Here is a 72,089-nt window from a genome sequence, read left to right as displayed (position 1 = left end):
CCCTCTAGCTACTCCTCTTGCATCCTTTCTTTGACCAACTCTTCCAATCTGTCAATACATAGTCCAAATAATGTTGGTGACAAAGGGCACCCCTATTAAACCCCCATAGTACTATGAAATGTAGTTGACAATCCATTTCTACCTTTGAGTTGGCAAGTTACCCTCTCATATAATCTGAAAAGTGCTATTTTTGAGTGATTTGGCACTCTTAAGTGGCCCATTCTTTCCCACAAACTATCCCTAGGCACTGTATCAAATGCCTTCTTGAAATCTATGAAGCAACAATAGAGAGGCTTTCCTTGTAACCGGCTCTCTTCCATTAGAACCCGTAATGTAACCAAGTGATCCATAGTGCTATGGTTTCTTCGAAAACCAGCTTGTCCAATGGCCCTCTTACCATTTAGTTCTGCCCATAAACTAAGTTTTGTCTCAATGATTGTGCTAAAGAGCTTGGCCATAGTGGATCCTACCATAATGGTTCTATAATTGGAAAATTGGTTACAATCTCCACCTTTATATATTGGTTTTACCCAATTTTCTTGCCACTCTGGGGGGAAACCATTAGCAAGTGCATCATTAAGCAAAGAAACTAGGCATTCTCATGTATAGTCACCTGCCCATTTTAGTAGCTCAGCCTTTATATGCAAGGTGTAAGCTCTGCTTTCCATTGGCCACTCTCTTCAAGCCCTCATTCACATCATCCAATGAGAAAATATGTGGGCTATTGTAGTGAGCTATGTCTGTAGACATAGGTGAGGCATGTGGAGAGAGAGAGAGAGAGAGAGAGAGAGAGAGAGAGAGAGAGAGAGAGAGAGAGAGTAAGGGAGGGAGGGAGGACACACACACACACACACACACACAGAGTAGCAGGTGCCCTAGGATGTTAGATCTACATTTTGGGTGCATCTATGGTCCAACCAATGGCCACAAAAGATCACTTACTTCTTTTGGATGGCCACCCATCGAGGTTGACCCATCAGCCCTTGGCTAGAGCAGATGTGGGTGGATGGACAATGCCATTTCTATATGGATGAAGCTTTGCAGTCGATCCCTGATTTATTATGGAGTTGTCCTAGTGTACAAAGGACTTGGATGGGATCCCTTTGGATTGTGACTTGAGTATAGAGGATTTAGAGAGACTTCACTTTGGGCATCATTGCCAATTGATGGTCTCCCTAGGCTACAAGATACATGGACATCGAATCCATAATATTGAGCTACACGAGGCAACCCCACCTAAAGCTCTGGCGTAGGGAGATTGTGTTCAAGTTGTTTTTGACTATTCGAAATTGTGATTGGATGTATTGGAGTCCAAATAGATGGAATATTGTGTTTGTAAAGAGAGGAGTTATTGAAGCAAGCTTGTCTTTTGCTATGACAAAAGATACTAGAACCCTTCACAACACATTGCTACCATGGAAGAATCTTCTGACTAGCAAAAGTCTGGGCCCTGTAAAATACACCTCTCCCAAGGCACTCCTCTACATACGAAACAACAAGTGATCCTACACCTACACCAATAGCTCTACAGGACTAGTTTCATTGCAAGGTGAATCTAATGACATAAAAATGGGTCTAGATGAATTTCTTGTGATCCTCAAATATTTTTTTCCACTTTCATTTACTAACCCCACCCTTCACTCACTAACTCCAACTCTCCCTCCTCTTTTTATTTATTCTTCATTTTTTTCTTTTTTTATGCTTAGCACTAGTACCCACTTAACCACCATTTGAGCCTCCCAATGTAATATCAATTTCAATTTAGAGGACTTTCTTAGAACCCAAAATACGAGACACCTCTTCAACCTCAGCCCAAATTACATGTAAATGTATGTCATGTACAAAGCACAACTTATGAGATTAATTATCTAGAACTATCATCTTGCTCTTTTGAAAATCCTAGGACATGCCCAGAATCACGTCTACATGATCCAAGTTCATAATTGGAAATCCAAGGCCTCATGGCAACCCTAAATCAAGACCTCTAGTGGCGGTCCCACTAAGATGATGGCTAACCTACTTGCAATGTTTATGGAAACACCCATTTCTTATCTTGGGGCACCTCTAGTTCTTGCATACAAAAGAAACAACACCTATAGGCTCACCACCCCTTTGAGGAGAAGGGGTCTTATCATAATTTTTGGCATATAGCGATAAATGTTCAATGAAGTCATTTGGTTCTTGAGAATCTATTTTGATAAGTGAATCAAGGGACAAATAAATATAACATGGAGAAAACCATTGTGTGGTTTTTTAAGAGCCTGGCATATATTCACCAATTCCTTAAATTCCAATAATAATGGTCCAAGATCCACTACCTCACCTCAACTTTTTTTAATTTGTAAATAAATTTTTTTTGCATCTAGCCCCACAACTTTGAAAATAGTCATAAAAATTTGTCAATCTTATTTATAGAGACAAAAGTTACTTGCTAAAACATAGCCCACATATTTGATTACTTATGTTGTAACATGATTTGGATTTGATTAATGTGTTGCAATGGAGGTGCAGCTCTTCACATTCCTTTTTCACAAAAGAAACGATTAGGGTGGAAACAGAGCTATAAAAGAGTAGCACTAGCTGCAGCTTGGGGAGCCTAGGAATATAGCTACATTAGTTGCCTTTGGAAGTCAAGAACTATAGCATACAAATCAACTGGATGAGTTAAAAGAGGATGAGGAATAGGGTGATGGCATACCAAGAGAGGATGTTGCATCTAACCCACATATGGATGTTGGAATAAAGTAATAGGAGGAAACGTATGGAGCATGATACAATTAATGCCTAAAATTTTGCATGTCCAATGTATGGAGGAACCTATTTTGATACCATTCATTAATGGTTTCATCTTTTCCATCAAAAGTAGCACCAACCTTAGGTTTAGTTGACGATGTGTCTAATATCCCCATGGACACAGTATTGAATACAACAGGTGGGAGGGTTGTCATAAAGAAGAATACAAGGAGTGGGTGGAGTAATAAAGAAGAGAGAGGCGGCCATGTGAGAGTAATATTGTTAGCAAAACAACCTTAAGCCCTCTTAAAAACAACCTTAGGATGTCACAAGAGTGACTGCTTTTTAGGTCCTTTGATATTGTAGTATACCTTGTCTTTATCATTGAAAACCATGTGCGTCTTTCTCATGTTTAAAAATTGCATGCTCCATCTCATATTCTTTCTTACCTCATAGTAGGGATCACATAAGGATGTTATGTTATCAACCATACCATCATCAGTGACTTTTAGAATCTTCATCTATGCAAATGACCATTGCTCCCCTTGTTCAAATCCCAATACTTCACCCTCTACTACAATCTTATTTGCAAATGATCTCATTTGTAAAATGTCCCCTATAGTAAAATCCAAGGTGGTGCACTTTGTATCCTTGATAATGTCTGTTGCATAAGTCTCATCTTTGTCCCATGCTATAAATGATTTGTTGGATGTATTATAGGGCATAACATCTGCAACTGTTGCCATATCTCCACATTTATACTTTAGCTCAACATGTGTGCTAAGAATCTTTGATATAGTAACTGCCACCTTATCTTCGCCAAGTCTTCAAAAGTGGCAAACTGAATTGGGTTCACTATCATGGATTGGAGCAAATGCAACTACTTCTCTTTTGCTACATAAAATCACATCCATCCCTAGAACAAAATCTATAGCCATCTCTTTTGTGAGAGTCCTTTGCAAGCAAGCTGCTGCAAGCAAGCTGTAGTAGCAACAATTACATAAATATTAGTCTCTTTTTAATAATCTACTCATTTATTATAATTTTTAATTAGTACGTAAGTTATTGGTGGGAGAAGTTATTCGATCAAGTACTCATCAGATGGATACGCCACTTTGCATGCAACTTAATAACACCTACATTGAGGTGCGTGCAAAGTATTCTGCCCATCGTCTATGCTTTGCATGGTATATCACGCATTAAACACCATTTGTGCCTCAGTGTCATACACAACCATAAAAAACACGGTCCTAGGTGTGTTATTCAAACAAGTACTTATCGGATGGAGGCTGCACTTTGAATGCAAGTCAGATATGCTCTGCATGGTCAATCACGCATTATGTACCGTTTTCCTCCTAATGATATGCACATCTATAAAAGAACACGCCCTTAGGTGTGTTATCTGACCAAGTACTTATCGGATGGGTGTGCCTCTTTGAAAACAAGTCAATACCATCGAGATTGAGGCGTAGGAAAAGTATTGTGCCCATTGGATATGCTTTCCATGGTCGATCGAGCATTAAATACCATTTTTACTGTAGTGTCATGCACATCCATAAAAAAACATGCTGCTAGTGATGTTATCCGATCAAGTACTTATGCGATGGGCATGCCACTTTGCATGTAAGTCAAATCCACCTAGTTTAAGTTGTTTGCAAAGTATTGTACTGTTATGGATAAATTTGTCTAAGGAAAAAGGCATAAATATGAGTGTGTGTTTGTATGTGTGGCAATAGTATAATAAAATATGGTGTGCATAGGGCCCAGGGTTGAGGTGGTAGGGCATGACCATGTGCCACCCTTCCACGTAAGAGGACCCATAAGGTGTGATGTACATAATCCATGCTAGTAATATTATAAAATGTAAGGTGGCATGGCTCCTCCATGTGCCACCCCTCCACCTAGGCTGCATTTAGTGAGATATGGCTCAAAGTCCATGGGAGAAGTAATATAAAATAGGTGGAGATGGATATTATATTGGGTTATTCCCTCCATATAGGGTAGGCTTATGTGGGGGAGGTATAGAAGGTCTAAGAGAGCATGGTTGGTAATGTTTCGACCAAGGAATCCATTTGTACCTAATTAACGTTTTGTGCCTCATTTCGAGCTTCAAGTTGTAATTCTTTTTTGTCTAAAGATAAACTATCAATAAAGAATTGCAAGTTTATTTGGTGCTAAACGTTTGGCTCAAGTGTTGAATTCTCCCCACCCTCTTCTTCTACCTATCCTGGACTACCAAGAAAATTGGGATGTCTGAATTTCAGTCTTGGTGTGATGATATCTTGGATCCTTCAATTTGATGGAGCTTACAAACCTTCAACCAAGGCTGCTGGCATGGGTGTGAAGCTCACTTCATCGGGTGGTGAGGAGTATTGTTACAGCAAGTCTGCACCTGCAAGTACTTGCAATCAAGCTAAGTACTCGGCGCTCATTTTTGGGCTACAAAAGGCACAAGAACATCATGTCAAGCAACTTGAAGTGCAAGGAGATTCTCAACTAGAGTGTGAACAAGTTAGTGGAAGGTGGAAGGTGTGGAGCAAGGGCTTGGTTCCATGACATCAACAAGCATTGGAACTTTGCAACCGATTTGAAGAGGTAAAAATTTAGCATATCCCTCGAGCTCGAAATCTAGTTGCTGATTTCTTGGCACGTGAAGCTTGTACTTCAATCACACATGACACGAGTGGAAGCACCATCCCAACAAAGCTGCAAGCCACGAAGGAGGGTGATCATTTGTAAGGAGTGCAAAGGTTGTGGTCATCATGAAACTAAGTGTTGGGCATACTTGATACGAGTTCACCAACTTTGGAAGATCATCAAAAAGGTCCTCAAGGACATTGCTCAAAAGAAGAATGCCAGACCGCACACCCCTTGAAGAAATAGCATGGCGACTACAAGAACTGGAAGAAGCTAAAGGTGATGTGCAAGCTCTTCAATTGTTGACATTTGTCATGGCATTCTTGTTTGCCTTGATGAACAACCTCATGCAGCGCCATGTCTCTAACCATCGCTTGTAAAGATGGATGTGATATCATGAGGGTTGGTCCTTTTAAGATTGTCTATGTGCTATTCTATGTTGAAGGTTCTTCCCATGTAGTATTTCACAATACACTAGTCACACCCTACCCTGCTTATGTGTGCTTTGTGGATGTATCTTCACCCGATTTTCAGTTCAAGCTTCCTCTTTCTATTGTTTGTCCATAGATAAGCCTCGTCTTGCCTCTCTCTTTTCCATCTTCCAAGCATGGCTGACATTCCCGTGTTTTGTGGACGGGTGGAAGAAAATCCAAATGAGTATCTTGTGGCCTTCAAGTGCCATTGTGTTTCTCTCAACTTTCTTACTGAAGATAGATGGCTATTGGTTCTTCCCACATTTCTAGAGGGTTTGGCTCAAGTGTGGTATGAGAAGTAGGCCGAAGACGTTCACCAAAGCTGGCCAAGGTTGACAGTAGCGATGATTGAGTATTTTGGCAAAGAAGAGGAGCCAAAGAATGTGTACCTGCAGGTGGCAAACTTGAAGCAGTCAGAAGGTGAGATGGTGCATCGATATATGGATCAATCGGCCGTGCTCCTAGACCGTTTAATTGCCACACAGGAGGACAATGTCGGATTTCGAGCTGGAATGACTCAACATGTGTTGGGCTACCTTGTAGCAGGAGCAAGTGATGAATTCTGCCTCAACCTTAAAAGCGTAAATGGGAGAATCCAGAAACTATGCTGCTAGCACATGAAATTGCCCAAAAGTTTGATAAAGTTCAGTTTGGCCCCGCTTCAAAGAAGACAATTGTCCCTCCGCAACCCCCTCAATTCCTGCAACAACAACCTAGGGGGTCTAACTCAGGGGCATACCCCCACCCCTCATCAGGGATGTATCCACCGCCTCCACCTCAAATGTATGGTCCTCCCTTAGATGCTTACCCTCAACAAGGTGTATATTCTCACACTCCGCCTCGAAGATTTCCCCAACCTCGCCCACGAGCCCCCCTCCTTTCTACTCCCTTGGCCCCTCCAGCTAAAGAGGCCCTCCTTGCAACAGAACCTGGAGTCAATGACCTAGCCAAGGCGCTGAATGATCTTCGGCTTGAGATGGTGGGCATCAAAAATCAAGCCAACCGCCCTCCAAGAGACCATGCTAATGTTGTATGCTACGAGTGCCACCAGAAGGGTCATTATCGCATGGAATGTCCCAATATTCCAAGGGTGAATCTTCTAAGTGAATCAGGCACTGAGGATTCTGACATTGAGATCCTTGACCTTGGGAAAAGAAGTTGTACCACCTCGAACCCCTCTCCAAAGTGTGGATTGGGCCACCCTAGGAAGAAGGTGTCCTTCTCAGAGCCCTCAGATGCTGAGATGGCAGACCCACCAACCGAGAAGACTAAAAGATCTCGCAGGAGTAAGTGGTCACCCTCGGATTTTCCCATCGCCTTAGGGCAAGAAGACTATTCGGTCGTTCAGGACCGTGCTCATCCTTCTTTGAGCATCACGCTCCCTCAACTAATAGCATTAAGCCCTAAGATGAGACGTGAGCTACAGCAAGGTCTCTCAACAAGGAAGAGCAAGAAAAAGGGAAAGGTACGAGAGGTATCTTCTATCTCTGAAGAAATTGATTGGCACCCACATACAGTAGATGTCATCATAGATAATTGCCGTGTCAAAAATGTGTGTGTTGATGGGGGAGCTGCATGTAATATCATGGTGCCCCGAATCATGAAGAAATTGAATTTGAAATGCACAAGGCATTCCTCCACTCGAATCAAGGTAGCAGATGGTTGACAACTCGTCACCCTGGGAGTCATTGAGGATTTGCCCATTACTATCAATGGGTTGACCACCACCGTCAATTTCTATGTAGTGGACATTGAAGATATAGGCAGGAGTTACCCAGCCATACTCAGGAGATTATGGTTGAGAAAGAGTGATGCAGTCAGCTATTGAAAGACATGACACATATCTTTTGGTGCTTCTAAGGAGAAGATCCCGGTGCAACCTGGTGCCACGAAACCAGAAGAAGTAGGAATTGTAAACCCTAAACGTTTTGTTTATTTCTTAAAAAGGACCCACTTTATAAAAAAATCAGGCTAGGTAATGGACATGAATGCATTGAGCTTGCAATTTTGATTATTTGACCTTTTTACAGAAGAGCGATCCAAGCTAACCATGAAAAGTTATGGCTAGGGAAGAGTTTAGGGTTTAACCCTAAACCTACACCCATTCCTATAAAAACCCACTCCATCCCCTAATTCTTCTTCTTTCACATTTAGCCTCCATACTCCTCCCCATTTCGAGCCCTACTCAAGATACTCCTCCCTCTCCATCGACCAGCACCCTACTCCCATCCTCACACAATGAGTTATTTTGAGCCCTTCTTGTAGTGATAACCTAGCCATCCACCCACCGTCCATTCGCAATCAACAATCATGCTACATCGAGAAGATTTAGAGAGCGTTAAGGTGACCATCTCTTCCTTCCTTTGGATTTTCATCAAATTCTAGTGGGACCACATCTTTAAGGCCGTACACAATTGAAAAGGTGTGTGCCCTCTACTGACCTTAACTGTGGTTCGGTATGCCCATAAGGCTGCATTCAGTTTCTCTGCCCAATCAGAACGATGTGGTTCTACTACCTTGGTGAGGATAATGCATAGTATTTTGTTGGTAGATTCATCCTTTCCATTCTTTTCGAGATAATAGGGTGTGCTTTTTCTATGGATTGCCATAAAGCCAGACAAGAGTTCTTGGATTACCTCATTGAAAAAATGTGTGCCTCTTTCTAACACAATTTCAATGGGGCATCCAAATTAGGTGATCACACTCTCATATAAGAATCTTGCTATGCTTCTCGCATCTTTCTTTCTGTCTACTTTAGCTTTAGCCCATTTGGTAAAGTAATAAGTGGTGGCCACAATGATGTAGTGTGCCTGTGTTCCCTTTGCTGTTGGATGGATGGGACCCACATAGTCAATCCCCCCTTTTTCAAATGGTTTTTGAGCAATAACTATTGTTAGGGGAATGAAGTCCTTATGTTGTAGTTTAGTAGTCCATTGGCATACATCACAACCTTTGACATATTCATTGGCATCTGCCCAAAGTGTTGGCCACCAGTAGCCTACGAGGAGGACTTTTGCACTGTCTCAAATTGGAATGCCCTTCGTGGTGTGGCAAGAGGGCAGTATATGCTATGAGGCCATCTCGGGGCCCATTTTAGTGGCAGAAGTTTTCTGGAAGCACTCAGGAAAGTGCCCTATTTTTGTTGTGTGACCACTATTCTAAAGGTTGGTGAAAAGTTGAGGAAAAGTTATCGCAGAAATTACATCATATGCCTGTGCGCAGAGATATTGGGAGTGATAGAATCATTCTTATTTCCTGTTGATGCATAATTGTCACTAGGAAGTGACTGTGTGGTCAAATACCACTCTCGTCAGTTTTGCAGATTTGCCCTTGTGAGGCAGAAGTTGTGTTTTTTTGTAGTGATAGAATATTTTGAGCATTCTGTAATGGCGTCTGATGCTCTTTCATAGATTGTCACTGAAAAGCTTGACAAGAACAACTTCCAAGCATGGAAGTTTAGAATGATGAATTTCCTTAAGCAAAAAGGCTATTAGGAGTTCATTACTGGAGCTGAACAAGAACCAATTATTCCTAATGTTCCCAATCAACAGGAGTTACAGGCATTTAAAGGTTGGCATAAGAGAGCCATAAAAGTTACATATGTACTGGCTGTCTATCAGTATTTCAAATTCTATGATTGTGCATATTCAGGATGCAAGCACGCCGAATGAGGCGTCGGATACTTTGACAAAAATGTATACCAAAAATATGCAAGCTAGAAAAATGCAGCTCAAGAAGGAGTTGCATAATGTGCATAGAGAAAATATGAGCATCAATGACTACCACATGAAGGTGAAGAAGATTGCAGATGCACTTGCTTCTATTGGGTTGCCAGTGGAAAATGATGATTTAGTTTTTGTGACCTTGAATGGTCAAGGAAAGGATTATGCACAATTCTAGACATCCATTGCCGTCCATGAGAATTTTCCTGATTTTGAGGAGTTGATTGCTCTTCTAATTTTTGAAGAGTAGAGAAATGGTGGTGCATCTTCTTCAGGAGGAACTTCAAAAGAAGTTGTCTTCTACTCAAATGCTAGAAGAGGTAGAGGCAGAGGTAGAGCAGGCCGATTTGGAGGCCATGACAGAAATCAGAATATGTAGCAAATTCAAGAGAACCAGTCCTATGGAGGAGGATGTGGTGACTTTAGAGGCATGGGGAACCAAAGAGGTCAGGGTGGATGGCAAAGAGGCCAAAATGCAAACAGCAATGTTGAATGCTACTACTGTCATTGGTAAAATGGGTCATATGGTTAAAGATTGCTATAAAAAGTAGAATCACATCATGATTGGAAAATTGTAGCAAGGCAATTATGCATCCTCTAGTAGATAGGGTGATGACAGAAATGAGCATCTATTTATGGTGCAGCACATGACCAATTCTATCACAAGTGCATAAGAAAGTAATGATGTGTGGTATGTTGACTCAGGTGCATCAAACCACATGACAGATCATGCAGAATGGTTGCAGGATGCAAGGAAAATGGAAAGATCAAGATTTGTGGAGATTGGTGATGATACTGCACATATTGTGCAAATTGGTAAAATTCCTTTGTCTATGCAGGATGGAAAAAGGAAATACCTATTTGATGTATTTCATGTTCTGAATATCATTAAGAACCTAGTTTCTGTTGGTCAAATGGTTGAGCAGGGCTTGCAAGTCAGATTTAATCCTCATGGATTCTTTGTTCAGGATATGAAAAATAAAGGTCGCTTGATAGCAAAAGGGAAGAAGAAGGGTAGGATGTTTATGTTGGATGCGGACATGCCTGAATTGAGTGCAGTAATGTTTGCATATGGGACCGGTGTAGTTGTAGATATTGATATTTGGCATAAACGCATTGGTCATGTTAATGTACAGTGACTTAAATTAATGCAAGCGCAAAATATTGTTGCAGGATTGCCTAAGTTCAAGGTTGCAGAAATGCATAAGGTATGTGAAGCCTGTCAGTTTGGAAAACAGACAAGGAAACCATTTCCTAGACATGTTCAAGAGAGTAAGAGGCCATTGGAATTAATCCATTCTAATGTGTGGACTACTCATGCTACCTCTATTGGAGGCTGTCATTATTTTGTCACTTTTATTGATGACTACAGTAGAAAAGTTTGGGTGTATTTTATGAAAAAGAAAAGTGAAGTGTTTGGGCATTTCAAAGCTTTTAAAGCTATGGTTGAAGAAGAAACAGGCCTGCAAATAAAATGCCTAAGGTCAAATGGAGGAGGAGAGTACCTCTCAAATGAGTTTGCAAGTTTCCTACAGGAGCATGGCATAAAGCAGCAATATTCATGCAATCATACCCCACAACAAAATGGACTTGCAGAAAGGAAAAACAGGCATATTGGAGAGGTATCTCGTGCCATGCTTAACGAAAAAGACCTACCAGATTATTATTGGGCTAAAGTAGTTGCCACAATAGTCTACATAATGAACATGACTCCCACTGTAGCAATACATGGCATGACGCTAGAGGAGAGGTATACTGGTAGGAAACCAGATATTTCTCATTTGAAAATTTTTGGTTGCATTGCCTATATTCATGTGCCAGATGAGTTGAGATCCAAGTTGGATCCAAAAGCTAAGAAGTGCATATTTATTGGTTATTCTCTGCAAGAGAAAGGGTATAGATGCTATAACCCTTCTACTTGTAAGCTTACAGTCAGCAGAGATGTTGTATTTGATGAGATGAGTAGCTAGTATAAACCAGTAAATGTGATTGATGATGTAGATGCACAAAATGGTAATGCTGCATAGAATTCACATCAGCAATCACAAAATATTAGTGGACCTATAGTGTCCTCTAGCAGTGGTTCACATATTTCACTATGGACAGGCAGATTGAGATCAAGAGGATCTCCTCAAGGCAATGCAGATAGTGGTATGCAAGTATCACGAAAAGGAAAAGAGAAAGTAGATCAACCCATCATTGATGTGAATGCAGGTCACTCTTATGTGGATGGTGAATCCAGTGGCTTAGAACAAAGCCTTGATGATGAGTTGGGTATTCCTTCTGTTACTTCACCCAAAGTAAGGAAGACCAGGGATGTTTTGAGAGCACCTGGTAGTGAGCCTATTTTGCATAGGTCTACCAGAGCTATGTATCTGTGGATAGGCTGAAATATGATGGATTTACAGCCATTCACTATGCCTATATGGTCAAAGTGATACATGAACCAGAACCCACTTCTTTTGAGCAAGTCATGGAAAAAGAAAAATGGGAGAAAGCCATGGATGAAGAAATGGATGCCTTGGAAGCAAATGCTACATGGGAATTTGTGCCTTTGACTAAAGACAAGAATGCAATTGTTTATAAGGTGAAGCACAATGCAAATGGTTCTGTGAATAGATACAAGGCAAGATTAGTTATCAAGGGGTATGCACAGACATATGGCATTGATTATGAAGAAACATTCAGTCCAGTTACAAGGATGGCAACTGTAAGAGCGGTCATTGCTATGGCTGCATCAAAGGGATGGTCTTTACATCAGATGACTGTAAAGAATGCTTTCTTGCTTCGACAAGAAGATGAAACCAAACTCAAAGCACTCCTAATGGAATACCGTGACTGCCTACCATGGTTATACAAGGAGATGAAAGGAATTTCACTAGACGTGGTGTGAAGAGAGTCAGAGAGAAGTAAGGAGTTTCACTTGTAGCTTTCTCACATATACAATGGGGGAATACACACAAAGGTGGAGGCTGAAAACAGTTTTCCTCTTCTTAGTTGTGAGCCAAAAGAACTCTCTCTAAGTACAAAAGGAATAGATGAACCCTATATGTGGGTCTCAAACCAAACTCAGCTAACCTAGGTGGCATACTAACTGAGCCACTAACTAGAGTACATAAAGATAGCTATGATCTAGCTATTATTCATGGGCAGTGTACCAACTGCATCTGCAGCTAACAAGTCGGTGACATAAATGCACAATGGTCACCTTGGCATATCACGAGTGGAGCTCGATATCTCAACACTTCCCCTTGAGCTCAATCCCAATTCTTGCACACCAAGTAGGTCTCTGAACTTGCGCAACTTCTCTACACCCAATGCCTTTGTGAATATGTCAGCTACCTGATCCTCTGTGCTGACATAAACCAGATCAATAAAACCTACTAGAACCTTCTCCCACACATAGTGATAATGCACCTCAATGTGCTTTGTTCTAGCATGATAGAATGGGTTATTTGCCAAGTGTATACTACTCATGTTGTCACAATAAATGACAACTGGCCCATCTATAGACTGATGCATATCATAAAGTAGCTTATGCAACCAAGCTACCTCACATGCAGCTATTGTTGCACCCCTATACTCAGCCTCTGTGCTTGACAAGGCAACTGTAGGCTATTTCTTGTTACTCCAAGTGACTGCAGCACTCCCAAAAGAAAACACATATCCATTGGTAGATCGTCTATCAGAAATACTACCAGCCCAATCAACATCAGTGTCTCCATGCAACTGTATCTGAACCCTAGTGTCATAAAATAGTCCATACTGCAATGTGGACTTCACATACCTCAGTATGCATCTAGCTGCATCAAAATACGGTTTCCTTGGAGCATACATAAACTGACTTACCAACCCAATAGCGTAGCTCAAATCTGGCCTAGTAATAGTCATATAAATCAAACTTCCTACTATGCATCTGTACATAGTAGGGTCTTCCAGAAGCTCACCTGCATTTGCGCTCAGCTTCAGATTCTGAGCCACTGGATTCACCATCCACATAAGAGTGACCTGCATTCACATCAACCATGGGCTGATCTACTTTCTCTTTTCCCTTTCGTGATACTTGCACACTACTATCTACATTGCTTTGAGGAGATTCTCCTGATCTCAATCTACATGTCCATGGTGAAGTATATTACCACTGCTAGAGGGTACTATAGGTCCACTAATATTTTGTGATTGCTGCTGTGAATTCTGTGCAGCATTACCATTTTGTGCATCTACATCATCAATCACATTTACTAGTTTATACCAGTTGCTCATCTCATCAAAAATGACATCTTTGCTCACTGTAAACTTATGAGAAGGGTTATAGCATCTATACCCTTTCTATTGTAGAGAATAACCAATAAAGATTCACTTCTCAGCTTTTGGATCCCCAACTTGGATCTCAACTCATCTGGCACATGAACATAGGTAATGCAACCATGATTGGAAGTTGTTCTTGTCAAGATTTTTAGTGACTATCTATGAAAGAGCATCAGACGCCATTACAGAACATTGCAAAAATATTCTATTACTGCAAAAAACACAACTTCTGCCTCACAAGGGCAAATCTGGAAAACTGACGAAAGTGGTATTTGACCACACAGTCACTTCCTAGTGACGATTTTGCATCAACAGGTAATAAGAATGATTCTATCACTCCCAATATCTCTGTGCATAGGCATACGATGCAATTTCCGTGGCAACTTTTCACCAACCTGTAGAACAGTGGTCGCTCAGCAAAAACAAGGTACCTTTCTGAGTGCTTGTGGAAAACTTCCACCAACAAAACGGGCCCTAAAATGACCTCGAATCAAAAAAATAATGTCACCTGGGGCTTGGCCCTTTCCCGCAGCGTATATTACCCTCTCGCCACACCACAAAGGACGTCCCAATGTGAGACAGTGCACTCTTGCACTTTTCGATTGTGCTACTTGCAGAGATTTGCTCCCAAACTCGAAAAAGGAAAGCAACACTGAACCTCTTACCAAGACGCCACAAAATTGGTTTGCTTTCTTGAGCTCCTTACCACGAATCAAGCTCTGATACCATGTGAAGAGAGTGGGAGAGAAGTAAGGATTCTCACTTGCAGCTTTCTCACATATACAATGGGGGAATACACACAAAGGTGAAGGCTGAAAACAGTTTTCCTCTTCTTAGTTATGGAAGCCAAAAGAACTCTCTCTAAGTACAAAAGGAATAGATGAACCCTATATGTGGGTATCAAACCAAAATCAGCTAACCTAGGTGGCATACTAACTCAGCCACTAACTAGAGTACATAAAGATAGCTGTCATCCATCTATTATTCATGGGCGGTGTACCAACCGCATCTGCAGCTAACAAGTCAGTGACATAAATGCACAATGGTCACCTTGGCATATCACGAGTGGAGCTCGATATCTCAACACATGATAGTACACACAATACCTATAAGGGAAGGTGCCCACCCTAAGGTATGTGAACCTTATCAAACAAATCCTAAGTATGGCACAATTGTTTATGACGAGATGGAAAAACTCTTAGATGGGGGATTTATCTATGAGATTGAGCACATTGATTGGGTTTCACACATTGTCATCATGCCTAATGCAACAAGAAGCTCACAATATGCATAAACTTAAGAATCTGAATGCCACCACAATTAGGGATACTTATCCACTACCCTTAACAAAAATAGTTTTGAGAAAGGTGGCAGGCTCTGAGATATATAGCTTCTTGGATGGCTTCAGTGGCTATAACCAAGTGAAAATTGCTCCTAAAGACCAATCAAAGACAACATGTGCTATAGAATGGGGTATTTTTGCCTATAGAGTCATGCCATTCGGCCTTTGTAATGCCTCGGCCACATTCCAGTGATCATGTTCACAGTTCTCAAGTCATTTCTGAATAGGTTTTTATAGGTGTTCTTGGATGATTTGTGCATCCACTCGAACAGAAAAGACCACTTCAAATGTCTTGAAGAAGTACTAATCAAATGCAAGGAGTATGGCATCTCCCTAAATCCAACAAAATTCCACTTCATGGTCACCCACGGAGTTGTTTTGGGACACATCGTTTCTCAACATGGGATTACAACTGACATGGACAAAATTAAAATCATCTTGGAATTTTGTCCTCCTACAAATTTCAAAGGTGTATAGGGCTTTATGAGACATGCCAGCTATTATAGAAGATTTATATTGGTGTATGCCATGATAGCCAAACCACTTTACAAATTATTAGTTGAATTATTATGGATAGAAGAGTGCGACCAAGGCTTTGAGCTTTTAAAGTGGCACCTAATCACAGCACCCATCCTTATATCTCCCAATTGGGATATTGATTTTCATGTTCATATGGATGTATCCAACTATGCAATTGGGAGTGTGCTTTGTCAACCTAGTGAACATAAGAAAGACTACCCATTCCATTTCGCCAGTCAAACAACTCAATGATGCTAAGATCAACTATACCACCATAGAAAGAGAAGCCCTAGCAATAGTGTATAGTGTTAAGAAATTTTGACACTATCTATTGGGGCAAAGGATTTTGTCTTCTACACCGACCTGCTTTATCTTGCGAACTATCTGTGTACAATTGAAAGAAGAACCAGATGGCTCCTCTTGCTTTAGGAATTCTACTTCAAAATAGTGGTTCGCAAAGGTGCCCAACATGACATTGTCGATTACATGTCTCGTGTCAAGAGAAGAAGCCACTAGAGTAGAAGATGACTTGCCAAATGCCACACTATTTCAGATAGATGCTATTCCATATTGGTGTGGAGATATCTGTTAGATATCAATGCTCCACTCTCGTGTAACTACACAAGAACCAGCTAACTCTACTTGTAAGCCCCCCATATGAGGAGAAGGCATTTAAGTAGCTCGGTTATTCGGTAGGTCCTGGTTTGGACACCAGATGGGGGCCATGTGTGGCCTGATGGCTAGAGTTGGCACACTGCCAACTAGGCTACATGCAAGTGTGGGAAGGCATCCCTTGACTGACCGCACTGAGGGTAGATGGAGCATTTCTCAGGGTAGCCCACTCTCGGGTTCCGGGGCCCGTTTGGAGCCTCATATGATCCCGGATGGCTATAGGTCAGTTGCTCTGTTTTGCGCACCGGTTCTATCGTATGGTCGGTGGCCTATTTCGGGACCGACCCTTAGTCGACCGTTTTGGACTGGGTCGGCCACCCAATTGAGCCTAACCGACTACGACTGGTGGCTATATACGAGCAAGCCCGTGAAGCCCATTTCATCACTGGCTATAACAACCTTGATTCCTTATCATTTAGCCTCCGTCTTCTACTGTTTCCAGCACACCATCAAAGCTTCTTTCACAGGAGCGCACGGCTGGGGGGCAGCGCCATTTATTGTATTAGTTCTACAGTAATCAAATTTTTGATTCTCCATACTATCTTATTTTCTCTCTTGTGTACGAGATCCTGTTATCTGTTGAGCATAGATATTGTATTATTTTCTTACATGGTATCAGAGCCTGGACTCTAGCAAGATTTGGTAGTGTGTTTTTGTTTGCGAGCAGATTGTGAGAGATGTCCCAGCGCGCAAAACTGCGAATCCCATCGTTTGGCGAAAGCGGAAAGTTGGACGGCTCTAACGATCCTCTCTGGAAGTTCAAGATGAAGACCATCCTAAGCGCATATGAGCTTTGGGACATTGCTACTGGGGTGGACGTGAGGCCGAGACCGGATCCAACCAATGCAGGACAACAGATAGTACCAACTGCAGATGAGATTCTCGTGTGGACAAGAAGAAATGCAGATGCGCTGTGTTCTATTGTCTGCAGTGTTAGTGATTCCATCATGGCGTTAATTCAACATATCACCACAGCGGAGGAGGCATGGACGGTCTTGAAAAATCAGTACAAGACCACAAATCAGACGCGGGTTCAAAATCTGGAGACTCAACTCGTGAATGAAAAGTTGTTTGACTCTGAAGCAGTAGAGAATTTCATCACCAGGGTGAAGAATCTGCGCGATTAGATGACTGTGATTGGCATCACCATCACCAACGAGAATCTAGCACGAAGGTGCATACGGATTCTCCCACCAAAGTACGATGGTCTTGTTATGGCACTGAAAACACAGAATAGAAATCTACCCCTCAACTTTGAGGACTTCAGCACGATGCTTCTGGAAGAGGAGATGCATCAAAAGACGAGGACTGGAGAAGATTCAGCTTTTTGGACCGGATCAGAGAAAGGTAAGGGGAAGGACTCTGGTAACCCATCTTCTTCTGATGATAAAAAGAGAAAGAAGAAGATCAAGTGCTTCTATTGCAACATGGTAGGGCACAAGCAGAATGAGTGCCGCAAGAAGATTACAGATGAGAAGAACGGAGTGAAGAAAGAGTCCAGCAACAGCACGCAGGTAGTACCCATAGAGCTGTTCATCGCAATTGAGGAGATTTGCACAGAGGAAATTCATGTACCTGTAGATGAACCTTGGATCATTGACAGTGGTGCATCGTGCCACATGACCAGTCAGAAGGATTGGTATACCTCTCTACAGCTGGTAGGGAATGACATCATGGTAGTAGTCAGTAATGATGCAAAATGTCCAGCAAAAGGAAAAGGTACGATTGCTCTCAAGTCAGATGGAGTTGTAAAACAGTTGTCCGATGTTCTTTATGTGCCAGATATCAAGAGGAACTTGTTGTCCGTTTCTACGATCACGGATTGGGACCTCAAAGTTCAATTCGATAAGAATGGTACACAGATCGTGGATCTTCAAGGAAAGGTCATTGGTAAAGTTACACAACACACCAAGATTTACGAACTCTCAGCTTTCAGTGCTCGAGCGGATGTGAAGAACACTAAGCTGTGGCATGAGAGGTTTGGTCATCTTAACCTTAGTTCTTTGTAGGAGATGCATAAAAGTGGAATGATTGCAGACCTACCAGAAATTTTAGATATGCCCGATGTATGTGAAGCTTGCATGATGGGCAAGCAGCATCAGCAGCCCTTTCCTAAAGAGGCCAGCAGAGCAAAGGCTCCTCTAGAGCTCGTTCACAAAGACTGTTGGTAAGCTGAAAGGAAAGCAAAGAATGGACACAAACTCAGAATACTTGCATTATGGAATGAAGAAGAGTGAGGTCCTTAAGTAGGCACCTCATACATGCTCACTGACATCACTGATGACTTCAGAGCTCCACAATCATCTCCTCAATCTGCTCCTAGATTCTCTCAATCATCCTATGTGGCTCTCCACCACCTAACTGTGCTTGTGGGCACCTAACTGTGCCTTTAGCACTCACACATAGAAACATAAGGTGTGCCTGAGGCATACACCTTGAGATATCCCATCAAACCCCCCCTCAAGGGAATGCCTCAGGCTATGTCAAGGATACATCTAGTCTCATAGTTTCTCATGCCATCTCACGGTGGTCAAGGATAAATCTATGGCTAGGTTCTCATGCTAGCAAGGGTTCCCTTGGGTGTAAGGTAGACAAAAGGGATACAAAAAGACCTTCCAATGGTTTTCTCCCCTGCATGTACATGCACACAATGTCTGCAGGAGGTACCATGGAGCAAAACATACACATGGCATACATCATAAGGTGACCAGAGGTGTTTACAAAACACACAAAAACACAATAGTTTATTTCATTCATTTTGGAGGACTATCCAGGCTGAGTACCTTGACATAAAAAGAGAGATCTGGAGCATAGAGATGTTTTAAAATGCATAATCTTCAAAGGATGCCTCATCTTGTGGAGGCTCATCAACTGAAAGTAGATTTGCATTTTTTGTCTTTGCTTTGGCTTTGCAAAACTTCTCATTATGGTTGTTCTTGCCACAGTGCTTGCATGGATTAATTTTGAAGCAGTCCTTTGAAAGGTGATTTGTCTTTCCACAATGATTGCAAGGGGTATATTTGCCCTTCTGGACTTTTACAGCATAAACAGTGTCATTGCCTTTCCTGAGCTCCATATGCCTTTCTTCTTCTTGGAGGGTAGAGATAATACCTTCAAAATTAGGATTCGGAAGATTTTTCAAAGTGGTAACTATGTGATCATATTCTTCAGGCATACTCTTAAGTAACATTGCCATAGCATCATCTGGAGTAATAGGAGAGTTGATAGAAGCTAATTGAGTCTTAAGACTCCGCATATAGTTGACATGAGCTGCTAAAGTAGTACCACTAGCCATCTTCAATTCAAAGAAAGAGATTTTAAGTGATAGTTTAGAGATGTGAGAGCTAGCACCAAAAATCATGTCAAGCTTCTGCCAAGCTTGTGAAGGAGACTCCAAGTCAGAGATATGGTGAATATAATCATCTCCTAAAGCAAGAGCAATGATACCATATGCTTTTTCTTCTCTAGCTGGATCCCTTGCCGGTCGTGTCGGAGTTGAGGATTCTCTAGCATTGGAGGCCGTAGAAGAAGCAGTAGGAGTCGGTTTGACAAGTCCCCATAAGTTCTCCCTCATCAATGCAAATTTCACCTTCATCTGCCATGTGTGGAAGCCCTTTCGATTAAACTTCTCTAGATTCAATAGGGTAGCCATGAGAGGGTCTAACCCAGATATTGGGCAGTGTCTATCTCTCTTACAAGGCAAAAAATAACTGAAAGACTTCCAAAATATGAGCACTAGATGTAGCAAAGACTAGTGACCAATATTCAATCAATGATGCTTCTTCTTACATGCTTCATAGAAGTGGCTAAAATGAATATTTTCCAATCAAAACCAGGTCTAGCAATTCAAAGCAAAACTGAAGCCACACTTGTACTGAAGTTATTGAAAGTTTCAAAAAAACCAGAAATGCTAGAGTAGCATTTTATGTAGCATCATCTTCAAAAACTTGTCCAAAAGTGTCAAAACTAAAAGGCTGAACTTGGAGGGCTTGCAGCTCACTCTTCAAAGCAAAGGAAAAAGGGGTTTTTAAGGCAAAAGAGAGCTGTTATACCATAGAAGATCCTCTGGGAAGAAGAGGTGCAAAAAGGCATTAGAACTCCATAGCTTGCCTTTCCAATTTTGACTGGTTTTTCTCTGTTTTCAGCTTGAATAAGCAACCATTGCTGCTCAGATTTCAGCACAAGATAGCCCAAGGCATGGAGAATCTACCCCTGAAAGGAATTAGAGGAAGATAAGGTGTGCTGGGAGAAAACATAGAAGGAAGAATCGACGGAAATCGTGTAATGGCGATGAAACGGGTGCGGTTTTCTTTGATTCCTCTCAGCCAGGGGTTTGCCCCTTCAAGGTGGATCTCCAACAGGAAGGACGTGGGAAATGGCTGAGAACCGGAGGAGAACAAGCTTAAGCAAACTTTGGGAAGAAGAGGGAGAGATGGTGAAGAAGAAGATGAAGAAGAAGATGATGATGTGGCAGAAATGGGCTCAAGGGGGATCAAAGGGCTCTGATATCATGTTGGTAAGCTGAAAGGAAAGCAAAGAATGGACACAAACTCAGAATACTTGCATTATGGAATGAAGAAGAGTGAGGTCCTTAAGTAGGCACCTCATACATGCTCACTGACATCACTGATGACTTCAAAGCTCCACAATCATCTCCTCAATCTGCTCCTAGATTCTCTCAATCATCCTATGTGGCTCTCCACCACCTAACTGTGCCTCTAGCACTCACACATAGAAACATAAGGTGTGCCTGAGGCATACACCTTGAGATATCCCATCACAGACCTCTGTGGAAAGATGGAGACGGAAGCTTTGGGTGGTTCCTTCTACTTCATGACACTGATCGACAACTACAGTAGAAGGATATGGATATACTTCTTGAAGACAAAAGATGAGGCTTTCAGTAGGTTCAAGGAATGGCATGTAATGGTCGAGAAAGAATCGGGGAGGAAGGTGAAGAAGCTGAGATCAGACAAAGGTGGAGAGTTCACATCGCGACTGAATTCGAAAATTACTGCAAAAGTCAAGGAATCAAGAGGCACAAACCCCCGCCACATACATCACAGCAAAATGGAGTAGCAGAATGCAAGATGTGCATCATCTGTGAAATGGGCCGGGGGCCGGAGTATGATGAAAGGGAAAGATTTGCCAAAGACCTTCTGGGATGAAGCATGTAACATTGCAGTTTACATCCTCAATCGTAGCTACACGAAGGCTGTGAACGGGATGACTCCACTGCAAGCACCTTTAGCTGCACATTTCAGAGCTTTTGGATGTGACTGTTTTGTGCATGTTCTTGATGCTACCAGGACCAAATGGGAACCAAAGAGCCGGAAGTGTATTTTCTTGGGCTACAATGAAGAGGCAAAGGGTTACCATCTCTATAACCCTATTACCAAGAAGGTAATTGTAAGTTGCGATGTGGTCTTCTCAGAATAGCCACATCAATTGGAGGAGGATGCTTCCTTCCTAGACAACCAAGACTAGGATATCCATCCAGTACCACCACCAATAGCAGCCCGAACTCCCCCACGGTGCTTGGGAGGATTCAAGACAAAGAAGAAGAAGAAGAGCCTGCAGAACCACAATGGCAACAGCCATTCCAGAAGTGGGTAAAGTAGCTTTTGGATGGCAGAGAACCTCCAGCCATTGAGGAGGAACCATCCGAACACCGCCGTTCTAAGAGATTAGAGGAGCAAAGAAGGATGCAAGAACACTTGGTCAACTATGCTTTGATGATAGAAGTGATCCGTGCTGATGAACCCGTGTCTTGAAGAGGCATAGGGCGATGATAGGTGGATGGAGGCTATGCAGTTGGAGTATGGCTCCATAATGAAGAACAACACTTAGGACCTTGTGGATCGACCACCAAAACACAAGGTAATCGGAACCAAGTGGGTGTACAAGATCAAGTACAAGTCCGCCGATGGCACGTTGGATAAGTATAAGGCTCGGCTCATGGCAAAAGGTTTTGCACAGGTAGATGGTTTTGATTATCAAGATACTTTTGCTCCCACAGCTTGACTAACCACAATTCGCAGTGTTTGCAGTGTTTTGTCTTTAGCTGCCCAGGGAAGTTGGCCCGTGTTTCAGGTGGATGTGAAATCCGCCTTTTTGAATGGAGATCTCAAGGAGGAGGTATACGTGGAACAACCACCAGGTTTTGAGATCCCCGGTTCAGAAGGTAAAGTCTGCAAACTAAAGAAGGCACTTTACAGGCTAAAACAGCCCCACGAGCATGGTACCAGCGAATTGATGCCTACTTTTTGCAAAATGGGTTCAGGAGGAGCCCATCTGATGCAAATTTGTATATCTTCAGAGGAGAGGTCGTCATAACAGGGAACCATGAGGAGAAGATCTCACAGACAAAGCACTTGCTAGGAAGAGAGTTTGAAATGATAGATCTCGGACTGATGCATTTTTGATTGGGGATCGAAGTTTGGCAGGAGATGAAACAAATCTTCATTTCACAGTTGAAGTATGCTGGAGAGATACTGAAGGCATTTGGCATCGCTGAGTGCAAAGCAGTTGGTACCCCTATGGAAATTGATGCAAAGCTCTCAAACAAGGATTCATCACCACTGGTGGACGAAGTGAAGTACAGAAAGCTTGTGGGCAGCTTGATTTACCTGTGCAACACATGGTCGGACATCAGCTTTGCGACTGGTGTACTAAGCAGGTTTTCCAATAAGCCCTGGGAGAACCATTGGAGGGCAGGGATGTAGGTGCTGAAATACATCAAAGGCACACTTGATTATGGCATCACCTATACCAAGGGCAACATCTTGACCAGATTCTATGACTCGAATTGGGCAAGAGACGTGGATAGCAGGAGATCAATTACAGGGTACTGTTTCTCACTTGGATCTAGAGTTGTGTCATGGGTCAACAAGAAGCAACCCACAATTGCTCTTTCTTCTACCAAGGCCGAGTACAAATCTGCATGCTTTGCTTCTTGCGAGGCAGTGTGGTTGAGGAGGATTTTGGGGGACATTGGTGCAGTGCAGAATAAGTCTACACAGTTATCATGTGACAATTAGAGTTGCATGGAAATTGCAAAGAACCCGGTGTTCCACGCTCGCACAAAATACATTGAGATTCAATATCACTTTGTACGCAAGCTGATCATGGATGGAGAGGTCAACTTGGTGTATAGTTTGACTACAGAGAATGCTACGGACATCTTCATGAAGGCTCTTGGAAGAGACTCGCTAGAGAGGCATCTTCATTGACTTGGCATTGGGCCGAAAAAGTAAGTTCACTTGCAGGTGGACATTGAGGGGGGGTGTTAGATATCAATGCTCCACTCTCATGTAACTACGCAGGAACCAGCTAACTCTACTTATAAGACCCCCATATGAGGAGAAGTCATTTGAGTAGCTCGGTTATCCGGTAGGTCCTGGTTTGGACACCAGATGGGGGCCATGTGTGGCCTGATGGCTGGACGGCTTCAGATAGAGTTGGCACACCACCAACTAGGCTACATGCAAGTGCGGGAAGGCATCCCTTGACTCACCGCACTGAGGGTAGATGGAGCATTTCTCGGGGCAGCCCACTCTCAGGTTGCGGGGCCCGTTTGGAGCCTCAGATGATCCTAGATGGCTGTGGCTGAACGGGTACCGTAGGTTAGTTGCTTTGTTTGGCGCACCGGTTCTAGTATGGTCGGTGGCCTATTTCGAGACTGGACCCTCAGTCAACCATTTTGGGCAGACTAGGTCAGCCACCCAATTGAGCCTAACCGACTATGACTGGTGGCTATATAAGAGTGAGCCCATGAAGCCCATTTCATCATTGGCTATAGCAACCTTGATTCCTTAGCATTCAGCCTCCGTCTTCTACTGTTTCCAGCACGCCATCGAAGCTTCTTTCATAGGAGCGCACGGCTAGGAGCCAGCGCCATCTATTGTATCAGTTCTATAGTAATCAAATTTTTGATTCTCCATACTATCTTGTTTTCTCTCTTATGTACGAGATCCTGTTATCTGTTAAGCATAGACGTATTATTTTCTTACAATAATTGGGTACTTAATGGTAGGAAGACCACCCCTTGAAATGAAAGTAGTGTATGCTAGAAAACTAATTTTAGAAGCTGCACCCTATCAACTCTTTGTAGGAAAACTGCACAAGATGGGCAAGGACCACGTATTAAGAAGATGTGTAATGACTCATGAGATCATTCCAATCTTGAGTAAAGTCCATGAAGGCATTGCAAGAGGACACTTCTAAGGGGAAGCCACATCAAGATGTGCTGGGGATGAACCTCTGCTGCTGGTCAGGATGCTGATGTTGCAGAGTAGGAAGGTAGGGAGGCAAGAGAGCTGAGACTGGAGGGCAAGAGGGCTGAGACAGGATAGATTAGACAGGAGGGAAAAGATAAGTGCAAAATACAAACAAGGCAGCTACTAAATCCCACACGTGTGGAATGTAGTCATTTTTCACACGTGTGGATGGGACCCAGATCTCTTGGAGTTTGAAATTTGGCACATGTGAAAGGTACACTTTATGCCTTGGAACTTGTGCCATTCATGATTTCCTAATCAATTCCACAACCACTCTTCCCTCCCCTGCCTCCCAATCTTTCATCCCTGCTAGGACCCTCGCATCTTCCTTTTCATTCTCTCTCGGATCCCTTCCTACCCAACACACTCCATCCAGACTGCAACCTGCCTGAAGACTACTACCACTACCAGATCTCCAGGTTACCTAGAGTGCAGAGTTCAAGTTAGGGAAAGAGCAGGAGATTCACCAGTGCAACTCCAATAGCATGGAGAAGGAAAAAAAAGGTCAGAATTCTAGATTCTTTTCAATTTTTTTTGATGTCATATATTTCTTCCATCCATTAGATTCTTGATGTCCAAATGTCTTCACTCAGCTCCACCCTTCTTGTTACATATTCAATTGATACTGTCCAAGAATGTGGTAAATCACCCAGGAATTTGATTGGAGATGGATATGAATAGAACCTACAAGTTTGCAACAAAATGTGAGGAGAGTGCTTTATAAATCTCTAGATAGCCCATATCGCATTTTGCTGCAAATTCCTATTGTTGACACATTCCTCATGAAAAGCTTCACTCAGCTCTAGCCTTTCTCTTGCATATCAACTCATACTATCCAGGAATCAATGAGATGAACCTAGTGTTTGATTTGACATGGATATCAACAGAACTAGAGAATTTGCAACAAAATGCGAGGAGAGTGCTTTATATTTTCCAAATGGTCCTACATCGCGTTTTCCTACAAATTCATGTGTCTCTTTTGGTTCTCACTTCTTCCTCATTGTTTTGCTATCTTTGGCCTTGTGGAATTCTTCCTTGATGATGAGAAATGTTTTTGCTTTGGAACAGTTGACTCCCAGGCCCCTCCTTTCAAGAGGAAGCTAGACTTTTCTGCTACAATTATTAGACCACAGCAATCACCAGGTGAGTCATGAGAGCTCATGAAGGAATTATCTGGTGATATCCTATGCATTCCCTGCTTGCATATGTTAGCATATAGAATTCAATGTATATGAATTTTGGAACAGGCAAAAGGAAGAGACTGGAGCAGAATGATGATTCCTCCATCACAAAACAAAAGGAACCAGAAGAAGACAAGTCTCCAGATTTGCTCCTATTTGAGTTTCTTCACAAATGCAAGGCTCAGAGGAACTTCCACATATACCACAATATTTTCAACATGGAGTTCACAATGAGCTCTGTACTGGAGCATCACAAAAATTTTCTTTCAGACCATTGGGATACCTTCAAACAACTGACAGAGGCCGGAAGAATTGTGGAAGGTGAAAAGGTTTTTGTGCATATAAATCATATTGTCTCCATTGATAGGCTGGAGTACCATGTGAATAGAAGATTTGACAACCTGCCTGATCAATATAAATTCACCTATAACTTGCACACCAAAAAGTGCAGAGTGCTTGAGGAAACCATGGCATTCCTTATGTACATTGTCTTCAGTCAGGACTCTCTGGATGAACAAGGGCAGGAGGCTGAAGAAGAAGACACATCTGAAGTAGAGGAAAAAGAGGATGTTCCTTTGGTAATAGAAATGGCAGAGCAAGAAGAAGATATCAACCTTCAGGATGAGGGGCTGCAAGTGGCTGCTCTTGACCTTGTTCAATTGAGGACAAAAACTCTTAGGGGAGCACAGCCAGTTAAAGATTTTGATGTTCAGAGTAGCAACTATGCAGTGCCCATGCTGCCAGGTGTCTTGATTGGTGGAAAAGATTATGTTTTCCTCCATGATATAGAGTGTATGTTCAATTTGAGGGAGGACTATGCCATTTCCCTTATTGCCCAGCTTCAAGGCTTGACAAGGAGGTTGGCATAGAGGATGACCATTCACTACTGGCTTTGGAAACAATTTTTGATCCTGTAGAGGCCCTTACTTTTTGTTTCAAAGAGGCTGAAAAGTTCCAAGAGCCAGATGAAGCTGCCTTCCAACTCACACAGGAAGCCATGAATCTCTCAACACTATACACAGAAAAGCTTAAAGAAGAGGCTGGACTGGAGGGGAGAGGAATAAATCTTTGGAGAGATGAACTGCTTGTTGCTGATGAAAATGAGAAGGTAAGATCTTGATACTTCAAATCAAATACTTTGTCTTTTGCTTAAATGTTTTGTAGGTTGTGTATTGTCTCACTCCAATCTTTTGATATGTGGCAGCTACAAATTGAGGATGACACATTCCTCCAGAGATCAAGTGGAAGTAGGCCGGTTGGGTTTTGCAAACTGTCAAGCCTAGCTCATTATATTCATGATCTAGGCAGTGCTAAGATCTTGATTTACCATAGGCAGTTGAGCAATAATGGAGAAGCCATTGTTTACTTCTTAAAATGTTTGTCTAAGGTTTTAGGTGGACATGATCTTTCATGGCAAAAGGAAAAGATTATTTTGATAGAGAGGTTGTCTGCCATAGATATATTTGGAGATTATGTGAATAAGCAGGCCTCTAGGGCCTCTTACTTTTTGTCTTACACTTCTTATGCATTAGCATGTGGTGTTAAGGAGCCCAAATGTCTAGAGGGCTATGGAAAACACAAGTTCATAAGGTTTCGAGAGCCACCCATGATTGCATCAGGCAATACAATCCAAGAAGAAGAACACGTGGAGACAGCTGAAGAAAAGGATACCCCTCCCAGACAAGCAATAGAGGCAAGCATTGATAAACAGACAGTCGACATCAAGCCAATAAGGAAGAAAAAGACTCTAATCAAGATAAAAAAGAGAGTTCCGATCGGCAGGCCCTGGGAGAAATAGGATCTAGTCACCAAATATAGCACAAACATTATATTGAAGTTGAACTGATTTGTACAAAGTCTTTGATGTCTGGTATGATCTTGTATAAATGAACAATAAGTTGAAGATGAAATGATTTGTACATTTAGATAGAGTGGTGTCGTTAAATATTAAACAAACAATATATTGAAATTGTGAACAAATTGTATTACGTTTAGATCACATGTTTCACAAAAGAAATACTGTTGATGGAGTCTCAAATCATATAGGCATAACACCAAGAGTCACTTGTTCCACAAAAAAAAAATTCTATTGATTGATTTTGAAAACATGTGGACATAACACCAATAAGTTACAAATGAGTCCTATTCATGTTTACTTGTCCATTTATGGTTTCTAAATATCTTTGATTCCCTCCATTGTCTATGTCTCTCTACTTCCATTGAATTGTCTAGAGTTTGTCTTCGTCTTTGCTTTTGGGCTAGAAGAAAAGAAAGCTTGATTTTGGAGCTAGCAACTTTTCTTTTAGCATGCAGCCTCTATAGTATGCCTCGATAAAACCATTGGAAGACTTCCTTCAGACTATTTGCCTTCTGACTCCCTCCATAGTGTTGTGTGTGTCTGAAAAATGCATTATGTGCCATGTAGTGAGACTTCTCCATGCCTTGGGTAGACCAAATTGCTGAGCATCCATACTTTTTGACAAAATAGGGAAGGTGGTTGTAGATGATATGCTGTAGGACATAAGAATGCATAGTAAGTAATAAAAAAAAGAGGATCACACTTAAGTAAAAGAAGAAGATAGAACCTTACAATGTAGTGAGTTAGATTGCAGGCTATCCACGTGTCTTTCATTGACTTCCCAAAATGTTTAATTGCCTCCTCAAAGTTCTTGTAATCACTCTTTGTCCATGTTACTTTGTCACAGAACATGAAGAGTTGATCAAGAGACCTCCACACCTCTGCCTTCACATTTCATGCTTCCCCGTCTGCCTCATGATCTTTCACAGCATTATGGACTTGCTTCCATAATCCATAATTAATATTTGAAACTGTTCTACCTTGCCTTACTTGCTTACTGTGTTTGGGTCGAGACAAGAATCTTCTTGCCTTAACACCACCAATAGAGGGCTTGATTGGTACCTCCTTGCCATTGGTAGACTTTTTAAAATCCTTTGTGATTTGAACATCTCCTCCATGCAGGCCTATATCGGATTCATATAAAACAAACTTCCTACTATGCGTCTGTACATAGTAGGGACTTCCAGAAGCTCACCTGCATCTGCGCTCAGCTTCACATTCTGCTCCAAAGGAACTGAAATAGGCTTACAACCTGTCATCCCATATTTGGACAGCATGTCCAATCCATACTGCCTCTGCAAGAGCCGTATCCCACTTGGTGATCTAATCACCTCAATGCCCAAGAAATAACGCAGCTCTCACAAATCCTTCATCTCAAACTTCTGCTTCAATAGCATTTTCACATGAAGGATATCTTCATCACTATCACCCGTGATGATCAAATCATCAACATAAATGACGAGCAGCATAATACCTTTCTCTGTTTTTCTCACATAAAGTGAGAAATCTACCTTGGAAATCTAAAAGCCAATAGTGACAAGATACTGTCCTATCTTGTCAGGCCATGCTCTAGGTGCTTGCTTCAAGCCATACAAGGCTTTCTTCAACTTGCAAACAAACTCAGGATGAACAGCATGAACATAACCTGGTGGCTACTCCATGAAGACCTCTTCTTGCAAATCACCATGCAAGAAGGCATTCTTTACATCCATCTGATGTAAAGACCATCCCTTTGATGCAGCCATAGCAATGACTGCTCTTATGGTTGCCATCCTTGCAACTAGGCTGAATGTTTCTTCATAATCAATGCCATATGTCTGTGCATACCCCTTGACAACTAATCTTGCCTTGTATCTGTTCACAGAACCATCTGCATTGTGTTTCACCTTATAAACCCACTTACAGCCAATTGAATTCTTGTCTTTAGGCAAAGGCACTGATTCCCATGTAGCATTTGCTTCCAAGGCATCCATTTCTTCATCCATGGCTTTCTCCCATTTTTCTTTTCCCATGGCTTGCTCAAAAGAAGTGGGTTCTGGTTCCTGTATCACTTTGACCATATAGGCATAGTGAATGGCTATAAATCCATCATATTTCAGCCTATCCACAGGATACCTAGCTCTGGTAGACCTGCACAAAATAGGCTTACTTCTAGGTGCTCTCAAAAATCCCTGGTCTTCCTTACTCTAGGTGTAACAATAGAAGGAATACCCAACTCATCATCAATGCTCTGTTCTGAGCCACTGGATTCACCATCCACATAAGAGTGACCTGCATTCACATCAAACATGGGCTGATCTACCTTCTCTTTTCCTTTTTGTGATACCTGCATACCACTATCTGCATTGCTTTGAGCAGATTCTCCTGATCTCAATCTTCCTATCCATGGCGAAGTATGTGAACCACTGCTAGAGGACATTACAAGTCCACTAATATTTTGTGTTTGCTGCTGTGAATTCTGTGTAGCATTACCATTTTGTGCATCTACATCATCAATCACATTAACTGATTTATACCAGCTGCTCATATCATTAAAAACATCTTTGCTCACTGTAAACTTACGAGTAGAAGGGTTATAGCATCTGTACCCTTTCTTTTGCAGAGAATAACCAATAAAGATGCACTTCTCAGCTTTTGGATCCAACTTGGACCTCAACTCATCTGGCACATGAACATAGGCAATGCAACCAAAAATTTTCAAATGAGAAATATCTGGTTTCCTACCAGTACACATCCCCTCTGGCGTCATGCCATGTATTGCTACAGTGGGAGTCCTGTTCATTATGTAAACTGCTATAGCAACTGCTTCAGCCCAATAATAATATGGTAGGCCTTTTTCATATAGCATGGCCCAAGATATCTCTCCAATATGCCTGTTTTTCCTTTCTGCAAGTCCATTTTGCTGTGGGGTATGACTGCATGAATATTACTGCTTTATGCCATGCTCCTGCAGGAACCTTGCAAACTCATTTGAGAGGTACTGTCCCCCTCCATCTGACCTTAGGCATTTTAATTGTAGCCTGTTTCTTTTTCAACCATAGCTTTAAAAGCTTTGAAATGCCCAAACACTTCACTTTTCTTTTTCATAAAATACACCTAAACTTTTCTGCTATAGTCATCAATAAAAGTGACAAAATAATGACAGCCTCCAATAGATGCAGCTTTAGTAGTCCATACATCAGAGTGAATTAATTCCAATGGTCTCTTACTCTCTTGAACATGTTTAGGAAATGGTTTTCTTGCCTGTTTTCCAAATTGACAGGCTTCACATACCTTATGCATTTTTGCAACCTTGAATTTAGGTAATCCTGCAACAATATTTTGGGCCTGCATTGATTTAAGTCACTGTACATTAACATGACCAATGCGTTTATGCCAGATATCAATATGTGCAACTACACCGGTCCCATGTGCAAACATTGGTACACTCAATTCAGGCATGTCCACATCCAATGTAAACATCTTGCCCTTCTTCTTTCCTTTTGCTATCAAGCGACCATTATTTTTCATATCCTCAACAAAGCATCCATGAGGATTAAATCTGACCTATAAGCCCTGCTCAACCATTTGACCAACAGAAACTAGGTTCTTGGTGATATTCGGGACATAAAATACATCAGACAGGTATTTCTTTTTCCCATCCTGCATAGACAAAGGAATTTTACCAATCTGCACAATGGGATGTGCACTATCATCAGCAGTCTCCACAAATCCTGATCTTTCCATTTTCCTTGCATCCTACATCCATTCTGCATGACCTGTCATGTGGTTTGATGCACTTGAGTCAACATACCACACATCATTACTTTCTTCTGCACTTATCACAGAATTGGTCATGTCTGCACCATAAACAAATGCTCATTTCTGTCATCACCCTGTCTACTAGAGGATGCATAATTGCCTTGCTGCAATTTTCCATTCATAATGTCATTCTGCTTTTTGTAGCAGTCTTTAGCCATATGACCCATTTAACCACAATAGTAGCATTCGACATTGCTGTTTGCATTTTGGCCTCTCTGCCATCCACCACGACCTCTTTGCCTCCCCCTGCCTTTAAAGTGACCACATCCTCCTCCAAAGGACTGGTTTTCTTGAGTTTGCTGCATATTTTGATTTCTACCATGGCCTCTAGATTGGCCTCCTCTACCTCTGCCTCTACCTCTTCCAGCATTTGAGTAGAAGACAGTTTCTTTTGAAGTTCCTCCTGAAGAAGATGCACCACCATTTCTCTCCTCTTCAGAAATTAGAAGAGAAAACAACTCCTCAAAATCAGGAAATTTTGTATGGACGGCAATGGATGTCCAGAATTGTGCATAATCCTTTCCTAGACCATTCAAGGTCACAGAAACTAAATCATCATCTTCCATTGGCGACCCAATGGAAGCAAGTGCATCTGCAATTTTCTTCACCTTCATGTGGTAGTCATTGATGCTCATATTTTCTCTCTGCACATTGTGCAACTCTTGCTTGAGCTGCATTTTCCTGGCTTGTGTATTTGTGCTGTACATTTTTGCCAAAGTATCCCATGCCTCCTTTAGCATATTTGCATCTTGAATATGCACAATCATAGAATTTGAAATACTGATAGATAGCCAGTACATAACTTTTCTGGCTCTCTCATTCCATCCTTTAAATGCCTGCATTTCCTGTTGATTGGGAACATTAGGAAGAACTGGTTGTTCTTCATTTCCTATAATGAATCCCAATAGCCTTTTCCCATAAGGAAATTCGTCATTATAAACTTCCATCCCTGGAAGTTGTTCTTGTCAAGCTTTACAGTGACAATCTGTGAAAGAGAATTAGATGCCATTATAGAACACTGCAAAATATTCTGTCACTATAAAAAACACAGCTTCCGCCTCACACGGGCAAATTTGCAAAACTAATAAAAGTGGTATTTGACCACACAGTCACTTCCTAGTGACAATTTTGCATCAACAGGAAATAAGTATGATTCTGTAACTCCCAGTATCTCTGCACACAGGCATACGATGCAATTTCTACGGGAACTTTTCACCGACTTGCAGAGCAGTGGTTGCACAGCAAAAACAAGGCCTCTTTCTCAGTGCTTGCGGAGAACTTTCGCCTCCAAAACGGGCCCCGAAATGGCCTCGAATCAGAAGTGCATATATTGCCCTCTTGCCACACTCCGAATGGCATCTCAATCGAAGACAATGCACTCTTGCACGCTGTGCTACCTACAGACATTTGCTCCCAAACTCGAAAAAGGAAAGCAACACTAGTCCTCTTACTGGGACACCGCAAAATTGGTTTGCTTTCTTGAGCTCCTTACCATGAACCAGGCTTTGATACCATGTGAAGATAGTGGGAGAGAAGGAAGGAGTCTCACTTGTGGCTTTCTCACATACACAATGGGGGAATACACACAAAGGTGGAGGCTGAAAACAGTTTTCCTCTTCTTAGTTGTGAAAGCCAAAAGAACTCTAGTACAAAGAAATAGAAGAAACCTATATGTGGGTCTCAAACCAAACTCAACTAACTAAGGTGGCATACTAACTGAGCCACGAACTAGAGTACATAAGGATAGCTGTCATCCAGCTATTGGGCGGTGTACCAACTGCATCTGCAGCTAAGAAGTCGGTGACATAAATGCACAACGGTCACCCTGGCATATCACGAGTGGAGCTCCATATCTCAACAAGTTTTTCTTCCTCCCCTTCAAGCGTGAGGCTTATTGTGCGAGTTTTGGGCAGTCCCTCATAGATTGGAGTTTATCCAATGCTATCGGTTTCTTGAACTTGAAATTCTCTTAGCAGTCTTGGCATTTCTATGGGGACACTGCCACTTATGTAATTCTTGAAGTACTCTAACACTTCTCGAACATCAGCCTCTGATGGTGTTAAACTAGCCTGACATGTGCTATGGGTACTGGGTGGCATAGTATCATTAACCAAGTTGTTAGGCTATTGGTGACTTTCCTTTTCTAAAGTCTCTTGGTTGAACTTCATCCACACATGTGGCTTATACTTTCGAAGTAAGGTGTTCCCAAGTAAGGGTTCATTTACTATGCATACTCTTTCCAGTCACTTAGAGGACCATTCAAGAGATAGTGGTTCAAATTTTAAGGGAGCTAGCTTTACAAGATACAATTCGACGATCCTTGTTTAGACTCGTTTGAATTCATTGAAGTCTTCGGCCTTGGCTTTTTTGTGATTTCCTCCTGTAGATTTCTTGTCAAAGACTTGATCTTCAAATCTAGCATTCTCAGCCTCAGTTTCAAGGTCCCAAGGAAAATCTAAGTCATCATTTGTATGGGTAACTTCTTCAGGTTCATTATCCCATTCGAGCTCAGCCATAGAAAATGGCACCTCTAGATCGATTGGTTCTTCATCTATGAGTTGAGGATCTACCTATATCACCTTAGCATCTATCTGTCAGAAGATGAAGTCTAATCAATGGCAGTTGTCGACAATTGCCAATGTTTATATCCAATTATTGACATTGCATTGTGAATCGCCTACTATGGCATGATGTTGCAGGGAAGATGATTTTCTTGAGATCATTGTTGAAGAGGTTTCATCCAACACTCTAGGCACAATAGGTAATGTCATGAGTGAGACCATGATAGATGCTGATTTAAAATACTCTACTACTATCTCTCCTTATCGCATCAAATTGGTTGGACAACACTAGGGTTAAGACCTTGGGAGTTGTGAAGAATCTGGAAGTGGATGTATGTGGAATTTCTGTGCTGACTACTTTTCAGGTGATCCCTACCAAGCTAGATGCACCTGCCTATCCATTGATTTTGTGAAGGCCTTGGCTCGCAAAAAGGAAGTTATCAAGGAGGAGTCTTCAACATTAGAGAGTTTGAGCTCTAACTTAACCGATGAAGAAGAAGAGACAGGGTGTAGCTTCGAGGAGTCCAGCTCAGAGGGTGAGGTGGAAGGACTGGCCTTTGGTCTTTGTCTTGGTGCTCGGGATGAGTCAGGAAGGAACAAGGTGGTGGTGCAAGAAGATTTTATAGAGACACTTCATGTGGAGCACACTAAATGATGCCAACACAATGAAGAGCTTCTTGGTGATTCTCTATCAGGTAGTGAGAAGCTCCATCCAGTACTTGGATATGCTAGATGGTTTTCCATGTCTCTTTGCAACAAGGTATTCACAGGTTCAACCAATCTCTCTTGTGGAGCACAAGATTGAGTTGAAGCTAGAAAGCAAGCTAGTTGTGCAACGCTTAAGGTGATTGGGGGTGATCCAAGCTGAGGTACTAAAGAAAGAGGTAATACAACTACTTGAGGCAGGATTCATCTTTCCTATTGATGATTCAGAATGGTCTCCTGTAGTTGTCACACCAAAGAAAGGAAATAAGTGGCGGGTTTGTGTGGACTCTCATCCTTTGAATGCATGCACTAAGAGGGATCATTTTCCTTTGCCATTCCAAGATGAAATACTAGACCAAGTAGTAGGGCATGAGATGTATTCTGTATGTGATGGGTATTTTGGGTACTTTCAAATTCGCATTCGGGAGGAAGATCAAAAGAAGACATCATTTGTCACACCTTGGGGAGTTTTTGCTTACAGAGTGATGCCTTTTGGGTTAACCAATGCACCAGCTACATTTCAAACGTTCATGAGTCAAGTGCTCGAGACTTACTTGGGAAAGTTCATAAGGATGTTTTTGGATGATTTTTTCATTTATTCTTGACGCATGGATCACATGGAGAAGTTAAAGATGGCCTTAGCTAGGATTGATGAAGCAAAAGGTGTCTAAATCCTAGCAAGTGTCATTTGGCTCAAACAAAGTAGTCTTGTTGGGGCATATTGTGTCTGAAGAAGGCTTGCAAATGAATCATGACAAGGTTCATGCACTCATGGCATTGCCAAGTCCTGAGAGTGTCGCTGGTGTTCTCAGAATTCTAGGAAAAAGCAACTATTATCAATGCTTTTGTGATGAATTCATAGAGATAGTGCATCCCATGAACTTGTTGACAAGAAAAGGAGTTTCTTTCCAATGGGGTGTGGAGCAACAAGAGTCTTTTTAGCAACTTAAGGAGGCCATGAGTAAGGGCCCAATATTGAAGCCCCCTGATTGGTCTCAAGACTTTTATGTAAATCCAAGTGTATCTTTGCATTAAGTTGGTGCTGTATTGCTACAATATTTTAAATCTCTCCCAATGCTAAATGCATAGTTCTGCCTAAATTTCCCCATTAAAAAAAATCATTATGGTTGAGTCAAATCAATCCTTCTAGCTGGAGATCAAGGTGGTTGTAAGAGTTCTACACCATACGATCTTTGATGGCATGCCATGAGCTATAGAAAAAATTCAATTAAAAATCGCAAAACTCACAAAAACTTACTCACAAAATGCCAAGCCCCACATACACATTAGCCTCTTGCATAGAGCACTAGACCATCTCCAGTTATCCACATTATGTAGTTGATGATATGCTAGTCATGACTCCGAATGATATCTGTGAGTGGAAATAGAACCTTCTTTGACCATGCGTTGTCACAGGGTATGTACACTAATGTAGCATGCTTGTGTTCCCTTTGCGGCTAGATTATGGGTCCCACAAAATCAATCCCCCATTTTTTGAATGATTGTTGAGAATTAAGTGTTGTTAGGGGATTGAAACCCTTGTGTTAGGGTTTAATTATTCTTTGGCATACATCACATCATTTGATATAGTCATAAGAATCTACCCAAAGGGTTGGCTACCAATATCTTGCTAAGAGGAATTTTCTTGTTGTTGCTTCCCCTACAAAGTGTCCTCTTGCAATGCTTTCATGCGCTTCATGGTGGATGATGAGTGGGATTTCATTTGGCATGACGCATCTACACAAATGTGATCTTTTCCCATTTTATGAAGTTGGGCAGCTATGAGTTGATATGGTGCATATTTGATTATGCGTTTTCTAGCTTCAATTGGTCACAATTTTGGTGGGGGTCTACTTGTCATTAAGTATCCAATGATATCTTCACACTAGTCTAGAGCAGCATCTATTTGAAATAGTGTGGCATCTCGCAAGTCATCTTCTATTCTAGTGACTTCTTCTCCCAACTTGACAGGAGACGTGTGATCGGCAATGTAGTGTTGGGTACCTTTGTAGATCACTGTTCTGAAATTGAATTCTTGAAGCAAGAGGAGCCACCTAGTTATTCTTCCTATTGTATGTGGATGGTTCACAAGATAAAGCAATGCTTGATGGTAGATGTAGAAGACAAAATCATTTGACAATAAATAGTGGTAAAATTTCTTAACTAGGGACGTTTTTATTGAAGCTATGTTATATATTAATATAAAATCTTGGTGAAAGTTTTCAAGGTCAATTTTTAAGTTTCACAATATAGGTAGAATGTAGTACTTTTAAATATATTTTATTTTTAATTTTGAAGGAAAAAATGTACATCCTGTGAAACTTAAAAAATAATTGCATAAAAGTTTCAAATCCTGGTGTGGCGAATGTTTCAAACATTTATTTTATTAGGGCATCAAACTTTCAATAGCAATATAAAAGTTTAGCTTCTTAATGAAACTAACTTGAAAAAATCATCCATTTGAATCTTAACACTCTACACCATTGCTAGGGCTTCTCTTCTATGGTGCTATGGTTGATTTTTGCATCATTAAGTTCTCGACTAGAAAAGTATTGAATGGGTAGTCTTTCTTATGTTCACTAGGTTGGCAAAGCATACTCACAATTGCATACTTGGATCCATCAGTATGAACATGAAAATCAATATCCCAATTGGGAGATATAAGGATGGGCATTGTGATTAGGCACCACTTTTGAAGCTCAAAGGCTTGGTCACAATCTTCTATCCATAAGAATTCCACCAACAATTTGTAAAGTGGTATGGCTATCATGGCATACTGCGAGATAAATCTTCTATAGTAGTTGGCATTTCCCATAAAGGACTTCATTGGGTGAAAATCTTCATGGCATACCGCAAGATAAATCTTCTTTAGTAGTTGGCATTTCCCTTTGTAATTTGTAGGAGGTGAAAATTCCATGATGACTTTGATTTATTCCATGTTAGTTGTTGCAATCCCATGTTCAGAAACAATGTGTCCCAAAAGGACTTCATGGGTGACCATGAATTGGCATTTTGTTGGATTTAGTGAAATGCCATACTCCTTGCATTTGATTAGAACTGTATTTTGATACATTTTAAGTGGTATTCCTTGTTAGAGCAGATGCACAAATCATCCAAGAATACCTGTAGGAACTTATTAAGCAATGACTTGAAGGCAAGGAACATGACTCTCTGGAATGTGGGGCATTACATAGGCCGAAGGGAAAGACTTTATAGGGAAAATATTCCCCATTTTGTAGCAAATTCTATTTTGGATTGGTCATCAAGAGCAATTTGCACGTGGTTATAGCCACTAAAGCCATCTAAGAAGCTATATTTCTCTGACCTCGCCACCTTTTCCAACATTGTTTCTGTTAGGGGTAGGGGATAGTGATCCTTGATTTTGGTGGCCTTCACATTCTTTAAGTTGATAGTAGATATCCTTAGCTTCTTGTTGTGTTTGGCATGATGACGATGGGGGAAACCTTATCAATGTTCTCTATCTCATAGATGAATCCTACATGTAAGAGTTTTTCTAGTCCTTCATAGACAATGGTGCCATATTTTGGATTTGTTCTATATGGTTCACATACTTAGGGTGGACACCTTCTCTAATAGGTATCATGTGTATTGCCAATTCTGGTGAAATTCCCTTCATTTCCTTGTATGACCATGCTAGGCAGTCTCAATATTCCATTAGGAGTGCCTTTAGCTTTGTTTCATCTTCTTGTGTGAGTTTTCCCCCAATGAATATCAATTTCTCTTCCTCCCCTTCAAGGGCAAGGTTTATTGTTCTAGTTTTGGCCAGTCCCTCATAGATTGGTGTCTCTCTAATGTTATCGGTCTCTTGCACTTTAGATTCTCATACTGGTCTTGGCATTGCTATGGGGACACTACCACTGGTGTAGTTCTTGAATCACTCTAGTACTTCATGAAGATTAGCCTTTGATGGTATTGTTGAACTAGCCATACATGGGCTATAGTCACTGGGTGGCATAGTATCATTAATCAAATTTTGAGGATCTTGTTGACTTTCTTTTTCTAGAGTCTCATTATTAAGCTTCATCCACACAGAGTAGAGATGAGGAGAGAGGGCATAGCTAGAGAGCACACCACAAATGACTAACTGTACACACTAGATTTAGTTGAAAAAATAGAATATATACAAACCCATTTAGGGTTAAGGTTAGGGGATCTAACCCTTTCCTTTATAGCACTCTATAAGGTTAGTGCTATGCACATATGATCACGTGATGATGCTATGCACACATGATCACATGATGTTGAGCGTGAACTCTCAACACGTTCCCTCAAGATCAACATCATGAAGTAGGCCTTCCCTCAAGATGATGATTCTGGGAAATCGAAGAAGGAAGCATCATATTTCTCATTATAGGCACCTCTAAAGATCCATTACCTCTCACATGGATGAATGAAATCTATCTATATATGTATTACCTCTCACATGGATGAACAAAATCTGTCTATATATGTATCTATTTCTTATTTACAACAAATAAAGGAGCATAAGAAGCTTCAATTTTTGGATTATTTTCCTAACCTTTTATCCATCTACCCTAACATCATATGAGCATAGAAATCAACTTTTATTTTGGCTTTTGCATGACACTGTATTGTACTTCAAAGCCACACACATTTTTCATGAATAATCTGAGGATATAAGAGTTTCACAATCTCCTTAATCATGGCACCTTAAATTTAAGGAAATGGGTTAAGCATTACATTCCATCACACCCCTTTAATGGGATTGTACTTCCTATGCATCAAACCAAGAGCTAGTTGGTGTTTCTCGAATAGCTCTTTACCGAGTGGTTTGGTAAAGATGTTTGCAACATTCTCTTTTCTATCACAATGTTGCAGTGTGATGTCACCAAGTAACACTCTTTCTTTGATGAAGTGCTCTTTGACATCAATGTGCTTTGTCCTGGAGTAATATAATGGAATTTTGGCCAATGCTTTAGCCGATTGGTTATCATAGTATATTGTTGTTGGCTTAGACCCATCAAAGTAATCTGTTTTTGACAATAGTCTTCTGAGCCATATAGCCTCACATGCACCTGTAGTGAGTGCTCTATATTCTGCTTCAGTTGAAGACAAAGAAACAGTTGGCTATTTGTTTGACAACCATGATATACCACCTTGACCAAGGAAAAATGCATATCCTTGTGTCGATCTCCTAGTCTCATGATCTTTGGCATAGTCACTATCATAGTATCCATGCAACTGTGGATGACTTCCTCTGTATTCTATCCCAAATTGTCTTGTACCTCTGATGTATCTCAAGACTCTTTTGGTTGCATTCTAGTGAGACTACTTTGGATTTGCCATAAACTATGCTAGTGAGCTTATTGTAAAACAAATATCTGCCCGTGTGATTGTTAGATATATAAGAGATCCGATGAGCTGCGTATAGTATCTGTCATTGACTACAGGCTTTTCTAAATCTTTAGTAAGTTTCAAACTTTGTTTTATGGGAGTGGCTGCAATCTTGCAATCTGCCATATGAGACTTCTTCTTTTGGGCTAGATTTGCTCATATGGATGCATAGTATATGCACATGAGTCAGATGCATCTTTTGATGCTTTGAGCTTTGAGTTTTGGTGATATTTCACTCTATTGTGGCATACACATTTGGGTGCACCTGGTATTTGGTGTGATTTCTCTTTTGCAGGTTAGCATTTGGGATTTTTCTTCATTTGCATCATGGCATCCTCTTCCATATTTGAAAAGGAGTTTTTCAGCATTAAAAAGTTTGATGGGACAAACTTTTCTTTGTGGAAAGAACAGATAAGGGATGTGCTTATTCAAAAGAAGCAGATTAAACCCTTTGCATGTATTGAAGCTAAGCCTACAAATATGCCTGAGGATGATTGGAATGAGTTGGATGCATTAGCAAAGTCTACTATTAGACTTCATCTTGCGGAGTCAGTTTATTTCACAATAGTAAATGAGCAGACTACGGAAGATTTGTGGAAGAAATTGTGTGCCACTTATGAGAAGGAAACTGCCTCTAATAAAGTTTACCTCATGAAGAGGTTGTTTGAGCTGCAGATGAAGGAAGGGGTCTCCATTGCTTCTCACTTGAATGAATTCAATATTATTTTTAGCTAGCTTCAGGCTCAAAAGATGAATTTTGATACAGAGACTAAGGCAATATTTCTCTTATGTTCATTGCCATCCTCATGGGATACCTTCTGTACAACTGTCAGTAACTCTGCACCTGGTGGAGTACTAAAATTTGATCATGTTGTGGGTAGCTTGTTGGCCGAGGAGATTAGACGGAAGTTTATGGGCGGCAATAAGCAGGATGCAGCCTTAAATGTGCAAAGGGCAGATCACAATTTAGGGGGAAGTCCAGTGAAAGAGGAAAGTCTTGTAGCAAATCCAAGGCACAGAACATTGAGTGTTACCACTATGGCAAGAAGGGCCATATGAAAAAGGATTGCTACAAGTTGAAAAGAGAGAAAAAGGATAAGAAAAAGAATGCAAATTGGGCTACAAATCATAAGGAAGAGAGTCCAAGGGAGGACAAAGGAAAAGTGAAGATCGAGGAGATCAATGCAGTCACACATGATAGTGACAATGACATTCTCTTCATGTCTAATTTATCTGCAGAGTTGCTTACCACTTCAGATGATGCATATTCCTAGGATTGGATTTTGGATTCTGATGCTTCATTCCATGTTACTCCCCATAGGGAATGGTTCTCCACTTATGATAGTGGAAAGACAGGTTGTGTGCATCTTGGAAATGACTATGTATGTGACATAGTGGGAGTAGGTGACATAAAGTTTTCTTTTGCAAATGGGTCTGCATTTATTTTGAAAAATGTGAGACATGTGCCTAAGCTGACAAAGAGTCTCATTTCAATGGGTCAGCTAGATGATGCTGGTTTTTAGACTAACTTTGGTTTTGGAAGTTGGAAAATTCAAAAGGGCTCTATGCTTTTGGCCAGGGGTGCCAAGTGTGGGACTTTGTATCCCTTACATGTATCAGGGGTATTTGACCATGTTGTTGCAATGACCGAGCAACCAAGCACTTCTTTGTGGCATTATAGGTTGGGGCACATGAGCCAGAATGGAATGAAACTCTTATGCCGTTTGGGTTATGTACCGCATTTGAGTTTCTCTGATTTTGAAATTTGTGAGCACTGTCTCTATGGGAAGTAGACCAAATCAAATCATAAAAGAAGGGGAAAGAAAGAGTTTGAAAAGCTTGATTTGGTGCATTCAGACGTATGTGGTCCCATGCCTACACGGACATTAGGTGGGGCTAAATACTATGTGACATTCATTGATGATGCAACTAGGAAAGTGTGGACTTATGCTATAGCTCAGAAGAGTGATGTGTTTGTGAAGCTAGTGGGAGAGAAGGAAGGAGTCTCACTTGTGGCTTTCTCACATACACAATGGGGGAATAATATTAGCTGGAAAAGAAATCGAGACCAGAGGCTAGAGGCTAAGCATGGCGATGCTCAAGGGCCATAGAGAAAAGGAGATCATGGGGGCGAACGGTTGTCATAGGAGGGAAAAAGGAATTAGAAGTGGAGGGAAGGAAGAGGGAGACTATGACACAAGGGGAAAAGGAGAGGGGGAAGGGAAGCATGTACAGAGGGAAATATCAAAATACTAGCTAGGTGGCTTTACAAGAATGAGCGTGTCTCATCAAGGAATAGCCCCTTCCTTTTATAGCCAAAAGAGGGGGTCTCTCCCCATTAATGTATCCTCCCACATGCATGGTGTGTGTGGAAAAGTCTCCCATGTGGGCTAGGTGGTTACGCACTCTCAATTGTGTGCGACAACCCTTTGCCTCAATTTTCCACATAAATCAAGCCCCATATCTCAAGTCTATGATACTCCCTTGGTCTCTTTCCAATTTTATAATATGTTCAAACCTCTAGGAGGACAAGTGGAGGGTTGGTACAAGGAATCTTGCCACCTCATCCTACTTTCCCCATTATTTAACTTGATCTCTTAGACCTTCTATACCTCCCCCACATGGGCCTATCCCATATGGAGGGAATAACTCAATATAATAGCCATCTCCACCTATTTTATATTGCTTCTCCCATGGACTTTGAGCCATATCTCACTAAATGCAGCCTAGGTGGAGGGGTGGCACATGGAGGAGCCATGCCACCTTGCATTTTATAATATTACTATCATGGATTATGTACAACACACCTTATGGGTCCTCTTACATGGAAGGGTGGCACATGGTCATGCCCTGCCACCTCAACCTTGGGCCCTATGCACACCATAGTTTATTATACTATTGCCACATATACAAACACACATACATATTAATGCCTTTTTCCTTAGACAATTTTATCCATAATAGTTCCCCCCCCAGGCAGGGAATGCACAGCATTTCCATGCCTGGGTCCATCTCGCACAAAGAAAGGCTTGAGGTAACGCTTGTTGATCACCTTCTTGCCATATGGTTCATGCAGCTCCTGAACTTGTACAGACCCATTGCTACGTTCCTTGATGACTTTGTATGGACCAGTCCACAGTGGCAAAAACTTCTTATCCATTTGATGGTCCAATCTGTTATCAAAGCATAGCACAACATCCCCCTCAGCAAAGTGTATTTCCCATCCCTTGCGAATCTTAGCATCCAACCGTGCCTTTTGTCGATTCTTTTGGATCTCTGTTTGGTGTAGTGCAAGGCGTCGGGTTTCATCTAACTTGTCAAGTTGTACCAATCTGGCCTCTACATGTTCATCTTCCGCCATCCTCTGTTCCTGTGCCAATCTCAAGGCCGGAATCTCTATCTCTAGTGGTAAAACTGCCTCAGTACCATACACCAACTCAAAAGGAGTGTGACCTGTAGATGTTTTATGAGTGATGTAAGCCCACATGGCTTCAGTGACCTTCTGATCCCATTGGCTCCTGTTCCTTGCGGCCATTTTTCCCATGGTTTTACAAAGGAGGCCATTGGTCTGCTCTATTTGACCCATGGATGCTGGATAATAGATGCTAGAAGTGTGATGATCAATACCCATGCAATCCATGAGTAACTCCACTACTTCATTTAAGAATGGACTCCCATGGTCAGATACTATCTCCATGGGTGTCCCAAACCTTGTGCAGATACGTTCAAATATGAAATTTGAAACTGCCTTGCCATTTGCAGCAGAGAGGGTGATAGCTTCAGCCCACTTAGTGACATATTGAGTGGCTACCAAAAGATACTTCTTTTTGCGGGCAGTCATGGGCAAGAATTGACATGGTTCACAGGTTTTGCAATACAAAGTGACATCCTTGAACAAGGTCGGCCAATAGTATCCCAGCATGTAAAATCTTCTTAGCTGTATAGTCACTGGCATAGTGGCCTCCACAAAATCCATCATGATAATGCTTCAATACCTTAGGCACTTCATCTGCATCAATGGCCCATCTGAGTACCCCATCCATGCCTTGACGATACAACACCCCATCAAGGAGGGTGTAGTGCCTACTATCTCTGCGGATCTTCTTTCTCTCATAGCTAGTACTTTCTGAAGGAAAGGAGAAAGCAGTCAAAAACTTGTAGATACCACCATACCATGGATCCCCAACTTCTATGGCTGCTACAAGGGTTACATCAAGGCACTCCTCTAAATCAATCAAAGCATTCTTCAAGTTGGAACAACCCCCTTTTACAAATTTGAAAGAAAAATCATATTCTTGTAGAACTGCCAACCATTTGGCCAACCGGCCCATGGGATTTGGTGATTGAAGAACCTGCTTTGCAAGACCAGTGCCAGTGAGTATAAAGAAGGACTTTCCAGCCACATAATGCTTAAAGTTCTCAATGCAAAACACCAAAGACAATGCATGCTTGTCAGCCTTTGAATAGCGTCACTCAGTGTCGAGGAATTGTCGAGAAGTAAATCGAACGAGGTACATGAACCGATCCTCCCCTTGCTGGAGAAGAATACCTGCTAGAGTGTGCTCACCAAACCCAGGATTGATATAGAAGGTCTTTGAGCAGTCTGGATTGCGTAGAATGGGTTCTGAAGCCAGAGCATTCTTGATTTGTGCAAACCCATGATCACAATCCTCATCCCAAGAGAAATCAACCCCATCTTTTAATAGCATAGTCATGGGCCGTGCCAAAGCAGCATATTGATCAATGAAGCGGTGATAGTGTCCTGCTAGATTGACAAATGAGTGTACTTGACGTTTGGTTGTAGGTGGGGAGAGCTTGATGATGGCTTCTACCATCTCGGGGTCAGGCTTGATGCCCTCGGATGAGACATGTCCCAATAACCTCCCTTGAGTTGCTCTAATGGTGCATTTCTCAGGGTTGAGACTGCCATTTGCATCATTGATCCTTTGGAAGGCCAATCTAACCTTCATGATGTGCTCCTTACATGACGAGAATATACAGAAATCATCTAAAAACACCTCCAAAAAATCCCCCAAATAAGGAGCAAACACCATCTGCATAAATCTTTGAAAGGTAGCAGGAGCATTGGTGAGGCCAAATGGCATTACTTTGAATGCAAATATCCCCCAGGGCATGGCAAATGTGGTTTTAAGCACATCTTCCTCGGCAATTCTGATTTGATAAAACCCAGAGTAACCATCACAGAAAGTATACATCTCATGACCACTTACCTTCTCAAGAATGAGGTCTTGAAAGGGCAGAGGATGATGATCCCTCTTGGTGGCAGCATTGAGCTTCTTATAGTCGATGCAGACCCGCCACTTGTTGTTTTTCTTTGGGATGACTACCACTGGTGAAACCCATTCAGTATTGTGAACCGGAACAATAAACCCAGCCTCTACAAGCTTCTGCAACTCTGAGCACAAAGCATCGGTCTATAGGGGCCCTAATCTCCGATACTTCTGAGCCACAGGCTTCGCATCAGGCTTCAGCTCTATCTTGTGCTCTATGGCAGTCACACGGCAAAGGTGGTGGTAGCTAGTTGCAAAGAGGTCAGGGAAATCTTTGAACATTTCAAGAAACTCATCTTTCTCACTTGGACTGAGGTCTGGAGAAAGCATTGATTCAAGCTGTTGAGGACTAGCTGTTATCTTTTCTGTAGGTGGCAGGGTCAGAGACACCCCCATCATTTAAACTTCCTCCTCTGAGAATTCCTCCCCCCCGTCTGATTCTTCCATGGACTCAGACACTGAGGATGAGAGAGTATCACTGTCATGCTCCTCTTCTTCTTCCGGTTCCATGGCACCAGGTTGCACTGGGATCTTCTCCTTCGAAGCACCAAAAGACATGTGTCCTGTCTTCCAATAGCTAACTGCATCACTCTTTCTCAACCATGGTCTCCCGAGTATGGCTGGGTAACTTCTGCCTGTATCTTCAATGTCCACTACATAGAAATTGACAGTGGTGGTCAACCCATTGACAGTGATGGGCAAATCCTCAATGACTCCCATGGTGGTGAGTCATCGACCATCTGCTACCTTGATTCGAGTGGAGGAACGCCTTGTACATTTCAAATTCAATTTCTTCATGATTCGGGGCACCATGATATTACATGCAGCTCCCCCATCAACACACACATTTTTGACACGGCAATTATCTATGATGACATCTACTGTATGTGGGTGCCGATCAATTTCTTCAGAGATAGAAGATACCTCTCGTATCTTTCCCTTTTTCTTGCTCTTCCTTGTTGAGAGACCTTGCTGCAGCTCACATCTCACCTTAGGGCTTAATGCTATTAGTTGAGGGAGTGTGATGCTCAAAGACCGATGAGCAAGGTCCTGAACGACCGAATAGTCCTCTTGCCCTGAGCCGATGGGAAAATCACGAGCCCCCCTCCTCTCTACTCCCATGGCCCCTCCAACTAAAGAGGTCCCCCCTGCAATAGAACCTGGAGTCAATGACCTAGCCAAGGCCCTGAATGATCTTCGGCTTGAGATGGTGGGCATCAGAAATCAAGCAAACCACCCTCCAAGAGACCGTGCTAATGTTGTATGCTACAAGTGCCACCAGAAAGGTCATTATCGCACAGAATGCCCCAATATTCCAAGGGTGAATCTTCTAAGTGAGTCGGGCACTGAGGATTCAGATGTAGAGATCCTTGACCTCGGGAAAAGAAGTCGTGCCACCTCGGACCCCTCTCCAAACCGTGGACCGGGCCGCCCCCGGAAGAAGGTGTCCTTCTCAGAGCCCTCAGATGCTAAGATGGCAGACCCACCAATAGAGAAGACTAAAAGATCTCGCAGGAGTAAGTGGTCACCCTCGAGATTGCAAGTACTTGCAGGTGAAGACTTGCTGTAACAATACTCCTCACCACCCGGTGAAGTGAGCTTCACACCCACGCCAGCCACCTTGGTCGAAGGTTTGTAAGCTCCATCAAATTGAAGAATCCAAGATGTCATCACACCAAGACTGAAATTCGGACATCCCAAGTTTCTCGGTAGTCCAAGATAGGTAGGAGGAGAGGGTGGGGAGAATTCAACACTTGAGCCAAACGTTCAGCACCAAATAAACTTGCAATCCTTTGTTGATAGTTTATCTCAATCCCAAAAAGAATTACAATTTGAAGCTCGAAATGAGGCACAAAAGGTTGATTGGGTACAAATGGATTCCTTGGTCGAAACATTACCAACCATAGCCGAGGCCTAGAAACCTTTGTAATGAGATTGTGAATAAACCATTCAGGACGAGCTTATCCACAGGAATCAACAAGCAGATGTGCCAAATCTCCCCCCAAGCTTGGGGAGCATCCCACCCTTCGATGAAGGACACCGTTTTAATTACCTCTGAAGCAGCCAGTAGTTCGATCACCGCACAATGAGTAGAAGTAAAATCAAAATCCTCCCAGCGTATCAGTAGTTCTTCACCATGAATCATCCATGGTGTATCATTCCACCCATCATCTCCTTCAACAATGCACTAGACAATCAGCCGTTGAAGGTCGACATGAAGATCAAGGAAGACATCTCGTGCATTGGTAGCCGTAAGGTGCGGAGGAACAGGCACCAATTCCTTAAACGCGTCGAGAAGTGACATAAATGTCCACCCTTCTCGTGTGGCGTGTGTCCATGAAGTGAGCTTGGAGAAGTTCTGAATCAGCGATCTAGCAAGAGATGTGGATAGAGCACATAAAATGAAGTATTTTTGCTTTTTACAGCAAGAGCAAACTCCCTATGGTTAGAGAGTTACAGTTCCCGCGATTTCAATATATGAACAAAAATCATTACATTTTTACCACTTCCAACTTGTTGGCCCAATGATAAGTCTTTCTTTTGTGAAGGGGGAGGTCTTGGGTTCAAATCCTACTCTTTAATAAAAAGAGAGGAGAGGAGAGGAGAAGGAGAAGAGAAAGAGGAGGAGAAGAAGAGGAGAAGAGAGAGGGGGGGCGCGGGATCTGCTGTTACAATTTTGCAGGGGCTCAGAAAACTGTCCACGACTAGAAGCCGCAGCAGTCTAGAGAACTATCGGAACTGTCGCGCGGGTGAACGCAGAAAATTGTCCGCAACTAGAAGCCATAGCAGTCTAGAGAACTGTCGGAACTGTCGCGCGGGTGAACGCAGAAAACTGTCCGCAACCAGAAGTTGCAGTAGCCCAAAAAAACTATCGCACAGGAGACGCACGAATCGAATGCACGCACAGTAGCTTCGAAAGAGCACAGATGGTATAGTTCTGTAGATGTAACCCGTATGAGTAGAAGATTCGCCACTAGCCGTGGAGATTCAGATCCCAGCAGCCACACCAAATCTATTAGCTAGAAAAGAAATCGAGACCAGAGGCTAGAGGCTAAGCATGGCGACGCTCAAGGGCCATAGAGAAAAGGAGATCATGGGGGCGAACGGTTGTCATAGGAGGGAAAAAGGAATTAGAAGTGGAGGGAAGGAAGAGGGAGACTATGATACAAGGGGAAAAGGAGAGGGGGAAGGGAAGCATGTACATGATAGGAGGAGGAATGTAGAGATGGAGACATCAAGGGAAGAGAACCATACTTTATTTGAAAGAAGGGATGAGAGGGAAATATCAAAATACTAGCTAGGTGGCTTTACAAGAATGAGCGTGTCTCATCAAGGAATAGCCCCTTCCTTTTATAGCCAAAAGAGGGGGTCTCTCCCCATTAATGTATCCTCCCACATGCATGGTGTGTGTGGAAAAGTCTCCCATGTGGGCTAGGCGGTTACGCACTCTCAATTGTGTGCGACAACCCTTTGCCTCAATTTTCCACATAAATCAAGCCCCATATCTCAAGTCTATGATACTCCCTTGGTCTCTTTCCAATTTTATAATATGTTCAAACCTCTAGGAGGACAACTGGAGGGTTGGCACAAGGAATCTTGCCACCTCATCCTACTTTCCCCATTATTTAATTTGCTCTCTTAGACCTTATATACCTCCCCCACATGGGCCTATCCCATATGGAGGGAATAACTCAATATAATAGCCATCTCCACCTATTTTATATTGCTTCTCCCATGGACTTTGAGCCATATCTCACTAAATGCAGCCTAGGTGGAGGGGTGGCACATGGAGGAGCCATGCCACCTTGCATTTTATAATATTACTATCATGGATTATGTACAACACACCTTATGGGTCCTCTTACATGGAAGAGTGGCACATGGTCATGCCCTGCCACCTCAACCTTGGGCCCTATGCACACCATAGTTTATTATACTATTGCCACATATACAAACACACATACATATTAATGCCTTTTTCCTTAGACAATTTTATCCATAACAATACACACAAAGGTGGAGGCTGAAAACAATTTTCCTCTTCTTAGTTGTGAAAGCCAAAAGGTCTCAAACCAAACTCAGCTAACTAAGGTGGCATACTAACTGAGCCACGAACTAGAGTACATGCTCAAATCGGGCTTGGTAATAGTCATATAAATCAAACTTCCTACTATGCGTCTGTACATAGTAGGGTCTTCTAGAAGCTCACCTGCATCTGTGCTCAGCTTCACATTTTGCTCCAAAGGAACTAAAATAGGCTTACAGTCTATCATCCCATATTTGGACAGCATGTCCAATCCATAGTGCCTCTGCAAGAGCTGTATCCCACTTGGTGATCTAATCACCTCAATGCCCAAGAAATAACGTAGCTCTCCCGAATCCTTCATCTCAAACTTCTGCTTTAATAGCATTTTGACATGAAGGATATCTTCATCAGTATCACCTGTGATGATCAAATCATCAACATAAATGACAAGTAGCATAATACCTTTTTCTGTTTTTCTCACATAAAGTGAGAAATCTGCCTTGGAAATCTAAAAGCCAATAGTGACAAGATACTATCCTATCTTGTCAAACCATGCTCTAGGTGCTTGCTTCAAGCCATATTTCAACTTGCAAACAAACTTAGGATGAATAGCATGAACATAACCTGGTGGTTGCTCCATAAAGACCTCTTCTTGCAAATCACCATGCAAGAAGGCATTCTTTACATCCATCTGATGTAAAGACCATCCCTTTGATGTAGCCATAGCAATCACTGCTCTTACAGTTGCCATCCTTGCAATCGGACTGAATGTTTCTTCATAATCAATGCCATATGTCTGTGCATACCCCTTGACAACTAATCTTGCCTTGTATCTGTTCATGGAACCATCTACATTGTGCTTGACCTTATAAACCCACTTACAGCCAATTGCATTCTTGTCTTCAGGCAAAGGCACTGATTCCCATGTAGCATTTGCTTCCAAGGCATCCATTTCTTCATCCATGCCTTTCTCCCATTTTTCTTTTCCCATGGCTTGCTCAAAAGAAGTGGGTTCTAGTTCCTGTATCACTTTGACCATATAGGCTTAGTGAATGGCTATAAATGTTGGGATATCTCAAGGTGTATGCCTCAGGCACACCTTATGTTTCTATGTGTGAGTGCTAGAGGCATAGTTAGGTGCCCACAAGCACAGTTAGGTGGTGGAGAGCCACATAGGATGATTGAGAGAATCTAGGAGTAGATTGAGGAGATGATTGTGGAGCTCTGAGGTCATCAGTGATGTCAGTGAGCTTGTATGAGGTGCCTACTTAAGGACCTCACTCTTCTTCATTCCATAAGCAAGTATTCTGATTTTGTGTCCACTCTAGTCTTTCCTTTCAGTGTTCCAACATGGTATCAGAGCCATTTGATCCTCCTTGAGCCCATTTTTGCCACATCATCATCTTCTTCCTCTTCTTCTTCTTCACCATCTCTCCCTCTTCTTCCAAAAATTTGCTTAAGCCTTTTCTCCTCCGATTCTTAGCCATTTCCCACGCCCTTCCAGCTGAAGATCCACCTAGTTGGGGCAAACTTTTGGCTGCAAGGAATTGATGATTCTTCGCTTCTGCTCGTCGCCATTACAGGAAGTTCGTCGATTGCGTTTTCTCTACGCCTGCTCCTTCTTTCTCTAATTCCTTTCAGGGCAAGCTTCTCCATACCTAGAGCTACCTTGTGCTGAAATCTGAGCAGCAATGGCTGCATATTGAAGGAGAAAACAGAGAAAAACCAGTCGACTTTGTTGAAGAAGGAGAAGGCGACCTGATGCGTTTTTTCGCCTCTTCTTCCCAGAGGTTCTACTGTGGTATACCAACTTTCTTTTGCCTCAAAAAGCCCCCTTTCTTTTTCTTTGAAGAGTGTGCTATAAGCCCTCCAAGTTCAGCTCTCTAGTTTTGACAGTTTTGACAGTTTTGACAAGCTTTTGAAAATGATGCTACATAAAATGCTACTCTAGCATTTCTGGTCTTTTGAAGTTTTCAATAACTTTAGTACAAGTGTTGCTTTAGTTTTGTTTTGACTTGCTAGACCTGGTTTTGATTGGAAAGTGTTTATTTCACCCATCTCTATGAAGCATGTAAGAAGAAGCATCATTGTTTGAAATCTAGTCACTACTATTTGCTACATCAAGTGCTCATATTTTGGAAGTCTTTTCAGTTATTTTTGCCTTGTAAGAGAGATAGACACTGCCCAATATCTGGGTTAGACCCTCTCATGGCTACCATATTTAATCTTGAGAAGTTCAATGGAAAGGGCTTCCATACATGGCAAATGAAGGTGAAATTTGCATTGATGCGGGAGAACTTATGGGGACTTGTCAAACCTACTCCTACCGCTTCTTCTACAGCCTCCAATGCTGGAGAATCCTCAACACCGACACGACCGGCAAGGGATCCAACAAGAGAAGAAAAGGCATATGGTATCATTGCTCTTGCTTTGGGTGATGATTACATACACCATATCTCTGACTTGGAGTCTCCTTCGGAAGCTTGGCAGAAGCTAGACATGATTTTTGGTGCAAGCTCTCACATCTCTAAACTATCACTTAAAATCTCTTTCTTTGAATTAAAGATGGCAAGTGATACTACTTTAGCTGCTCATGTCAACTATATGCGGAGTCTTATGACTCAATTAGCTTCTATCAACTCTCCTATCACTCCTGATGATGCTATGGCAGTGTTACTTAAGAGTATGCCTGAAAGTTTTGATCACATTGTTAGCACTTTGAAGAATCTTCCCAATCCTAACCTTGAAGGCATTATCTCTGCTCTCCAAGAAGAAGAAAGGCATATGGAGCTAAGGAAAGGCAATGACACTACTTATGTTATGAAATTCCAGAAGGGCAAGTATACTCCTTGCAATCACTGTGGAAAGACAAATCACCTTTCAAAGGACTGCTTCAAAGTTAATCCATGCAAGCACTGTGGCAAAAACAACCATAGTGAGAAGTTTTGCAGAGCCAAAGCAAAGACAGAAAATGCAAATCTACTTACAGTGAATGAGCCTCCACAAGATGAGCATCCTTTGAAGATTATGTGCCATTTTAAATCATCTCTATGTATGCTCCAGATCTCTCTTTTTATGTCAAGGTACTCAGCCTGGATAGTCCTCCAAAATGAATGAAAATAAACTATTGTGTTTTGTGTGTTTTTGTAAACACCTCTAGTCACCTTATGATGTAGGCCATGTGTATGTTTTGTTCCATGGTACCTCCTGCAGACATTGTGTGCATGTACATGCAGGGGAGATAACCATTGGAAGGTCTTTTTGTATCCCTTTTGTTTACCTTACACCCAAGGGAACCCTTGCTAGCATGAGAACCTAGCCATAGATTTATCCTTGACCACCATGAGATGGCATGAGAAACTATGAGACTAGATGTATCCTTGACATAGCCTGAGGCATTTCCTTGAGGGGGGGTTTGTTGGGATACCTCAAGGTGTATGCCTCAGGCACACCTTATGTTTCTATGTGTGAGTGCTACAGGCACAGTTAGGTGCCCACAAGCACAGTTAGGTGGTGGAGAGCCACATAGGATGATTGAGAGAATCTAGGAGCAGATTGAGGAGATGATTGTGGAGCTCTGAGGTCATCAGTGATGTTAGTGAGCTTGTATGAGGTGCCTACTTAAGGACCTCACTCTTCTTCATTCCATAAGCAAGTATTCTGATTTTGTGTCCACTCTACTCTTTCCTTTCAGTGTTCCAACAATAAATCCATCATATTTCAGCCTATCCACAGGATATCTAGCTCTGGTAGACCTGTGCAAAATAGGCTCACTTCTAGGTGCTCTCAAAACATCCCTGGTCTTCCTTACTCCACGTGGAACAATAGAAGGAATACCCAACTCATCATCAATGCTCTATTCTGGGCCACTGGATTCACCATCCACATAAGAGTGACCTGCATTCACATCAAACATGGGTTGATCTACCTTCTCTTTTCCTTTTTGTGATACCTGTGTACCACTATCTGTATTGCTTTGAGGAGATTCTCCTGATCTTAATCTGCTTGTCCATGGTGAAATATGTGAACCACTGCTAGAGGACACTATAGGTCCACTAATATTTTGTGATTGCTGCTGTGAATTCTATGCAGCATTACCATTTTGTGCATCTACATCAATCATCACATTTATTGGTTTATACTAGCTGCTCATCTCATCAAAAACAACATCTTCGCTCACTGTAAACTTACGAGTAGAAGGGTTATAGCATCTATACCCTTTCTACTGCGGAGGATAACCAATAAAGACACACTTCTCAGCTTTTGGATCCAACTTGGACCTCAACTCATTTGGCACATAAAAATAGGCAATGCAACCAAAAGTTTTCAAATGAGAAATATCTGGTTTCCTACCAATATACATCTCCTCTGGTGTCATGCCATGTATTGTTGCAGTGGGAGTCCTATTCATTATGTAAACTGCTGTAGCAACTGCTTCAGCCCAATAATAATCTGGAAGGTCTTTTTCATTTAGCATGGCCCGAGATACCTCTCCAATATGCCTGTTTTTCCTTTCTGAAATTTCATTTTGCTGTGGGGTATGACTGCATGAATATTACTGCTTTATGCCATGCTCCTGTAGAAACCTTGCAAACTCATTTGAGAGGTTCTCTCCCCCTCCATCTGACCTTAAGCATTTTATTTACAGGCTTGTCTCCTTTTCAACCATAGCTTTAAAAGCTTTAAAGTGCCCAAACACTTCACTTTTCTTTTTCATAAAATACACCCAAACTTTTCTACTATAGTCATCAATAAAAGTGACAAAATAATGACAGCCTCCAATAGATGCAGCTTTAGTAGTCCACACATCAGAGTGGATTAATTCCAATGGCTTCCTACTCTCTTGAACATGCCTACGAAATGGTTTCCTTGCCTGTTTTCCAAATTGACAGGCTTCACAAACCTTATGCATTTCTGCAACCTTGAATTTAGGCAATCCTGCAACAATGTTTTGGGCATGCATTGATTTAAGTCACTGTACATTAACATGACCAATGCGTTTATGCCAGATATCAATATCTGCAACTACACTGGTCCCATGTGCAAACATTGCTACACTCAATTCAGGCATCTTCGCATCCAACGTAAACATCCTGCCCTTCTTCTTTCCTTTTGCTATTAAGCGACCATTATTTTTCATATCCTCAACAAACCATCCATGAGGATTAAATCTGACCTGCAAGCCCTGCTCAACCATTTGACCAATAGAAACTAGGTTCTTGGTGATGTTTAGGACATGAAATACATCAGACAGGTATTTCTTTTTCCCATCCGGCATAGACAAAGGAATTTTACCAATCTGCACAATAGGATGTGCAGTATCATCACCAGTCTCCACAAATCCTGGTCTTTCCATTTTCCTTGCATCCTGCATCCATTCTGCATGACCTATCATGTGGTTTGATGCACTTGAGTCAACATACCACACATCATTTCTTTCTTTTGCACTTGTCATAGAATTGGTCATGTGCTGCACCATAAACAGATGCTCATTTCTGTCATCACCCTCTCTACTAGAAGATGCATAATTGCCTTGCTGCAATTTTCCATTCATAATGTCATTCTGCTCTTTGTAGTAGTCTTTAGCCATATGACCCATTTTACCACAATAGTAGCATTCAACATTGCTGTTTGCATTTTGGCCTCTCTGCCATCCACCACGACCTCTTTGGCTCCCCTTGCCTCTAGAGTTACCACGTCCTCCTCCAAAAGACTGGTTTTCTTGAGTTTGCTGCATATTCTGATTTCTACCATGGCCTCTAAATCGGCCTCCTCTACCTCTGCCTCTACCTCTTCTAGCATTTGAGTAGAAGACAGTTTCTTTTGAAGTTCCTCCTGAAGAAGATGCACCACCATTTCTCTGCTCTTCAGAAATTAGAAGAGCAAACAACTCCTCAAAATCAGGAAAATTTTCACGGATGGCAATGGATGTCCGGAACTGTGCATAATCCTTTCCTAGACCATTCAAGGTCATAGAAACTAGATCATCATCTTCCGCAGGCAACCCAATGGAAGCAAGTGCATCTACAATTTTCTTCACCTTCATGTGGTAGTCATTGATGCTCATATTTTCTCTCTACACATTGTGCAACTCCTCCTTGAGCTGCATTTTCTTGGCTTGCGTATTTGTGCTGTACATTTTTGCCAAAGTATCCCATGCCTTCTTTGGCATACTTGCATCCTGAATATGCACAATCATAGAATCTGAAATACTGATAGAAAGCCAGTACATAACTTTTTTGGCTCTCTCATGCCATCCTTTAAATGCCTGCAATTCCTGTTGATTGGGAACATTAGGAAGAATTGGTTCTTCTTCATTTCCTGGAATGAACTCCCAATAGCCTTTTCCCATAAGGAAATTCGTCATTCTAAACTTCCATGCCTAGAAGTTGTTCTTGTCAAGCTTTTCATTGACAATCTGTGAAAGAGAATCAGACGCCATTATAGAACACTGCAAAATATTCTGTCACTGCAAAAAAAACAGCTTTTGTCTCACATGGGCAGATCTGCAAAACTGACGAAAGTGGTATTTGACCACACAGTCACTTCCTAGTGACGATTTTGCATCAACAGGCAACAAGGATGATTCTGCAACTCCTAATATCTCTGTGCACAGGCATATGATGCAATTTCTGTGGTAACTTTTCACCAACTTACAGAGTAGTGGTCGCACAGCAAAAACCGAGCCTTTTTCTGAATGCCTACGAAGAACTTCCGCCTTCAAAACGGGCCTTGAAATGGCCTTGAATCAGAAAAATAAAGTCACCATGAAGGGTGTCTCAATCTGAGACAGTGCACTCTTGCACTTCTGGCTATGCTACCTGCAGAGATTTGCTCCCAAACTCGAAAAAGGAAAGCAATACTGGTCCTCTTACCAGGACACCACGAACTTGGTTTGATTTCTTGAGCTCCTTACCACAAACAAGGCTCTGATACCATGCGAAGATAGTGGGAGAGAAGGAAGGAGTCTCACTTGCGGCTTTCTCACATACATAATGGGGAAATACACACAAAGGTGGAGGCTGAAAACAATTTTTCTCTTCTTAGTTGTGAAAGCCAAAAGAACTCTGGTACAAAGAAATAGAATAACCCTATATGTGGGTCTCAAACCAAACTCAGCTAACTAAGGTGGCATACTAACTAAGCCATGAACTAGAGTACATAAGGATAGCTGTCATCTAGTTATTATTCATGGGCGGTGTACCAACCGCATCTACAGCTAACAAGTCGGTGACATAAATGCACAACAGTCACCCTGGCATATCACAAGTGGAGCTCGATATCTCAACAGTGTTCCAGGTGTTTCAGAAATGTCTAGCCTTGGTTGACTAGCCTTGGTTGAGAATCAGTCAGGTAGAATGCTTAAATGCCTATGGACTGAGAATGGTGGAGAGTATCTCTCTCATGACTTTGAGCATTTCTGTGATACACATGGGATGAAGAGGGAGCTCACATCCCCTCATACTCGAGCAAAATAAAGATGAACCGTACCATTCAAGAAAGGTTGCAATGCATGCTTTCCAATGCAAGTCTTTTTGGTGGTTTTTGGGCTGAGGCAATGAAGATTGAAGTGCATGTGATCAATAGATCACCTAGTAAGAGTTTGGATGGTGGTATTCCTTAAGAGGCATGGAGTGGCAAGAAGCCCTCTTACTCTCATTTGCATATACTTGGGTGTGAGGCATATGCACATGTGCCAGAAGAGCTTCGAAAGAAGCTAGATCCTAAGTCTAGGAAATGCATCTTTCTGGGTTATGGTGAAAGTGGAGAGATGGGCTATCATCTTTGGGCACCGTGGAAGGCTAGGTCATCGCTGCGAGAAGGGCTCGATGTCACTTACATGGCGAGGATAGGAGTAAGGGGGTGGTCGATGGTGAGGGAGGAGTGTCTTGCATGGGGCTCGGAATGAGGAAGAGAATGGAGGCAAAAAGTGAAAGATGAAGAATGAGGGGGGGTGGAGTAGGTTTTTATAGGATTGGATTTTAGGTTTAGGGTTTAACCCTAAACTCTGCCCGAGCCATAACTCTTTATGGAGAGCTCGGTTTGCCTTTCTGTAAAAAGGTAAAATGATCGAAATTGAAAGATTTACGCATCCGTGTCCACTACCTAGCCTGATTGTATATCATGTGGCTTCTTTTTAAGAAATTAAGAAAATTTCTTAAGGTAGTAACCCCAAGTGGATGTTTGGGGTTGATATGTTTGGCTAGATTTGGAAAAAAAATTTTACTCTCCTTGCCCTTGAGTGTTATGTTCGTGAAAGTTTGAAGTAGTGACTTGTTTTACACATACCTATGTATGTTTACTCACGACTTGAGATGCTAGTCTCCCCGGCAACGGCGCCAAATGTTGGCTCTTTCCTACTACTTTTGTAGGAAGAGCTGGGTATTCTATGTTGCAGGGTTCCGAGGCTTTTTGTCACCTACAGATATATTGGGATTGTCATTGTAGTATATGTGTAGCTTAGGACCTCGAGTCGTGTTTCGGTGAGAGACGTAGGCTTAAGTGTGGTAAGCAAACAAAGTGCAAGCATGTGTAAAAGGCACGTAAACCATCTTTGTTGGAGTAATGAAGGCTTTCGTCTTCATTGGGAGTTGTAGGGTTTAGGATGAGTTTAAGGGTTCAGAAGGAGGTTCCAGGGTTTAGAAGGAGGTTCCAGGGTTCAGAAAGAGTTCCAGGGTTTAGAAGGAGGTTCCAAGGTTTAGAAGGAGTCCAGGGTTAGAAGGAGGATCCAAGGTTCAGAGTAGAGTACATGGTGGAGAACTCGTCTCCCTCGTAGATCATGGAGTTTAAGGGTTTAGGAAAGCATAGGAGTGGGAGAGGAAGAAGGTGTAAGAGCATGGGTGAAAGAAGAGAGAGGAGGAAGGAGGAGGAGGGAAGAGGAGGAGGGAAGAGGAGGAGAGAGGAGGAGGAGGAGGAGGGAGGAGGAGGAGGAAAAGGAGGAGGGAGGAGGAGGAGAAGGAGGAAGGAGAAGGAGGGAGGAGGAGAGGGAGAGGGTGGGTTGCAGGGTTGGAGGAGAGGGGAGAAGGGTTGCAAGGTTAGGACATGCTTTTGGACGTGCAGTGCAAGGAAGCATGGACACTTGAGACAAATGCTTGGAATACCAATGTAGACTCAACACAATGCCACAAGAGTGTGGGATTCATTCCATTATGGGGTATTTATACAAGTTGGAGAGCTTCTCTCTCTGCATGTAACACAAAGTCGTATCACAAAGTTGTAACACAAAGTTGTATCACAAAGTTGTAACACAAAGTTGTGTCACAAAGTCGTAACACATTCTCTCTCTTCATGTAGAAGTTGTAACACAAAGTTGTGACACAAAGTTGTTACACAAAGTTGTTACACAAAGTTGTAACACAAAGTTGTAACACAAAGTTGTGTCACAAAGTCGTAACACATTCTCTCTCTTCATGTAGACAAACTCGTAACACAAAGTTGTTACACAAAGTCGTAACACAAAGTTGTGTCACAAAGTTGTAACACAAAGTTGTATCACAAAGTTGTGTCTAGAAGTTGTAACACCTTCTCTTTCTTCATAAGTTCATGTTGGCACAGAGTCAACAGCACGTTTGTCTGCTATATAGATGCGCCTATAGATGCGGGTCTATAAACATGCTAATAGACATGCAAATAGATGCACTTGTAAGTATTTTTTTAAAATAAGGAAACTCATCTGTATGCGCATCTATGGATGCATTGTGTTGTTGTGCCACACTCATCTCCAAGCATACACACTCATCCCAAGCATACAAGAGAAGAGGGTGAACAAGGAAGCCACAAGAGAAGGAGAGGAAGCTTTGGAGAAAGACAAGAAGCTTCCATACCTCTATGTAAGGTAAGTCTCTTGTCAGTTGGTTTTCTATGGAAGTTGTTCTCTTTAGATTCATTCTTGTTTGTGTGTAGGGAAAGGATGTTTTTGGTACTATTGTTCTTTTTTTGGTCAAGCGCATGTCATTTTCACCTTTTTATTGAAAAGTATTTGTCAAAGCATGTCTAACAGCATGCCAACCATCATAGAAAATAGTGTAGCTGCACCTATAGGTGTGCTATTTGTCTCGTAAATAGACGCACTCTGACGAACATTTTCCAACACGCATTTTCTCCCTTTGCCTTTCCTTTCCCCTTCCCCCTTCCCCTTCTCCTTCCATTCTCCTTCCTCCTTCCATTCTCCCATCCTCCCTTCTCTTTCCTTAGATGTTCCTTTAGATGCGGGTCTGTAGATGTCTATTAACTAGAAAAGAAATCAAGGCACGAGGTTTGACGCTAGGCATGGCTATGCTCGAGGGCCATAGAGAAAAAGGGGATGTGAGGGGAGAAGCATTCACATGGGTGGGGAAAAGGGATTAAGAGGGTGGGAATGAAGAGAGGGACTATGGCACAAGGGGAGGGAGAGGGGGAAGAGAAGCATGTATATGATGGGAGGTGTATAGAGATGCAAGAGACATCAAGGGAAGAGAGTCATGCTTTATTTGAAAGGAAGGAGGGGGGGGGGCGGAATCGAGGGGGAATCAAAGTACTAGAGGTGGCTTTACAAGATTGAGCGTGTCCCATCAAGGAATAGCCCCCTCCTTTTATAGCCAAGAGAGGGGGTCTCTCCCAATAAATGCATCCTCCCACATGCATGGTGTGTGTGGAGGAATCTCCCATGTGGGCTAGGTGGGTATGCACTCTCAATTGTATGCGACAACACTTTGCCTCATTTTTCCACATAAATCAAACCCCATATCCCAAGTCTAAGATATTCCCTTGGTCTCTCCCCAATTTTATAATACATTCAAACATCTAGGAGGACAAGTGGAGGGTTGGCACAAGGAGTCTTGCCACCTCATCCTACTTTCCCCATTATTTAACTTGCACTCTTGGACTATCTACACCCCCCCACATGGGCCTATCCTACATGGAGGGAATACTCCCATATAATATCCATCTCCACCGATTTTATATTACTTATCCCATGGTCCTTGGGCCATGTCTCAGTAAATGTAGCATGGGACCACCTAGGTGGAGGGGTGGCACATGGAGGAACCATGCAACCTTAACACTTTATAATATTACTACCATGGATTATGTACAACACACCTTATGGGTCCTCTTATGTGGAAGGGTGGCACATGGTCATGCCCTGCCACCTCAACCCTGGGCCCTATGCACACCATATTGTATTCTACTATTGCCACACATACAAGCATACACACATATTTATGCCTTTTACCTTGGCCAAATTTATCCATAACGGTTCCCCACCCCCCCCCGACAGGGAATGCACAACATTTCCATGCTTGGGACCATCATGCACAAAGAAGGGCTTGAGATAATGCTTGTTGATCACCTTCTTGCCATATGGATCATGCAGCTCCTAAACTTGTACAGACCCATTGCTACATTCCTTGATGACTTTGTATGGACTGGTCCATAGTGGAAGGAACTTTTTATCCATTTGGTGGTCAAATCTATTATCAAAGCATAGCACAACATCCCCCTCAGCAAATTATCTTTCCCATCCCTTGTGAATCTTAGCATCCAAGTGGGCTTTTGTGGGTTCTTTTGGATCTCTATTTGATGTAGTGCAAGGCATTGAGTTTCATCTAGCTTCTCAAGTTATACTAACCTGGCCTCTACATGTTCATCTTCTATCATTATCTATTCTTGTGCCAATCTCAAGGCCGGAATCTCTATCTCTAGTGGTAAAATTGCCTCAGTATCGTACACCAACTCAAAAGGAGTGTGACCTGTAGACGTTTTATGGGTGATGTTGTAAGCCCACATGGCTTCAATGACCTTCTGGTCCCACTGGCTCCTGTTCCCTGTGGCCATTTTTCCCATGGATTTACAAAGGAGGCCGTTGGTCTGCTCCATTTCTCCCATGTATGATGGATAATAGATGCTAGAAGTGTGATGATCAATACTCATACGATCCATGAGCAACTCCACTGCTTCATTTAAGAATGGACTCTCATGGTCAGATACTATTTCCATGGGTGTCCCAAACCTTATGCAGATACATTCAAATATGAAATTTGAAACTGCCTTACCATTTGCAGTGGGGAGGTTGATAGCTTCAGCCCACTTAGTAACATATTGAGTGGCTACCAGAAGATACTTCTTTTTGCGGGCACTCATGGGCAGGGACCCAACAAAATCTATTCCCCACTTCTGAAACGGATGGATGGACATCACTAGGTGATGTTGCCTAGGATGCAAATTATTCCTACCAAAGAATTGGCATGGCTCACAAGTTTTGCAATACATAGTGACATCCTTGAACATTAAGGTCGGCCAATAGTACCCAGCATGTAACATCTTCTTAGCTGTATAGTCACCGGCATAGTGGCCTCCATAAAATCCATCATGACAATGCTTCAATACCTTAGGTACTTCATTTGCATCAATGGCCCTGTCTTAGTACCCCATCCATGCCTTGACGGAACAACACCCCATCTTTCCACTAAACACCTATTTCATTAATTTTGGACTTTTTCTATTGTTTTTGGACGAAGCCCAAAAATCCTTCCCAAATGAAAAGTTTCCTTTGTGAAAATATCCTTCCCAAATCAAAATGTTACTTTCTGAAAATATTCTTCCCAAATCAAAAGTTCACTTTGTGGCACTATTGTATTCACATAAAAATATTATTTTTTCAATCTATACTTTTGCACCAACATGCAAGAATTTGAAATAATCCTATATTAGATATTCTAGCTATACCTAAGTTATTTGTTAATTTAATTATTTTTAATATTTTTCCTTGATGTGATAAATTTATAAATCCATGAAAGGAGACTTAAATATAACATTGTCTCTCGCAATATGCACAAAATTTTTAAAACTTTTAATAAATAGAAAAAAGACATGATGCCATAAGACCCAAGTTTTGTATTGAACCAAAGAATTATAATAGCAATTATAGCTATCATTATATGATTACATTGAGAGACATTGTTCTCAGCTAGAGTCTTTATATCCAAAATGATATAGATTGAACATATGTTTACAATTTAAATTGTTGCTCTTAAAGAGCCTCAATTCGTGCCATCTGCATAATTTGAATCCCCATTGTCTTATTGCTCAATGTCATGACAGTCCCTTGCCAGGTGCCATCTGCATTAACTCCCACTTGTCTTGCCAACAAGCCTTGCCCCTTGGGTGCATTGACTCCCCATTGTCTTATTGCTCAATGTGATAGTCCCTTGCTAGGTGCCATCTGCATTAACTCCCTATTGTCTTGGCAAGCCTTGACCTTTGGGTGACATCCAGTGCATATTTTGACTCTCATTTGACATAGGAGGTGATGACTCTGATTATAATTGTCTTGAATTGGCTTCTTGCCTAGTACCCAAATAAAATCCTTCAATGGACGTTAATACAAAGCTTTAATCATGGACATTCTTCATTTGCGCTATCTCCTTCTACTTCCTCCATGGTGAGCATCCTTAAAAATTCGTGTATATGCAAAATACTTTGCTATGGTATTTTTATTTTTCCTTCTACCTCATATCCCATGCGCTTCTTTGATTTCTTTACCCTTGAACGCCAAGACACTATGATTGTCTCCGTCGAAACTTGAGAGACCGCTTCATCATTTGGGACCCACTCCTTCATTATACACTTAGTATACAATGTGTTGTTATCCATATTCTCCTTCCTGCCCTTTGGCTCATACCATACCACTGTAAATGTTGTAGCTCTCCCTTGGTCATCTCTTTGCACATCAACTACTTTTGCAACCCAAAACTTCACATTCTCATATTCATCATCCACCGATGGCCGAACCACAACAAAACAATCGACCTCTATATCTACTTGTGGCATAAACTCTCTTCTTCGGTGCACAATATGGATGTGGGAGTAATGATACAAATTCATTTTCAAAGGCTAGAGCTAGTAGGCGTAAATCGTTATGAACATTTGGCCAAAACATATTGCATTCTTCCTTGACATCCTTTGAGCCTCGCATTCTCTCAAGGTCCTTTATTAAATTTCGTGTCTTGTTAATTACAGTGGTAGTGTGTTCTCTCCAAGTAGGCTTCAAATCAGGATATCTCTGGAGCATTTCCTCTTTGTATGTAATAAATGCTTTTAATCCTTCTATTTTACAGTTAAACCTCTCACTAGATTCTTGTATAGGAGCCCATGTTGGATACCTTTCCTTGCTGGGAATTGAAGTTAAGAGACTGTAAGGTTCTTTAGGTTCCCATTTTGTATCATGAGAATACTATCGCCATTGCATTACGGGTTTTTCATCTTTAAAAAAAAAACGAAAGTAGTGTGGATTGGTATGACCTGTCAATGCATCACCACCCATTTGTATGAAAGGTAGAATGAAGCTCTTCCAATCATACATTCTTTTGAGCCTCTCACATATTGTACTTTCCTTACGACCACCAACTTGCCTGCCACATCTTCTTACCAAGTCATCTATTGTCTCCACATCCTTGCATTTAAGCTCCCTTGAGACTGTGCTAAAAACCTGATCAATATCCTCATGTATATGCCCAACATACAAAAATCCACATTCGACCTCATTGAAGATTCGATGAGCAACTAGCATGGAGCAGAATGCAAACATGAGTACATTCTTATTTTCTCGCCAACAATTATCAGCTTGTATTCTCAAAGTTAGTGGTAGGCGACATTTTTTTGCATGTACATTGCAAATTGCCTTCATAATAGATGTTACAACTTGATTGCTATCATGTAGATGCAAGGAATCAATCCATATATCTACAAAGAACTTAATTCCATGCACTAATACTCCACATAGATGTGTCTTTAGAAAGTGATTTCCTTGTAATTTAGGTGGAGTGGCAACAAAACGAGGCAATGTTATTGTATTCTGATCCATGCCATCTACAATAAGCCACATGTAGTCATCGGGATGTGAAATAGCTTGCTCCTTCCAAAATGCATATTTTTGTCTAGAATGTTGAATAAGGTCATGATGAGATTTTTGGTTTTTTTTGTATAATTCCCTTTGATTTGGACATGTTGCACTCTCAATCACTTGCTTTAAATCATCATAGACATTGCACTTTGATATTTTTTGCCTCCTTGGGATTTTAACATCCAAAGTTCTTCTTCCAAATAGTATACAAAGTATGAGAAGAAGCTACGGCATCCTCTCTTTGCCTTTGCTTTTCTGCAATAGAGTCAAATACTTCGAGCTTTGTCAAGCCCATTGGAAGGTGCATTTCAGTGATCGCATCACCGTTAGGGAGTTTGGTAGATATATGGGGTTGAGGTAAAGCATTTTCATGTATGAAGTCTTGCAAAATTGCTGCTGCCTTGACAGTTGAGATTCTTGATTTGGACCTTCCTCTATTACCGTGAATGCTAAATTTCTTGCCGCCCTTTGCCTTGGTGACTAAATCCCAATATGTACCATGGGATAATCCAGTAATATTGCGATATGCCTTATTGCAAATCTTTTTTCCATTTGTGAGAGGTTTTAACTTTTGTCTTGAACTTAGCCTTTTATTGCCATTCTGAAGAAAGCAAGAGAGACTTGTGAGAAGGTATTCATTTCTTTCACTTCCTCTTCTTTGCTGCAAGATCAATGAAGTGCATACATCTTCGCTTGCAACATAGATATCCCAATGCATTTAACATGTTCTCCTCCATTACTCTCTTCCTCTTTGGTGCTTTCGTGGATCTCCCTGGATTCGCTTTCTCTTCATGCATATGTATGACCGTTTTCATTCCTTGTGCATGTTGTTATCTGTATTTATGCACTTCTTCTCCTCACATTTGTTTGTAACCAAGCATCCATGATTGGTCGTTGCATCCTTGGCCATATCACAATCAAAGTTAATTATTGAATAATCCTCTGTTGATCTCATCCTCGTTTTTAACATACTCTTAGGACCATTCAATGAATTCAATATTCTACAAGAGTATTGAGAACCTTGAAACTCTTCCACTCCTGAGAGAACATCACTCATTGGGACATCTTGCATGGCTTTCACAAATCCACAAGCTTGATTGACACCAGGTTTGTTAATATGCATGAACTCATCCACACTTGACAAGACATCGCTATTGAAACCTTTGCCCTTCTCACTGTGCAAGAATTCATCCACTCCAGATAAGGCTTCGTTTCAAAAATCATTTTGTTTCTCAGAACCAACGAACTCATCCACTCCAGATAAGATGTCACTTCTATAATTGAGTACATTGAAATCATCCACATTTGAAGTGATAGAGCTTGGCACATGGGCACGCTTTTTAGGTCCTTTGATATTGTAGTATACCTTGTATTTATCATTGAAAACCATGTGCCTCTTTCTCATGTTTAAAAATTGCATGCTCCATCCAATATTCTTGCCTACCTCATAGTAGGGATCACATAAGGATGTTATGTTATCAACCATACCATCATGAGTGATTTTTAGAATCCTCATTTGTGCAAATGACCATTGCTCCACTTGTTCAAATCCCAATATTTCACCTTCTGCTACAGTCTTATTTGCAAATGATCTCATTTGTAAAATGTCCCCTATAGTAAAATCCAAGGTGGTGCACTTTGTATTCTTGATAATCTCTGTTGCATAAGTCTCATCTTTGTCCCATGCTATAAATGATTTGTTGGATGTATTGTAGGGCATAACATCTCCAAGTGTTTCCATATCTCCACATTTATACTTTAGCTCAACATGTGCGCTAAGAATCTTTGATACAGTAACTGCAACCTTATCTTCGCCAAGTCTTCAAAAGTGGCAAAATGAATTGGGATCACTATCATGGATTGTAGCAAATGCAACTACTTCTCTCTTGCTACATAAAATCACATCCATCCCTGGAACAAAATCTATGGCCATCTCCTTTGTGAGAGTCCTTTGCAAGCAAGCTGCAGTAGCAACAATTACATAAATATTAGTCTCTTTTTAATAATCTACTCATTTATTATAATTTTTAATTAGTAATTAATTTTTTGGCAGGAGAATTTTTCCGATCAAGTACTCATCAGATGGACATGCCAAGTTATCCTTTGCATGGTCGATCGAGCATTAAATACTATTTTTGCTCTAGTGTCACGGACATCCGTAAAAAACCACGATGCTAGGTATGTTATCCGATCAAGTACTTATGGGATGGGCATGCCACTTTGCATGTAAGTCAATTACACCTAGTTGAAGGTGCTTTGCATGGTCGATCGAGCATTAAATGACATTTTTCCCTTAGTGTCATGCACATCCATAAAAAAACACGCTGCTAGGTGTGTTATCCGATCAAGTACTTATGCGATGGGAATGCCACTTTGCATGTAAGTCAATTCCACCTAGCTAAAGGTGTGTGCAAAGTATTGTGCCCATTGGATCTGCTTTGCATTGTCGCTCAAGCATAAAACACCATTTTTGCCTTGGTGTCATGCACAATCATAAAAGAACACGGTCCTAGGTGTGTTATTCAAACAAGTACTTATTGGATGGGGGCTCCACTTTGCACAAAAGTCCATTTCAACTAGCATGAGGTGCATGCAAAGTATTGTCACCATCAGATATGCTTTGCAAGGTCGATCATGCATTATACAACGTTTTCTCAGTAGTGATATACACATCCGCAAAAAAACACGCCTTTAGGTATGTTATCTGACCAAGTACTTATCGGATGGGTGTGCCTCTTTGAGAACATTTCAATACCACCTAGGTTAAGGTGTAGGAAAAGTATTGTGCCCATAAGATATGCTTTTCATGGTCGATCAAGCATTAAATACCATTTTTGCCTTAGTGTCATGCACATCCATAAAGAAACACGTTGCTAGGTGTGTTATCCGATCAAGTACTTATGTGATGGGAAGTCCACTTTGAATGTAAGTCAATTTCACTAGTTGAAGGTGTGTGCAAAGTATTGTGCCCATCGGATATGCTTTGCATTGTCGATCAAGCATAAAACACCATTTTTACCTGAGTGTCATGCACAACCATATGGGATGGGCATGACACTTTGCATGTAAGTCAATTACACCTAGTTGAAGGTGCTTTTCCTGGTCGATCGAGCATTAAATGACATTTTTGCCTTAGTGTCATGCACATCCATAAAAAAACACGCTGCTAGGTGTGTTATCCGATCAAGTACTTATGCGATGGGAATGCCACTTTGCATGTAAGTCAATTCCACCTAGCTAAAGGTGTGTGCAAAGTATTGTGCCCATTGGATATGCTTTGCATTGTAGATCAGGCATAAAACACCATTTTTACCTTGGTGTGATGCACAATCATAAAAGAACACGGTCCTAGGTGTGTTATTCAAACAAGTACTTATTGGATGGGGGCTCCACTTTGCACAAAAGTCCATTTGAACTAGAATGAGGTGCGTGCAAAGTATTGTCACCATCGGATATGCTTTGCAAGGTTGATCATGCATTATACAACGTTTTCTAGGTAGTGATATGCACATCCGCAAAAAAACACGCCTTTAGGTATGTTATCTGACCAAGTACTTATCGGATGGGTGTGCCTCTTTGAGAACATTTCAATACCACCTAGGTTAAGGTGTAGGAAAAGTATTGTGCCCATAAGATATGCTTTTTATGGTCGATCAAGCATTAAATAGCATTTTTGCCTTAGCGTCATGCACATCCGTAAAAAAACACGTTGCTAGGTGTGTTATCCGATCAAGTACTTATGTGATGGGAATTCCACTTTGAATGTAAGTCAATTCCACTATTTGAAGGTGTGTGCAAAGTATTGTGCCCGTCAAATATGCTTTGCATTGTCGATCAAGCATAAAACACCATTTTTGCCTTAGTGTCATGCACAACCATATAAAAACATGGCCCTAGGTGTGTTATTCAAACAAGTACTTATTGGATGGGGGCTCCACTTTGCATGCAAGTCCGTTCAAACTAGGTTGAGATGCATGCAAAGTATTGTCACCATCGGATATGCTTTGCATTGTTGATCACGCATTATACAACGTTTTTCCCATAGTAATATGCACATCTGCAAAAAAACACGCCGTTAGGTATGTTATCTAACCAAGTACTTATCGGATGGGTGTGACTCTTTTGGAACATTTCAATACCACCTAGGTTAAGGTGTATGAAAAGTATTGTGCCCATTAGATATTGTTTTCATGGTCTTGCCTTAGTATCATGCACATCCGGAAAAAAACACGCTGCTAGGTGTGTTATCTGATCAAGTACTTATGTGACAAGAATGCCAATTTGCATGTAAGGAAATTCCACCTAGTTAAAGATGTTTGCAAAGTATTGTGCCCATCAGATATGCTTGCATTGTCGATCAAGGATAAAACACCGTTTTTGCCTTTGTGTCATGCACAACCATATAAAAACACGGTCCTAGGTGTGTTATTCAAACAAGTACTTATCAGATGGGGGCTCCACTTTGCACACAAGTCCGTTTCAACTAGGTTGAGGTGGGTGCAAAGTATTGTCACCATCAGATATGCTTGTCATGGCCCATCACGCATTATACATCGTTTTTTCCCTAGTGATATGCACATCTGTAAAAAAACACGCCCTTAGAGGTGTTATCTGACCAAGTACTTATCAGATGGGTGTGCCTCATTGAGAACATTTCAATACCACCTATGTTGAGGCGTAGGAAAAGTGTTGTGCCCATCGGATATCCTTTACATGGTTGATCGAGCATTAAATACTATTTTTGCTCGTGTCATGCACATCCATTAAAAAAACACGCTGTTACATATGTTATCCTATCAAGCACTTATGGGATGGGCATGCCACTTTGCATGTAAGTCAATTCCACCTATTTGAAGGTGTGTGCAAAGTATTGTGCCCATAGGATATGCTTTGCATTGTCAATCAAGCATAAAACACCGTTTTTTCCTTAGTGTCATGCAGAACCATGAAAAAACACGGTCCTAGGTGTGTTAATCAAACAATTACTTATCGGATGGGGGCTCCAATTTGCACGCAAGTCCGTTTCAACTAGGTTGAGATTCTTGCAAAGTATTGTCACCATCAGGTCTGCATGGTCGATTACGTGTGTTATCCGATCAAGTGCTTATGCAATGGGAATGCCACTTTGCATGTAATTCAATTCCACCTAGTTGAAGGTGTGTGCAAAGTATTGTGCCCATCGGATATGCTTTGCATTGTGGATCAAGCCTAAAACACTGTTTTTGCCTTAGTATAATGCACAACCATAAAAACACGGTCCTAGGTGTGTTATTCAAACAAGTACTTATCAGATGGGGGCTCCACTTTGCATGCAAGTATCTTTCAACTAGGTTGAGATGCGTGCAAAGTATTGTGAGCATCGGATATGATTTGCATGGCCGATCACGCATTATACACCATTTTTCCCCTAGTGATGTGCACATCCATAAAAAAACACGCCCTTAGGTGTGTTATCTAACCAAGTACTTATCGGATGGGTGTACCTCTTTGAAAAAATGTCAATATCACCTAGGTTGAGGTGTAGGAAAATTGTTGTGCCCATCGGATATCCTTTGCATGGTCGATCGAGCATTAAATATACCATTTTTGCCTTAGTGTCATGCACATCCGTAAAAAAACACGCTGCTAAGTGTGAAATCCGATCAAGTACTTATGCGATGGGAATGTAACTTTGCATGTAAGTCAATTCCACCTAATTTAAGGTTTTCACAAAGTATTATGCCCATCAGATATACTTTGCATTGTCGATCAAGCATAAAACACCGTTTTTGCCTTAGTGTCATGCACAACCATATAAAAACACGGTCCTAGGTGTGTTAGTACTCATTGGATCGGGGATCCACTTTGCACACAAGTCTGTTTGAACTAGGTTGAGATGTGTGCAAAATATTATCACCATAGGATATGATTTGCATGGTCGATCACGCATTATACAATGTTTTTCTCGTAGTGATATGCACATCTGCAAAAAAACACGCCCTTACGTATGTTATCTGACCAAGTACTTATCGGATGGGTGTGCCTCTTTTGGAACATTTGAATACCACCTAGGTTAAGATGTAGGAAGAGTATTTCACCCATTGGATATGCTTTGCATGGTCGATCGAGTGTTAAATACCATTTTTGCCAAAGTGTCATGCACATCTATAAAAAAACACGTTGCTAGGTGTAAATTATCCGATCAAGTACTTATGTGATGGGAATGCCACTTTTCATGTAAGCGAATTTCACCTAGTTGAAGGTGTGTGCAAATTATTCTGCCCATTAGATATGCTTGCATTGTTGATCAAGCATAAAACACCATTTTTGCCTTTGTGTCATGCACAACCATAAAAAAACACGGTCCTAGGTGTGCTATTCAAACAAGTACTTATTAGATGGGGGCTCCACTTTTTATGCAAGTCCTTTTCAACTAGGTTGAGGTGTGTGCAAAGTACTATCAACATCGAATATGCTTTGCATGGTCGATCACGCATTATACATGTTTTTCCTATAGTGATATGCACATCCGCAAAAAGACACGCCCTTAGGTATGTTAATTGACCAAGTACTTATCCGATGGGTGTGCCCCTTTGAGAAAATTTCAATACCACCTAGGTTAAGGTGTAGGAAAAGGATTGTGCCCATTGGATATGCTTTGCATGGTTGATCGAGCATGAAATACCATTTTTGCCTTAGTGTCATGCACATCCGTAAAAAAACACGCTGCTAGGTGTGTTATCTAATCAAGTACTTATGCGAAGGGAATGCCACTTTGCATGTAAGTCAATTCCATCTAGTTGAAGGTGTGTGCAAAGTATTGTGCCCATCGGATATGCTTTGCATTGTCGATCAAGCATAAAACACTATTTTTGCCTTAGTGTCATGCACAACCATATAAAAACACGGCCCTAGGTGTGTTATTCAAACAAGTACTTATCGGATGGGGGCTCCACTTTGTACGCAAGTCCGTTTCAACTAGGTTGAGATGCATGCAAAGTATTGTCACCATCGGATATGCTTTGCATGGTCGATCACACATTATACAACGTTTTTCCCGTAGTGATATGCACATTCGTAAAAAAACACGCCCTTAGGTATGTTATCTAACCAAGTACTTATCAGATGGGTGTGCCTCTTCGAGAACATTTCAATACCACGTAGGTTAAGCCATAGGAAAAGTAGTGTGCCCATCGGATATGCTTTACATGGTCGATCGAGCATTAAATACCATTTTTGCCTTAGTGTCATGCACATCCGTAAAAAAACACACTGCTAGGTATGTTATCCGATCAAGTACTTATGCGAAGGAAAGGCCACTTTGCATGTAAGTCAATTCCATCTAGTTGAATGTGTGTGCAAAGTATTGTGCCCATCGAATATGCTATGCATTGTCAATCAGGCATAAAACAGTGTTTTTGCTGCAAAGTATTGTGCCCATCGAATATGCTTTGCATTGTCAATCAGGCATAAAACAGTGTTTTTGCCTTAGTGTCATGCACAACCATATAAAAACATGGCCCTAGGTGTGTTATTCAAACAAGTACTTATCGGACGGGGGCTCCACTTTGCATGCAAGCCCGTTTCAACTAGTTTGAGATGCATGCAAAGTATTGTCACCATCGGATATGCTTTGCATGCTCGATCACGCATTATACAACGTTTTCCCCGTAGTGATATGCACATCCGTAAAAAAACACGCCCTTAGGTATGTTATCTGACCAAGTACTTATCGGATGGGTGT

Source organism: Dipteris shenzhenensis, chromosome 7, assembly GCF_047967505.1.
Source record: "Dipteris shenzhenensis isolate YYH24624 ecotype China chromosome 7, Dip_SZ_1.0, whole genome shotgun sequence".
In the NCBI taxonomy this organism is placed as follows: domain Eukaryota; kingdom Viridiplantae; phylum Streptophyta; class Polypodiopsida; order Gleicheniales; family Dipteridaceae; genus Dipteris; species Dipteris shenzhenensis.
The sequence above is the reverse complement of the archived record's forward strand: the minus strand, read 5'-3'. Positions refer to the sequence as shown.